The following is a 72,089-nucleotide window of genomic DNA, read 5'->3' as shown; positions in this document are numbered from 1 at the left end:
AGAGATGATGGGACAGAGTGGGTGAGTGGCTTGGACAGGTAATCAACTCACCTGCGCTGCATGGGCTGTTGGCCCCCGCACGCTTGCCACTTCTTGTGTGCGCACTGGGCTGGGGGCACCCGGCCTAACTGATCACCCTGATTCTGTGTTTCCCTGAAAATAGGCCCCAATGCGTCTTTTGGAGCAAACATAAATAAATAAGACTGGGTCGTATTTTCATGGAAACAAGGTAATTTAACCACAGATATTTTCTTGCTCCCGTTTAACATAAATTATGAAGCTATTCTAATGCCAGGATAAACACATTTAATATTGGGGGAGAAAGGCTGTCTATATCTTTTGTCAAATCTTAGTTCTTTCTGAAAGACAGGATATATTTAGCAGAGGTTAAGGTGGCACAGCGGTCAGAATGCAATACTGCAGGGTAATTCTGCTGACTGCTGCTGGCTGCTAGCAGTTCAGCAGTTCGAGTCTTACCGGCTCAAGGTTGACTCAGCCTTCCATCCTTCCAAGGTCGGTAAAATGAGGACCCAGATTGTTGAAGGCAATAGGCTAACTTTTGTAAACTTCTTAGAGAGGACTGTAAAGCACTGTGAAGCGGTCTATAAGTCTAAGTGCTGTTGCTATTCTCCAATTCTTCATTCTTCTCAGTAGCAATGAAAATAGTTCCCTTTCTTTTAAACTGTATGTTTCTACTGCATTGCCCATTCCACCTACCGGTAATCTCAGTGTTTAATTGCAATACTTAAAACGATAATTTATTTATTTATTTATTTATTTGATTTATATACCGCCCTTCTCCCGAAGGACTCAGGGCAGTGTACAGGGCAATAAAAATAAGAATACAGGATACAAGATTTAAAGTTAAATGATTGTGCCCAATGTAGTAAGTTAATAATAAATGATTGTTGTTGTTGCTGCTATTATTTCAAAGAAGATCCTGTATATACTATTGATTGATTGATTATATGATATTAAGAATGCGAATAGTAATAATAATAATAAAAATGCTAAGCTTGTAAGCCGCCCTGAGTCTTGGGAGAAGGGCGGGATATAAATGGAATTAAAATAAATAAAATAAATAAAATAAATACTATTGATAAGAATCCATCAGTTTCCAAAGTGGGCAAGACAGGAAACCCGACAAGCTAGTTAATCTGATTTTATTATAAAGCTACATTAATTTTCTATTACTGGATAGGCATTTCTTGATTGATTGAAAAAAAAACAAGACAGTAAAATTGAACAAATGTATACATTCTTTGCCTAAATAGTGGCTTTGATTATTTAAATGCAAAGGTACTAATTCATTTGAATGTATATACTGTATGGGCTTATAGTTATCAAAGATTGGTTCACTATCAAAGATTGGTGTGCACTATCTTTCTCATAAATCATAATGGTGGGCTACCCTAATTCAGCACAGCCTTCAGTTAGGCTTCAAACTATTACATAGTTTGTCCTTATGTATTTGAAGCTATGCAGATTTTATAGGAAGGGTTCAAATATCGTAAATGACAAAGGGCTACTAAAAAGGGGGAACATGTAATAATAGCATGAATGATTAGCTCCTTGAACTATCTTATGAAAATAGGCAATGTTTGTCTGTATGATGGATTTTGGAGCAACTCTAATGGTTTTGGAATAAATAATTAAAAACAGCTACCGTGGTTAACAATATTGGCTCAAATCCCCCTTCATGATTCCATTTATAAGGACAGGCAAATACTTTAAAACTAGTTGTACATATTATGTGTGCCTGGAAAATGATCTGTTTACAGCACACAATGAAATTTTATGCAGCAGTTATTTCAAATGCAAAATTTGGATCGCAGGATAGTTTGCAAATCAGAAGCAAGTTGATTTGGACCTCTTAGGCCATTTGATAATAGCTAAATTAGTAATTAGGACTAATTTTGCGGAATATAAACTTTATAGTTTTTTATATTAAAATATAAATTATTTTTATATTTTGTATTAAAATATAATTAAATATGTTTTTAAAATCACAAAGATGTATAGCTGTTACTGGTGATTTGGATTGCTTATTAAAAGATAAGTAGTTATTTCTGGATCCATTTTTTTTTATTTCCCCAAATGTCCAAACTCATTTCATTGACAAACTGGCAGTGAAGCATGCTGCTTTTCGAATAGGAGCTGAAATATCCGAAAGAGAAATTGAAGATGGAGTAGAAATTAAAGTTAGAGCTAAGCAATCCAGAAGATGAAGAAGTCAGGTCCTGTCCTGCCCTAAAATAAAAATACTAGCTAGCAAGTTAATGTTTCAAAGGTGTGGGAAAGTAAACCCAAACTCTATAACAGAACATCAACAAAATGTATACAGTGAGGATTTAAATTTGGGCAGAGCTTTTCACACAATGGATTGCAGCTTCCAAGAGAACAATCTGAGCTTTTCCCCAGAAAGTAGAAAGTTCGGCAGACATTGCCAAAAAGTTTGTGCTTGTGTAAGCTAGCCCTCCTCCTTGCTCCATGTATCTAGCGACTGAGGATCTAAACAAATCAAAGCACCTCATGTCCAGATTGAAGCCTCTATCCCAAGGGCAGCATATGACACGCAGTAGTGGGATTCAGCTGATTCGCACCATAGGTAGATAATTTGTTGTTGCCCAGGCCCAGAATGGACTTCTGGAAGTGGCCTCCACATGGAGAACCGGTTGTTCACATATTTGAATCCCACCACTGGCCACAAGTATGATTTTTCCACCCTCATCTTTGAAATCCCTTTCAAAGTCCCAATGGAGATCCAAATGAGGTGCAGTTAACTCTCAATTAGGCCAGTGCATTCTGGTATTTATCTGTGATAACCTGATTAAATCTCTTGGCAAGGACAATATTCCTTTAACTTCAAGTCTTAAGGCAGAGCCTAAGAGCAGGGTGGGGTAGGTTAAAAAAAAACCAACCACCTCTGAACAAGGTTAATCAGCAAGAGGAAGAGAAATGTCTCCAATCTTCAACATGACCAACACATATGTTAAAAGGGTTAGGGAGTGGGTGCTGCATCCTGCTTAGTGAAAAGGAAGGGAAAGGAACATTTGAGGGTTATAAAATCCCTAGGGAAGATCAGTTGTAGGTGCTCCAACTCAGGATCAGCCTCAGTTGTGCAGCACTGCACCAGACGTACAGTAGACTTCCCAAAAGAGCTTTCCCCTTGTTGCCATTTCTGAATGGGATCAGGGCATGAGATATGACTTTACTCATGTTTCAGTAAACTGAAGTGGTAGGTGGACAATCTATACCAGCTGAAGAAGAGGGAATACATTAGTTTCCACCCTACCCTATCAGAGAAACCTAAAGGGAAGGATGAATATAGATATTTATCAGCCTAAAGTGAAGGTGATAAATTGTCCTCAGATAACCACAATCGAGCCCACAATTTCCATTGGTAAGCAAGGCAGGTAAGTGAATTTTGTCCCATTTTATGATCTTTGTTGCCACAGTTGCTAAGTAAATCACAGCAATTGTTAAGTTAGCAACACAGTTTTTAAGTGAATCTGGCTTCCCCATTGGCTTTGCTTGTCAAAAGGTCACAAGAGGTGACCACATGACTCTGGGACAGTGCACCTGTCATAAATATGTTGTAGTTGCCAAGGATCCAAAATTTGATCAATTCACCATGTGGATGCTGCAACAGTTGTAAGTGCAAAATGGTCAGAAGCCACTTTTTGAATGCCTTTGTAACTTTGATCAGTCACTAAATGAATGATTGTAAGTTGAGGACTACCTGTATCTTTTCAGTCTCACCTATTGGAATCCCCACCAAATTTCGTCTGGAGATTTTGAAAACCCCAGTGATAAAACACAACTAAACAAATGCCAATAAAAATGTAGTGAAAAGCCTTCTTCTATTAAGCATGATTTCATCAATATTAAAAGTGTGAGCTTCAGTCTTCAGGATTCACAATTCTGGCTGGTTGGGAGAATTGTAGGAAGCCCTAAACACTGCCCTAAAGGATATGGCGGATACACTTATTCCAGGTACTAACAGTTGATGGAAAAGCAAAATTGAGAGACAGGCCTCTCGTTGAGTGTCAGGGGCTAAACCAGATCCCTCTTCCCAAAATTTAATTCCCTCTATGATAGCCAAAGCTCAAATATATAGAAAAAATCTTCAAAATCTCTGGAAGCAGAGACTTTTTGTCAGCAAAAATAAGTAACTGATGTACAGAAAATTCTTTTTGGTTTCGTTTTTATTTGGTGGAAGGGAGCTTACAGAGGATAGGGTTTGAGGGACCATTTCTGCTGGAATTGATGATATATGAGATTAAATAATGTAGATTATGATACAAAAATAAAATCAGTTGCTGCTGAATTATGTATTACGCATTAGTTTTCATCTACAGCATCTCACTTTCCATCTTTTACATTTGAACTCTATTATTATTATTATTATTATTATTATTATTATTATTATTATTATTATTAAAAAAATGATACAGTATCTTTCCTTTCCATGGATGAAGTGTATATAGAGGAAAGAGAGTAGCTCAGTCCAGAATCTCATATTATTTTAAACAATTAGAAAAACAAAACCATCCTTATCTGAGAACATGCCCAATCAGGACAACAAACTTCTCTCCTTTGTTTATTGGTATTTTGCCTTCTATAGTCTCTGATAAAGAAAGTGCTTTTTTTCATTTCCATTGTTGTCCCTTCTACTCTGTTCTGCAAAAGATCTTCCATTTTGAGTTCAAGATCATTCAAGATAAAACTCATGTGGTGTCTCTCTAAGTTATTTAAAATAACATCCCCTGAAATTCTATAATTTCATATATGAAGATTTAAATATTAATTCTAATTAGGCCTATAATAAGACAAACATCTTTAAAACAATGCCTGTGACTTCTGTCTCATTGGATTCAACACACTGCACAGCTGTTGCTGGAATTTGCTTCCCTCTCTAATATCTTCCATTTTCATCCCAAACTATCCCAGTATATTGCCACTATGACCAAAGTTAATTGAGTCTTCTGGAGTAACAATTAATTTTCCATATGTCCGATAGTATGGAAAATAGCCATTGGAAGAAGAAGGTAATTGATTCTGGCTTAATATTTCTTCCAAGAGAAAGGTCTCAGAATCACCAGAATCTATTGTGGAATTAGTGGATAAAAGGGTTTCAGTGAAATCAAAATTCTCAAGGCACTGGCCAATATCTTCATTTGTTATACTGTTTTCCTGAATGTCCTAAAAACAAAAGATGGACAAATTGTCAAAATGGGTTCTATGTCAAGTGAAAACTAGTTCCTAATATGTGTTTTAAAATTAAAATGGGACAGCCTTTCAAAAATCTATAGAAAGAATTACCAAACTATAGGTATCAAACCCATGTTGGAAGAAGACAGCTTAATATTTAAATGGATTGAAAGAATTTGTGATAGTTATGAAAATTATTAAAATATAATAACTACCAAATTTGAAAATAAAGAATTATCTGTAAAAATAATTAAATGCCTTAATTCCAATTCCCCAAGTGAATTAGAAAGTACATGTTTCATATTGTTAATTTTTACTTTTTCTTTGGGAAAAAAGGAGTTGTAATATGATTTTGCTGGCTGGAAATTCCAGATGTTTTAGTTGCAATTGAAGGTCATCATATTGGGAAAGTTACACCACTGGATCAAATATAAATAGGTTTTGCTATTCTCATGCAACTTACTGTATTAGCATATTCAGTCTCAGCATTAGAGACAGCTTCACTCCTTATTTTTTCATCACTGTTAGTGTCAGCCTCTTCGTTCTCCTCTCTACTTTTAATTTCTTCAGAGGGATTTGAACTGCTCAAATATTCTTCATATGTTCTATAATATGGGAAATATTCAGGGTCAAGTTCTCTTTCATTTGAAGACTCTTCTTTGTATTTTAACTTAAAAACACAGCAATTGCTTTGAACTCTGTTTATTCCCTCTGGGCTCTTCTGGTTTGCTTCTGAATTTATGCAGGGAAGGCTTTCCACAAGATTGGTATCAGTTCTATAATAAGGCATGTATTCAGAACAGGTTATTGAGTTGCACCTGACCACCAGATTATTAAAGTTTGCCAACTCAGTATTGAAATCCTCAGTACCATCTTCAGTTGATAGTGGTAGGGGTTTTGAAGTTTCGGGATGGTTTAATGTTGGGATGCTTTCGTTTCTTTCCTGAAGAATATGGACACCATTCTAGAAGATATTGACAAATGAAGACAGAATTCTGTAATGCATTATTTCAAAGTGTGAAGGAGGTTCAGTGAGATGGAAAATGAGTTTAGGTATCATTTTCCCCTTAAGAAGCCAGAGGAAGATCTAATTTGGTTTAATGGTGAGTGCCTTCTTATAAATGCAGAAACTGACTTGGTTCCATGGCATAGATGAAGGCTCCAAAATTAGTTGATTAAAGAGCCAACTTTCCTTCAGCTTTTATTAGGAATCACAGAATATAGAATACTTTATTTGCAATATACTACTGGTGCAGTTCTTCCTCTTCAGTGGAATCCTAAATATTCTATTGATTGGAAACCGAGCGGTATCAAAATATGATCTGTTTAATTCTAATGGGGGGGAGGTAGGGGGGGGAGGAGGGAGGGGGAAGGGGGGATTTTTAAAGGAAAATTGTACCTTAAAACTTTTCAATAAAAAAAATAAATAAATAAAAATAAAATTCTAATGGAGTTTATAAAAGAAATTGGAATCTTTTTTTTATCTTTCTGCTCAGTCCTTTATTTAGAATATCATCCAAATGTCATCTATGCTCATAATGTTGGAGAAAGGGAGATAGAGAGAAAGAGATTACACTGGAGAAAGTACACTGGAAAATGAACGTAGAAGGACATATAATAATTCCCATCCATTCTGAAAGAGGCTATCATCTTTTGTCTGTTGATAAGTGTCAGTACGATAATTCAATAAATAGGATGCACCAATTTTTGTGTAAGAAAGCAGTAGTCAGAATAGAAATGGGTAAGGTGTTAGATTGGACCCAGAGAGACCCCAGGTTATTCTCAGCCACAGGAGATCAGAAAGTGCCTTTGTACCAGTCACCCTCTTTCAACCCAGCCTAACTCACAGTGTGATTGGTTGTGGGAAAACTTGAGAGAAGGGGATACTAAATATGCTACCTTACACTCGTGAAGGAAAGGTAGGATATAATTCTAACAAACAAATGTTTAAAATGATGGTAGAGAAATTTTTTAAAAATAAAGACCTTCTGCAGAGAACATATCTCATACCTTTTTATTGTCAGTTTTCTGCCATGGTGAAATTCCATTTTTTGTCTGCCTCTTCATTAATTTGTACCTCATTTTTTTGCTATAGGCCTTTTCATGGATCATCACATTCGCCTCTACATTATTCTCCTTTTTCATCCTGACCAGCTTTAAGATGGACAAAAAATATCAAAATAATATGATAATTTATTTAGAAATCACTGCAGCTTTAAAAGCCCAGACACTGTATATAACAATGTGCAGGTAGTCCTCAACTTATGAGCATGATTGAGCCCAAAATTTCTGTTATTAAGTGAGACATTTGTTAAGCGATGTTTGCCCCATTTTACAACTTTTCTTGCCACAGCTATTTAAGTGAATCACCACTGTTGATAAGTTAGTAACAAGGTTGTTAAGTGAATCTGGCTTCCCCCTTGATTTTGCTTCTCAAAAGGCTGCAAAGGTCATAAGTAGGAGTCAGTTGCCAAGTATCTGAATTCTGATCACCTGATCATGGCGATAGTACGAATGTCGTAAATGTGAAAAATGATCATAAGTCACTTTTTTCAGTGCTGTTGTAACTTTGAACAGTTACTAAATGAATTGTTGTAAGTTGAGGACCACTGGTATTGCTGAGCTTCAAAGGACTTCCATATTGGAGCCTTCAGGATATTTAACATCTTTGCATATTCATCCCAACTGAATAGGAGTGTGGAAAGGATTATGTCTGCTATTCTATATGGGTTTGGAAAAGGGATTATCTCACTGTGAATTTATATCAATTGCACAAAATTAACGCTTGTACTGAGTGCTTAGTAGAGATCTGGGAGAAGAGTTGATCCTGTAGCCATAAGTCTTTCTTACAACCAAAACCTGTTTAACAATTATTTTGGAAATTCCAAAAGATTTTCAGAATTTGGAAATCCTTGGTGCTGAATTTATTTATCAAATTTCTAAGCCACCAAACTGCAGAATGATCCTAACTAGCTTCACAACATTAAAAAGCAAGAAGAAAGCAACATTATTTTAGAAAAGAATACAATTGCTCCATGGGAATAGATTTTAAAATGTCACTTTTTAAGCCATCTGGTTGAGCAGGTCATAAGTGACAATATTCTATTGATGGACTCTGCTCCCAGTTAAGTGTGAACCTCACATGAACGAGAGATATTAAGTGAAATAAAGATTCACTAGTAGGACTCCCTCACTTCTCTCCCAATAGAGAAGGAGAACAATATGGTCAAGTCAGAAGGCTTGTTAGTATCTAAAAAGTAAGTGTGTTTCATGAAATTACATCCTGCTACTTCAACCAAGGAATGTTTCTGGATTTAATTCTCAATCATTACTTGCAAAGCAGAAAAATATATAGCTGTTGTTAACTCTAAATTAATTTCATGTTTCCATTTGTTGTTGCTGTTTCCTTCATTGTTCTTAGCTTTCCAGGGTTCAGTTCAATCATCCATGGAAATGGTGGTTACTGAATGCAAAGCAGTCCAAATAGGATATTATAGATTTCCATTTTTCCATCAGGTGTGCATAAATCTATTTATGGTACCATGTTATGGATTGCTCATTTATTTAAAATATTTGTGCCCATGCGCTTAAACATTAATTAATTAATTAATTAATTAATTAATTCCATAACTTTTTCCAGGATACTTCCTTTGTTTAATCCAGTTTATAATTTTTCCCTGCCCTACAAATATTTCAATATTCTGAAGGCATGCAGGGAAATTAGATTCTTTAGTGCCTTCCTATCCATGTCAAAAGGGTATTTGCAATGAAAGCAAGTCACAGTTTACCACCTTTCAAATATTCCCATTGATTTAACCTAGCAGATATTTCAATATCTGTTTAATGGACTCAGTGTTTCTATGGTAGTTATTATGTTTGCATATGAGAGTGCTTAAATAATCTGAGCGCTAAGAAACATGCACAGCCTCAATGCATCTTTAAATCATTTACTAAGTGGTAATGAATCTGATCTTCTTTCAGCTATAACAATAATTGGAATATATCACTGTATTTTAGAGGAACACTGAAAGGACTTTTTTTTCTCAAATAGGATTTGATTTGAAAATTTTTACCTATACCTGTTCCTAAATAACTCTTTATTTTCCTTACCAATTATAATTTTTGGAGCAGTATTTCATTGAAGACTGTTTCGATTAATCCTGTAAAGATTTTAATATGCAGTAATAACACACCTTTTAAAGTTTATCATGAGATGAAGACATTAAAAAAGTATCTCAGCTCAAGGGGTTGGGTGGGGTGGTAAGAATCTAATCACATATCTTCATTTCATTTCTTTAGACAAACCTTAATTATCTGCCTCAAAATTTTGTCCATAAATCATATGCTTGTAAGTAGGTAGTCTCTTTTCATACTTACCTTCTGTTAAACCACAACCTGAGAATAATGGAAAGATACAGCTGTGACATCAAAGAAACAGTTTGTACTCTTGTGTGAGGTCATAAATAAGATTCCAAGAGAGTTCTAAAAGGACTGGTGTCAATAGGTTGAAATAATGTTGATGGAGTTGATTGGTTTTATCTCCTTTTAGCTTTTATGAGCAGGAGCATTTTTATAACAGGAACTTTCCAATGTTATATTTTTCTTCTGGAACCATTATTTCTTAGCCTATTGTTCAAGAGTTGAGATTTTAAATCTCATTCTAGCCTGTATTTCAAATTAAGAGATTAAAAACTTTTAAAACTATTATTTTCTTTCATCTTATGTTCAGATATAGGTGCAGTATTTTTATAAATGTAATGCACAAATATTTATGTATCAAACTTGTATGCTGCCCATCTCGTTGAAGGCAATAAATGTATTTGTCCAAAATATATTTGTCCAATTATTCAGGTTTAGTTGAAAGCTGATTTTTAATGTAGCAAACCCAAATGTTGCTGAACTAGCAAGTTCAAATATGGTTAACATGTTAGAGGAATGCTAATGGAAAGATCATTAGCTTCAGAAGCTTCTGTAGAAAGGTTACAGAAAGTCAAAACAATGGTTTTTAATGCATACTCACAGCCACCATCTTAAACTTTTTAAACTCTCCCCCTAGTCCTTAGATGATCCTAACTGACTCAGTCTTTGATGAACTGGGTTCAAACTTTTATAGACAACTATGGAATAGTAGGCAAGAGATAATATTTTAATTATCTTTAATATTTTACTACCATTTAGTGATTGCCCGATTTGTGCAGCCAAAATCTTAATATTGTTCTAGTAAAATACGCATCCACCCCCCCACACACACATTGCTGTGTGATAACAACTTCCTCCTATTACAACTTTGCCCTGGGATTGTCCTACATGTTTCAAATTTACAGTAGAGAGTCTGCTTCCTATTAATAAATTTGTGTGATAACAAACTTCCCACTCTAATCTCAGTCAGATAATTATTTCCCTCTTTTGTTTTTTCCCCCCTGCAGGAAGAAACCCCATAACATATCCCCAAACCATGCACAAAACAGCTAAGCCTTTATAGATGTTTGAAAGCTCAAGAATGGGAAGGCCGATCTAATCTCTGGGAACCCCAGAGATAGGGGCAGCAATGAAGAAGAATCTTGACTGATTGAGTTTGGATGAAATCAACAGCATTAATGGTAACAATCCTTGTAGTCATTTTTTAAAAAAGAGTGTTGGGCCATCTGTTCTTTTAGACTGTAAGCACGTCTCTTTGGATACCATTGTAGTCTTGCTATATGCTCTGCTACTTTTGGACTCTGGCGTATGAAGTGGAGAATTCTAAGCCAGAGTTCCCCAACCTTTTGGGCATCAGGGACCAGTTCTGTGGAGAAAGGTTTTTCCATGGACTGGAGAGTGCATGGTTTTGTGTGTTGCCTGCATCCCATGGATGGGGCTTTGCTTCTTTGTGCAGACCGGTTGCTGGCATGCCGCAGCCCAGTACTGGTCCACAGACCAGGGGTTGGGGACCCCTGTTCTAAGTGGCTGACCTCTAAATTTTCCTACTCCTGATCTTCCTGGAAGTTGCATTGCTAACAAAGTGTTCTGTGTAATTGAACCAGTTCCATGGCAGGCTGAAGAAACTTTTCTGATGCTATTAGCAGGTTCCATGGAAAGAGTGAAAGAATGTGGGATGGACGAGTAAGGTGTTTGTTTGTTTTTTCATGAAATCCAAATTGGAAAAAGGATTCAGTGATATTAATTCTCAGCCTCATATTTGAAAGAAAATACTATGAGTTGCCATTATCAAGCTGATTTTAGCATAAAGACAGAAAATACATCAATGTCCAATTTTCTTTTCTCCTTCTAAAATCCTCAGTCCATGTGTCTGCATTTATGCAATTGAGAAAGTATGTTCTGGCTTATTTGCAGCAAAGAAATGGCAGTAGGCAAAAGAGAGCAATGCACATTGCACCAGTATTATCTTCTTTGATTCCTAGGATGCCTCCTCACTATACTATTTTATTAGGGCTATTGTATCTGGACTGCACAAATCTGTATGACCACTAGGTAGCAGGAAAGAATTTGAGTTTCTGTAACTCTTTACTGCCATCTGCTGGTTGACAGGATTTTTGAAGTCCAGATATGATAACTCTAAGTATGTCACATGAATACATCATGCCTTCAAGGAGGATACAGTCAGCTTCGTCTCCTGCAGTTTCTTTCTGAATTTTCTCTTTCAAGCAGATGCAGAAAAGTGTCAGAAATCTCTTATGAAAGTCCTGAGCCAATTTTTTTTTTGCACAGCACTTTTGAAATTAGCCCAACAGCTGGATAAAAGCAGCCGAAGATTGCATGTGTTGTAGACAGTAAAATAAAATCAGAAACAACGGATAGGCTTCCTTTGGGGGCAAATACAATTATTGGTTGTTAACTTTTTATAATAAGCATAATATTGTTGTCTGCCTTTAAACAACACATAAAAATACAAGAAACACTGAACAATTGTATTTGTGAATGGAATAAATCAACACCTGCTTTCTCCAAAATTGTAGTTATACAGGCTAATAGAATAATGTTAAATAAAGGTTATTCTGCAAAATTTGTCAAGGAAGCATAAGATACCAATACTGTAGTAGAAGAAGGGAGCACCTTCTGAAATTCTTCATGCACCCTCTTGTTCCTTTCAAAACATGGTTGTCATTAAGTCTCTAAATCCAGGGGTTTTTCTTCAGGATAGAAATATGGGAGTAATCTCTTTCTAGCCAGCTGTGATAGCTTTTCTGGCTTAAACCATTTGTTTTAAATAAATGTTTTCCTTATTATCTTTCTTTAAAATATACATATGTAGGCTTATAATTTTCTATAGAACCCATACCATCTGTTTTGCTTTACGAGTTCTTACATAAATCTTTTTTTTAACAGATAATCAATTTTCTTTTATATGAAGTCCATCATTTAAACCACTCACAACATATAGAAATGTAGGGGAAACTTGTTCTTGTTGGAAAACGTCACAGTGTCTGGCACAAAGTCATTGTAAGTAAGGATACCTGTTATGAATTGTGCTCATTCCAAAAAGTACACATTGTAAATGAAGCATAATTTGAGAAGCAGGTCAGATTCTGCACAAGGAATGACCTGTGGTAACATTCAGATGTACTAGAACAGGGGTGTCAAACTCAATTTCATTGAGGGCCACATCAGCATTGCGGTTGCCCTCGGGGGGCCAGGTGGGTATGGCCAGGGTGGGCGTGGCCTAGTGGGTGGGCGTGGGTGGAGTGCGTATGGCCTACTGGGTGGGCATGGCCAGCTCTACATCATTCGCATCAAGGGTGCCTATGGGGGCCTGGGCAGGAATGGGACAGATCTGAGGGTCTCTGGCAGAAGGAGGGTCTCTGGGCCAGGGCCAAGGCAGTGGGGGCCGTTCCCTCACTGTTTCCAGGATGGCTTCGCGGGCCACATGAAATCACTTCACAGGCCGGATCTGGGCCCCGGGCCTTGTGTTTGACATGTCTGTACTAGAACCTGAGAGAAGGACAATTTATATCTCAATTTCTTCCTCATCATAAGCTTCCTTTCTTGATCATGATAACTATGACACTAGATGCTAACAAGACTGGTGTTGTGAATATCTTTTACCTAACTGGAGTATATATTCTAACAATGAATAGGGATGGAATTCTAACTCTACAAAATGATACGAGCAGTTTGCTTAAAAAACAGATTGAAACAACAATTGCAATTACAATTTACACACATACGCACATCGTTCTATTCCTTTTTAAGGTACGCCATGTTATGCAAACTACAGAACAAAAGTGAGGTATTGCAAACCCTAGAATTAAAGGCATTCAATAGAAAAAGAAAAAGAGACACAGCTATATTTAATTTACTCCCATTCATCTCTGTCTCATTATCCCCATTATCTCTGCTTCCACAGTGTATTGGTGGAACAATTGTCTTTTGTTCTTTAAACTTCTTATCTGTATCTTCTGTAGGGCCTTACCACCTCCACTCCCATCCTCAAAAGATTTTTGTCCTTTTCATTTTCCACATCTATTCATTCTTCAAATATTATGAAGGCCCAGGGTTGCTTTATGGGTGAGATGGATAGCATATACTGTAAATGTAATAAATACATATACTTTGCTTTTCAAACCCTATTCACTCTCTGTGACTGACTACAGTAGTAGCCAAAATTGTGGAAACCTTTTGGGAAAATGTATTTTTGAGGTTTGATGGCTAATAACACCAATTTTTTGGGAGTAGTACCATAAAATTATATATCAATGGAAAGGTAATTTAATCAAGAATGTAATGCAACAAAGTTTGTTCAATTGTCTGTACTGTATTCTATGCAACATTATAGCCAAATAACCAGAAAAAGGAAGCACAACTTGCTTAGGTTGACATCAGGTAGCTTTCCTTCATCTGATTGTAGCCAATGAGCATGATTGTTTAGAGAGCCAATCAGGTGTCATCTTGTTTTGGCAATCAGCCAATCAGATCACAGTAGGATTCGGTTATTGATGTCATGTATTGAAACTGAGAGGACATTTGTCAGTGTGTCATGCGATCGCTATCAATTTAGTTGGTTTTTTGTGTGTGTGTTCTTTCATTTAGTGAGCTTGTAATAAAATTAAAGTAATGGTGCAAAGAGTTGACTGGTCACCCAGAAAGTGATGTAAAATAGTATTATTAAGTGAGCAAGGCTATAGTTATAAAGAAAGTAGAAGAAAAATTGATGGAAACGTAACCAAAGGTGGCATTTCTACTGTACACTTTTTCTAAAAGGTTTCCACAATTTTGGCCACTACTGTACCTCTAGTTTCTGCTTTTGTGTCAATGACAAACTCCATTCAAAAATCTTATCAAGGGATGGTCCGCATTGACCTCAGCTGCTAAAAGTCAATACTGGCTTAAAGGCTGCTTGCACAGACACACACACAACTCCTAGAACTAGAAACAAGGGGTTATCAAACAGAATCCAAAGGAGATGATCAAAATTAGTTGTAGATAAAAGGCCAATGCAAAAAAACTCAACTAAACAAATATATTTGATATATTTTTAGAAAGTTTCTTTGTTAAAGAACTTTTATGATTCTTATAAAAGGTCTGCTTGATTCTCTTTCAGAGATCATTGAGATGCGCCTGCATTTGCACCGTGATTTTAATATTCTAATCTGAATGAATCAAATTAATATATGCCTATACCAGGGGTAGGCAACCTTGGCTCTTTTATGACTCGTGGACTTCAACTTCTGGCTCAGGAATTCTGGGAGTTGAAGTCCACAAGTCATAAAAGAGCCAAGGTTGCCTACCCCTGGCCTATACTAAGAGAAAAATCTTACAAAACAATGTTAACCAGGCTAGTCTACCCTCGACCTCATAAGTCAAGTGGTAGAACAAAACTGTAGAATATCTACTTCTCAAGAAGCATTTTTGTAGTGATGGCCTGCTATACATTCAGTACAGAGTTTGAATTTTTTTAGTGCCACAATTATTTTAAAAAGGAAGATCCTACAATGTTGAGCTCAACTATTAAGAATAGCATCCATGCAGTGCTCTCATCATCATTACAGAAGTGGTTTGCCATTTTATTTTTTATTATGTTTATTTTGTTTATTATGTATGTATGTGTTTATTATTTTATTTTAATTTGAATTCTCAGTCTAGCCAACAACCCTGGTCTCCCATCTAAGTACTAATATTAAGTTGTAGAGTTTGGGGATCATCCAAAGTTGGGAGGGTGCTGTCAACTCTTCAGGCATCAAGAGAATAATTTGCTTCAGACAGAGAGAGTTAAGAAAAGTAACAAGTCAGTACATACTGCCTACTTAAATGTTTTTAAAAAGGCAGGTAAAGGCTGGATTAGAGTTGTGGGTGGAAAAGAACATAATTAGAGGAATTACGGCAGATCTATTTATTTGTCAACACCACTCAGGTATCAAGAATAAGCAGGGCTTTTTTTCTCATAGAACGCTCAGAACGGAGTTCCGGCACCTTTTTTGGATGGAACCTTGTAGGATAGGCAAGGCGGGTTGTATGACATGTCTGAGTTCCGGCACCTTTTTCTTTTACAAAAAAAGTACTGAGAATAAGAATATTGTTTGCACAAAACCAGCAACCAAGTACTCTGAAAAAGTCAGCTGGCTCTACTGAAATCTTTGCCTATTCATCTAATACTATATTCCATGATATCATGCCAGAGCAGAAGAAAAAGTGAGGGACAAATGCTTTTGTATTTTCGAAAGAGAGAGAGGAAAATTTCCCATTATTTTTTTCTTTACTGGTATAACCTGATATCAAAAAACCTACCAATGACTAATCTGTTCAGTCTACAAGCTTTGCACTTATTCATTGGGAGACAAATATGTACCATATTCTGCTAATGATGCTATGAAAAACCTTTAAACAAGGTTCTTTGAAATGTGCAATAAAGCACCTCTTTCTAAATTTTTAAAGTAGCCATGAGGACTACTTCCTAATGAATCATACAGTACGTATTCCTTCATATTTTCAGAATATCTTTGTATAACCTTTTTTCCATTTTTTCTATTTTTTTTCCTTTTTACTGAGAGCAACTTGAATCTCATTTTGCTGTATAGACCTCATAGATGAAAACTTTGGGTATATTTTTGAAATCCTCTGTGCCATTTTGCCACAAAAATATTATCATTTTATAGATATTGGGCAACCCTTTCTTCAGGCTATACATCAAAGTAATTTTATATGCTTTATCCATAACACATTTGAATACTTCCAATTGAATTAGTCTCTAAAATATAATAATCTGCTGCATCTTTAAATATTAAATTTTTAGGAAAATTGTTCCCTGAAATGGTTCCTTAAATCGTACTGTTATAGTTGTCTTTTTCCATGCTGCAATCAATTCCAGTAATGTTTTCCATGTTAAATCATGTTATTTATTTAAATACATGCACTTTAACAAAGAATGCCATTTTTATCTATACAATAGGCCTTTTTTAAAAAAAAGAAACTCAGCTTCGTTTGATTATCATTATGTTTTTATGCATCAAATGTAATTTCCATAAAGAAAGCTGAGACACACAGTTGTTGCCACAACATTTTAGGATTCTCAATGAGAATTAAGGGAGGCATTCTAGACTGTTATGAAAATGGTTTCCCGGAACACCATTTGCTGAATACCAGATGTTTTAAGGGAAAAGCATTTATTGCTTAGATCACATCCACTGTCCATCAGTTGTCTACCTGTTTGCCTTGTGAAACTAAACATTCAAAGCGAAACACTGAATACTTATCCAGGACCTCTGGGATTATCAATGTAGCCACAATACATTTGTTCAGTAACTGCCTACAATATCTGGGTTTTTTTGGGGGGAGCGGTTTGAGGGAGGGGGGACTTTCCAGGATTGAAATGTTGAAAAGAATCTATTTTCAATATAATGTCCAGAAATTTAACATTCACAAAGCAGATAGTTTGCCAAGTTAGTTTTCAAATAGTTCCCTCTTTAATAATATCCATTCATTTCACTTATCTTAAGCAGTGTTATTGGATATATTATGATTCTGCTCCTTAATTTATTTTTACTGGCAAGCACAAGGAGAGATTCTTGTTATGCTTTCAGAAATCAGAATGACTAGTATTACATACCACACATCTTTAGAGGTTGAAGGGACGACAAGGAGACTCATTTGTGCAGAAATACAGCTTGAGACAGTCCCAGCCTATTTTACATCTAATGTAAGGTAGCTGCACAATCCAACCAAATTGCTATTATACGGAAATCAGCAGATTGGCTGATTTGATTGGATTGTGGAACTACTGTACACTAGACAGAAAATAAACTGGGACTGTCTCAAGCTACATTTCTGTCTGAATCTGTTAAGGAAGGATAATACAGAGCAAAAGTAACCTTTCTTTATCTTGCATTCAGTTTGGAGTAAGCAGCAAAAAGTATGCCTTGTTCTGCATGTATATAGTTACTTATGTCTGATTTTAGCACTTTTATAAAAATATGAAAGAGAAGATGACCAGCAGCAAGATGGATGGCAGCTCAGCTCAGCTGAAGAAGCTTCTTGGATGAGAAGCAAAATGTCTTCAAAGAAAAACAAGAAAGTTCAGTTGCCTCGTAAAAAGCATCTGTGGGATATCCATGTGCAAATCAATAACATTTATACAATAATAATATATAGTCATAATGTGAAAACAATATATCAAAGAAATTCCTAGTTAACCTGAATCTTGTTAAATTAACTATGCAGTTAGTGTAGCCAAGTTAACAAATCATATGCTGACCGAAGATGAATATTATCAAATACCTGGGCAGACCACAGATACAGTTCCAAAATGTTATGCTCCTTAAATACATAAAATGATAATTTGACTCAATTTAAGATCAGATTTGGCCAAAGGATTTGAATACTAAACACAGAATTCACAATGCAGACTCTATTTTTTTCTTTATAATCAGGATGTTATTTTAAAATTTGAAAAACGTCCTATGGTTGTAAGAGAAATGATTGAACTTGAATTCAGGTATGAGGCTAGTAGGGGGAACTTTTTTCCCCCATTGTTGTCCACCTAGATGTTGACAAAAATATCAGCCATGATGTATCAAGCCACCACTTCATCTAGTTCAGCATTTTGTGTCATGGTGTTTCCAAACAGATGCTTTTGAGCTTGTGGGAAAGAAATTATAAATTGACAATGTCAACTTCTTATAAAGAAAACCTAAATAAAATGTTTTACAGATGGCACTTGCCACCAGCAACGTTAGCAAAAATGTTTAAAAATATGTCAGATAGATGTTGGAAATGTAAACATAAGTCAGGTACTTATTGTTAGGTATGGTGGACGTGTTAAAGCAAAGCAGTACCGGACAAAAATACATATTTGGCTAGAAAAGATGTTGGGAAAGCATGTAGATTTTAAACCTGAACTTTTTTTACTAGGTATAATGCCAGAAAAGATTGATAAACAAAGTATATACTTGATTTTACATGTGATAACAGTGGCAAGAATCATATTCACACAATATTGGAAAAATGAAGAAATGCCACTAGAGGAAGAAATAAGTTAAAAAAATACTAGAATGTGCGGAAATGGACAGACTTATGATGAGGTTGAAAGAAAAGAAGAAACAGAATACTTTCAAACTTGGGACTTATCAATGGCTGGAGAAAAGAACAAAGGATTAGGAATTAAATTTGTATTAGTGAATGATAAACTCAGACAGCACGTTTGTTGAATAAATATTACTGAATTGTATGAAAAACATTAATAAAAACTTTTTTTAAAAAAACCAAAAAAATCAGCCTTGATGCATCAAGTCACCGCTTCATCTAGTTCAGTATTTTGTGTCATGGTGTTTCCAAACAGATGCTTTTAAGCTGCTAACGAGCATGTTTAGGAGCGGGTTGTTTCCCAGCAGATAGCATTTAAGGTATGTGGCAGAAAAAAATGTGTTAAATTTTCCCTGTATTATTTTATTAGTTAGTTCTGTTTAACCTATTAGGCTGGTATGTTTTCATGATATGTTTGTACACATGATTATTACTGTAAACAATGTAGAAGTATAATATCCAAGGGAATAGCAAACACAGGGCACTTACACAGTGTTACTAATTCTCTTCAGTTTACTATGCTTGAATGGATGCAGAAAATAATCTATGAAAAGAAGCTGCAAATGCATCAAACAATCTTACATCTTGAACATCCACTAGAGCAGTTGCATCCCAGAAGAAGAAACAGTTACGGTTGCCCTGACAGATGACCTCTTGCAGAAAAAGACAAGGAGTATGTTTCTGTTGATCCTGCTTGATTTTATAAATAGCTGTGAATTAAGGAAACAGACGGCTACGAGCTGAGTAACAGATTCACAGCATGGCCAAGGGAATGTCATTTCTGCTCTAGATTTCAATAAACTGCAGGGAGGGAGGGAGGGAGGGAGGGAGGGAGGGAGGAAGGAAGGAAGGAAGGAAGGAAGGAAGGAAGGAAGGAAGGCTGATTCAGGTCTCAAAAACAGCTATAGTATTGCCATATGAGACTGAAAGAAGACTCTGAAATGGCAAAGCCTTTGTGTAAATTGTTCTGTAGCCGGTTCATAGCAGGCAGTAAGCGAGATGGAAAGTTGCAAAAAGGAACATGCTTTATTTAGATAAACAGGAACCGAACTGAAACAGAGGCTGCTGCACAGCTACTTATACGGTTGGCCACTAGGTGGCAGCCAATAGGTTTAAAGGAACCCATTCCCACCCCAAATCATCCAATGATCTTCTTGGAGACAAGAAGTCTGATTTAGTCAGTGACCGTTACACAGACACACCATGGAGCAACCTTAAGCAGCATTTAAACAGACACGTGAATCAGTTCAAGTACAAATCCCAATACATTACACTCCTCTCCACTAGAATGTACACACATTATTTAAGAATATAATATTGTAGATATTGTGGTGGCGACCATTCAGAATGCCTGGGAGATCCAGGCAGCTCCCAGTCTACCAGCTTGCCCGCCAGGCTGGGTAGACTAGGACTCTTGGGTTCATGTGAGCCAGATTGAGTTGGGTTCCTTTGGCTGGCCATTCCTGGTTGGCCCAAACCAAAGTCCAATGAGGTAGCTGTGCCAGTGAAACTGCTGCCTTGTTTGGGTTGACCATCCCCAGCGGGAGACCCATGTTGCACTCCCGTACTGTGTCCCTCTACAACCACCTCCCTGTTGAGTTGACTGAATGAGTCCTCAGTGTGTGAACTGCTCTGTTAAGCTGCTAATTGCCGGCTCTGATTGCGGACCCGCTGTGAGGTCCTCACTTAGTGGCCATTCTGCAAAATGCTTCCACAGCTGATCAATATGTCGGAGAATGACTCGGGCCCCCATCCAAAGCTACCTCATAAGAAAGGGGTCCCAAGATTTAAACAATTTTACCTGGTACCCACAAATTCCCATGCCCATAGTTCCGGACCCACACCCCATCACCCACTTGCAACCCCCGTAGTGCCTTTGGGCATGTGGTGTCTACCCGGTCAGGATGCAACCTGTCCAGTTTCATGATTAATCTTCTTCCCCAGTGAAGTTCTGCTGGGCTTTTGCCCATTGCTGTGCAAGGCGTAGTGTGCTGGCAAAGCAAGAAATCAGCCAGCCTATGGTGCCAATCCCCTGAAACAATGTGCTTGAGTGACTCTTTATCATACGCACCATGCGTTCAGTCTGCCCGTTAGTCAAGGGGTGAAAAGGAGCTGACATTGCATGCCTTATGAGGTTAGCTCTCAAGAAGACCTGAAATTCTGCTGCTGTGAACTGGGCTCCATTGTCCATGTGTGGCAAAAAACTTTCTAAGCACCTGGATGGTCCTAGCAGTAGTCATAGTAGATATAGGAATTACTTCCAACCATTTAGAGTGGCTGTTGACCACTATTAAAACAAATGTCCCTGAAAGAGATCAGCGAAGTCAATGTGAATCCTTGACCATGGTGTATGAGTCTCCTCCCATTGGTGGACAGGGGCCTGCGGCATCTCTGGTCTGGACTGTTGACACATGTAACACCCGTATACTTGGGCCTCAATAGCCTTATCTTACCCTGGCCACCAAAGGTAGCTCTGTGCCAGTGCCTTCATCCGGACTATGCCTGGATGGCCCTCATGAAGAGACTGAAGCACACGGTGCCTTAATGAACTGGGGACAATAACCCTACTATCCCATAAGATGCAGCCTTTGTGAGCTGAAACCTCATGTCTCTGTGTGAAGTAGCTCTGGAACTCTGGTCCTGGGCTATTTTTCAGCCACCTGGTGTGAACCCATGACAATACTCTACTTAGAATTCTGTCTGCGGCAGTTTCCGCAGCAACATCCCTAGCATGGAGGGCAAGGTCAGGCAAATCTTAAATTGACAAGATGTGCGCTGCTGGAGCCGGGTCTGGCTCCACGTCAGGCAATGGCAACCTGCTAAGGCCGTCTGTGTGGTCCATGTCTTTGCCGGGTTTGTGAACCAGCCTGTAGCTGTAGGCTGATGTAAAAATGGACCACCTTAACATTCTAGAGGAAAGTATTTGAGGCATCTGCCTGTCTGTGGTAAATAACCCCAACAATGGCTTGTGGTCAGTGAAAGCCGTGACTTCTTGGCCATACAAATAATCATGGAATTTTTTCACCCCGGCCACGATGGCCAGAGCCTCTTTATCAATCTGAGCATAATTTTGCTCAGCCGCGGACAATGTCCTTGAATAATAGGCAATGGGGAATGAAGTCCCATCATTTGACAAACAGCTTAGTATAGCCTGCACCCCATAAGGGGATGTGTCACACGCAATGCATACAGGCAAGTTTTCATTAAAGTGCGTAAGCACTGAATTGGAGAACAGTAGTGACTTTACTGCCTTAAAGCTATTTTCGTGAACCTTGGTCCACTTCCATGGGGTGTTTTTGTCCAAGACCTGGTGTAATGGCTCTGCCACTGCAGCCTTGTTAGGAAGGAACACATGGTAAAAATTCAGGAGACCCAGGAATGCCTGGAGCTCTCCTTTGGATCTGGGACTAGGTGCCAGCTGAATTGCCTTCAGCTTGGACTCTGCCTTTGGCATCAATATGGAACCCCAGGAATTCAGTGGAAGGGACCCCAATTTTACACTTGTCCTTCTTCAACTTAAGTCTTGCTGTGCAGAACCATTGAAGGACAACTTTGAGCCACCTTGCAAGCACCTCAGTGGACTCACCGACAATGAGCACATCATCAAAATAGGGGCAGACCCCCAGAATACCCTTGAGTGTATGCTCCATAACTCCCTGGAAGATTCCTGGGGCTACACTAACCCCAGATTGGAGGCGTTTGACTCTAAAAGCCCCCTTATGTGTCACAAGTGTTTGTGCAGCCACTGTGGCCTCATCCACTGGTAACTGCTGATAGGCCTGTGCCAAATCTAACTTAGCAAACATGGTACCCCCTTGCAGCGATGCCAAAATGTGGCTCACGACTGGCACCGGGTACACATGCTGCTGCAGTGCCCGGTTAATGGTGCATTTGTAATCAGCACAAATCCTGATTTCCCCATTGGCCTTAAGTGGCGTGACAATGGGAATTTCCCATTCACCCCCATCTACGGGCTGTAGTACTCCCTGACTGACTAGCTTGTCCAGCTCTGCATTGATTTTGTGTTTTAGTGCAAATGGCACCCAACGGGGCTTAATCCTAATAGGCATTACGGAAGGATCAAGCTTAAAGGCTATCAGAGTGCCCTTGTACTCTCCTAAGCCTGTGTCAAAAACAGCGAATTCCTTGCATACTGATGCCAAGTTTGCTGCTTATGTCCGGAGGATCATGGTTACTTGAATGTCCAATGCATCAAACCAATCAAGCCTTATTAAGCTCATTCTCTGGCCCTCCACCACAATTACATCTAGGGGCCCTGAAAACCCCTTGAATTTTACAGCCACAGTGGCCTCGCCCTTGATGGCCACTCGGGAATTCTGGAAGTCAGTTAGAATGATGTCAGATGGCCTAAGTTTGGCCCACCTCTTGCTGCGGTTGCACACAAACCGGAAAGTCTCAAGTGAAATAATGGATACAGCTGAGTCAGTGTCCAGTTCCATCCTGCAAGGAATGCCTTGCAGCTTGACTTGAAGCTGAAGTTTTTGTTTAAGGGGATGTCAAGCTCCTGTGTGGCAGACACTCCTGCAGCTGGAGCAGAACCCTACTCTATGCTGCCCCGTGGCCCCAGTACCTCTCCTGTATGGCTCGTCCATTTGATGGTCCTTCTGGTAACCTCTACAGACGGCTGCCATGTGGCCAGATTTTCCACAAGCCCGACATGTGGCTGACCAGAATCGGCAGTCCGCTCATTGGTGGCGGCCACCACATCCCAAACATCAAAAGAAGGGAACTGCCTTGTAAAGAGGCTTCTGTTCTTTGTCTTTGTGCCGTTAAATCTTGTCGACTTCGTGGTTGGAGTCGACGTCTTCTCATTGCTCGGTGTCCTCGTGGTGTATGGCTTCATGTGGAGTGCTTTTGGTGGGCCACAACGCCTTCACGGCCCTGGCAGCGGCTTCGTCCACCATAACTTCTTTTAATGCTTCTTGGAGCAAGAGAGTCTCCTTCATGAAAAGTTTTTGTTGGAGCTCTCTACTCCTTAGTCCACAAACAAGTCGATCTCAAATCCTTTCTTCCAAATCCGAGAACTGGCACAGGCACAAAGCTTATTTCAATGCCGCGATGAATTCTGTGGCCATCTCGCTGGGTTGTTGTACTCGCTGTTCGAAAGCATGCCTCCATGCTATGACTGACAGCTTTGGTTGGAAATGGTCATTTCTTCAGGTCTGCCTAAGTAACGGACTCCAGCTGTGCCAGTGTGACTAAGTTCTCTGCAATGTCGAACATTGCAGGCCCGCAGACACAAAGAAGTGTTTGGCCTTCAGGCCATTTTCGGTGACTTGGTTTGCTCGGAGGTAGTTCTCCACTCTTAAAATGTAGGACGACCATCTCTCTGGGTGTATGACATCGAATTCTTTGAGCTTTCCGACCTTCAACATAGTGAGAAGTCTTCGCAGCTCATGTCTCGCATTGCCTTATGCTGCTTGCTTCTTCGAAGGCCCTGGGACTGGTCCTCAGGGTGGGTGGTCTCTAGTGTAGGCAGACTGAGGGGGGGGAATATGGTCCCTGCCAGGCACTATGCTGGCCTCACCCCCTAGTGACTTCAGGCAGCATCCCACCCTCATCGCCAGTGTTGTGTAGCCAGTTCGTAGCAGGCAATAAGCGAGACAGAAAGTTGCAAACAGGAACATGCTTTATTTAGATAAACAGGAACAGAACTGAAACAGAGGCTGCTGCGCAGCTACTTATACAGTTGGCCACTAGGCGGTGGCCAATAGGTTTAAAGGAACCCATTCCTGCCCCAAGTCATCCAATGATCTTCTTGGAGACAACAAATCTGGCTTAGTCAGTGACCGTTACACAAACACACCATGGAACAGCCTTAAGCAGCATTTAAACAGACACGTGAATCAGTTCAAGTACAAATCCCAATACATTACATAAATATTCACTGTATATCTCAAAATCAGATGCTACTACTAGGAAAAAACACAAACATGGCAAGACTTAATGGAAGTCAAAAGAAAACTCAACAGAAAGAGCAAAGATTGTTGGACATAGAGGATGAATCCTATTACTCATATGTACAGAGTGATGATGTTTTAAACACTTTAAGCATTTCCCAGGACTTCTTTACTTCCCAGGTCCATCACTCAGCTGAGCCTCTGATTTATGACTGGGATCCTTTTCCATCTGTAAGGTCAGTACAAAGAAAAAGAAGGCTAATGATGGCTGTGCTAACATGATGTCTTCTACTACCCTTTATATCATGTTTCTTGCATGATTATCATCAGTGCTTTTTTTGTATAAGAAAAAGGTGCCGGAACTCACACATGTCATACAACCCGCCTTGCCTGTCCTACAAGGTTCCATCCAAAAAAGGTGCCAGAACTCCGTTCTGAGCGTTCTATGAGAAAAAAAGCCCTGATTATCATTCAGATCCCACTCTCCCCACCCCCATGCCTGATCTGCTGCATCCAAACAAAACTTTATGAAAATAAGCATTCTTTGTAGGTTAGTGATAAAGTCCTGATGACTTGAGGAAAATATATGTCTTATTGCTGTCAAGAAGATGCATTCATACAAGTTGTTTCATGTGTGTTTTTCTGGCCTCACATAGCTGGGGGTAAGGGCCAGGTGATGGTTGAGATAGAAAAAAATGTGCAAAAACATGTTACTTTCCCCCACTTCCCCCCCACTCCCCAAAACACATGAGCAAAATCAGAAGAGATTTATATACTCTTTTAAGATTTAGAAGACATGTTTCCTGTATTATCTGATTATAATGTCTTGCAAACATTCAAATTACACAGAACCCAAGATACATAATATCTTTTTTATTAACTGCATTGGAAATAAAATGGAAGGGAATCATAAAATTCCTTCTACTGGGTCTACCCAATGGGAATTATTTGTTAGTCAGTCAACAGGAGCTGCATTCCTCTCCACAGACTCATCTTTTTCTTATACAGGTAGTAGTCAACTTACAACAGTTTATTTAGTGTCCGTTTGAAGTTACAACAGCACTGAAAAAGTGACTTATGACCGTTTTTCACACTTACGACTATTGCAGCATCCCCATGTTCATGCTTGGCAACTGACTCATATTTATGACGGTTGCAATGTCCCAGGGTCACGTGATCACCTCTTGTAATCTTCCAACAAGCAGTCAATGGGGAAGCCAGATTCACTTAACAAACATGTTACTAACTTAACAACTGCAGTGATTCACTTATCAACTCTGGCAAGAAAGGTCATAACATGGATCAAAACTCACTTAACAAATGTCTCACCTAGCAGCAAAAATTTTGGGCTCAACTGTGGTCATAGATCAAAGACTTGCTGTAATTATATAGATCTCCTGAAATGGGGCAAGGCAGACAAATCTATAGGGTAAAGGTAGAACTCTTGGGCATCCTGATGGCTTCTCCAACATTCACCATTGGCCATTGTCATCTTTGCCCCCAAGCCTCTCAGGCTTTGGTGTAGGTAGGGAATAAACCCCAGGCAACCTTACTTTTGCCTGTCTCTAAATGCTTTCTCATCACTGAGGATCCCATTTTGCCTTAAGATCCAGAGTGATCTGGATGAGAATTTATAATATCCTTTCGAAAATAGTTACGATGTCTTCTGACTTGAAGGGATGTCTCTCTTAAGGGTAAATCTGGACTAGGTTGAAGTTGAGTTGATGATTATATCCTATATTTGGCTTAGTTTTATCCATTTGTTTAGTCTACACTGATGATGTGGTGGCTCTTCCAAACTTTATGCAACACCCATGCTATGAATAGGTTATAGTTCCAGCCTGATAAAGCATGTTGTATCTGTCTGGTAATATTCCACCTTTTTGCTAATAATTACTATGGACACTTACTGACCTAGTCCTTTTGTAGAACCCTTTACTAAAATTGCAACTGTTCTGAATACTATTCTTTGTTGTACTGGTTTCCCTTGTTGAATGGCAATTTTAAAGGACCAATGTACATCAGCAGAGAATGAATAGAAGAAAAGCCAGCCTGGCTTGGCATTCCACACTAAACAACCCTTTTCAGCAAGAACTCTTAGGGTCTCATCTGGTGCAGATGTAAAATGGACAAGTACTCCAAGAAATAGCAATAGCATTTAGACTTATATACTGTACTGCTCCCCTTCATGGATTACTGCCTTGTCGTGGCGAAGGGGCTTGCGTAATTCAATGAAGCTATGAGCTATGCCGTGCAGGGCCACCCAAGACGGAAAGGTCATAGCAGAGAGTTCTGACAAAACGTGATCCACTGGAGAAGGAAATGGCAAACCACTCCAGTATCTTTGCCATGAAAACCCTATGGACAGTACTAAAAGGCAAAACGATATGACGCTGGAAGATGAGCCCCTCAGGTCGGAAGGCGTCCAATATGCTACTGGGGAAGAGCAGAGGACTAGTAATAGTAGCGCCAGAAAGAATGAAGTGACTGGGCCAAAGCCGAAAGGACGCTCAGCTGTGGATATGTCTAGTGGTGAAAGGAAAGTCCGATGCTGTAAAGATTTTTTCTCCATAGGAACCTGGAATGTAAGATCCATGAATCAAGGAAAGCTGGACGTGGTCAAACAAGAGATGACAAGACTAAACATCGACATCTTAGGTATCAGCGAACTAAAATGGACAGGAATGGGTGAATTTAATTCAGATGACCATCAGGTATACTACTGCGGGCAAGAATCCCTCAGAAGAAATGGAGTAGCCTTCATAGTCAATAAAAAAATAGGAAAAGCAGTACTGGGATACAATCCTCAAAATGACAGAATGATCTCAGTTCGAATCCAAGGCAAACCATTCAATATCACAGTAGTCCAAGTCTATGCCCCAACCACCAGTGCTGAAGAGGATGAAATTGACCGATTCTATGAAGCCCTACAGCACCTTATAGAACTAACACCCAAAAATGATGTCCTTATCATCATGGGGGATTGGAATGCTAAAGTAGGAAGCCAAAAGATAACGGGAATAACAGGCAAGTTTGGCCTTGGAGTACAAAATGAAGCAGGGCACAGGCTGATAGAATTTTGTCAAGAGAATACGATGGTCATAGCAAACACTCTTTTCCAACAACCCAAGAGACGGCTTTACACATGGACATCACCAGACGGTCAACACAGAAATCAGATTGACTATATGCTCTGCAGCCAAAGATGGAGAAGCTCTATACAGTCAGTAAAAACAAGACCAGGAGCTGACTGTGGCTCAGACCATGAGCTTCTTGTTGCAAAGTTTAGGCTTAAATTAAAGAAAGTAGGGAAAAGTGCTAGGCCAGTCAGGTATGAATTAAATCATATCCCTGTTGAATATACAGTAGAGGTGACAAATAGATTTAAGGAATTAGATCTGATAGACAGAGTGCCTGAAGAACTATGGACAGAGGTTCGCAACATTGTACAACAGGTAGCAACCAAAACCATCCCAAAGAAAAAGAAATGCAAGAAAGCAAAATGGCTGTCTGAGGAAGCTTTGCAAATAGCTGAGGAAAGGAGGGAAGCGAAAGGCAAGGGAGAAAAAGAAAGATACGCCCAATTAAATGCAGAATTCCAAAGAATAGCTAGAAGAGATAAGAATGCCTTCTTAAATGAACAATGCAAAGAAATAGAAGAAAACAATAGAATAGGGAGGACCAGAGATCTTTTCAAGAAAATTGGAGAGATGAAAGGAACATTTCATGCAAAAATGGGCATGATAAAGGACCAAAATGGCAGGGACCTAACAGAGGCAGAAGAGATTAAGAAGAGGTGGCAAAATTACACAGAAGAACTATACAAGAATGAGCTTAACGTCCCTGATAAGCACAATGAGGTGGTCACTGACCTCGAGCCAGACATCCTAGAATGTGAAGTGAAGTGGGCCTTAGAAAAGCTGAGCAACAACAAAGCTAGTGGAGGTGACAGTATTCCAGCTGAGCTATTCAAAATCTTAAAAGACGATGCAGTAAAAGTGCTACACTCAATTTGCCAGCAAATTTGGAAAACTCAACAGTGGCCACAGGATTGGAAAAGATCAGTTTACATTCCAATTCCAAAGAAAGGCAGTGCCAAAGAATGTTCAAACTATCGCACCATTGCACTCATTTCTCATGCTAGTAAAGTTATGCTTAAAATTCTACAAGCTAGACTCCAGCAGTATGTGGATCGAGAACTACCAGAAGTACAGGCAGGATTTCGAAGAGGCAGAGGAACTAGAGATCAAATTGCTAACATACGCTGGATCATGGAGAAAGCTAGAGAGTTCCAGAAAAACATCTACTTCTGCTTCATTGACTATGCTAAAGCCTTTGATTGTGTGGATCATAACAAACTCTGGCAAGTCCTTAAAGAGATGGGCATACCAGACCATCTTATTTGTCTCTTGAGAAATCTATATGCGGGCCAAGAAGCAACAGTGAGAACTGGACACGGAACCACTGATTGGTTCAAAATTGGGAAAGGAGTCCGGCAAGGCTGTATACTGTCGCCTTGCCTATTTAACTTATATGCAGAGCACATCATGAGAAAGGCAGGGCTAGATGAATCAAATGTTGGAATTAAGATTGCCGGAAGAAACATCAACAACCTAAGATATGCAGATGATACCACTCTAATGGCAGAAAGTGAAGAAGAACTAAAGAGTCTCTTGTTGCAGGTGAAGAAGGAGAGTGCAAAACTTGGGTTGAAACTAAACATTAAGAAAACCAAGATCATGGCATCCGGCCCTCTCAACTCCTGGCAAATAGATGGGGAAGAAATGGAGGTAGTGACAGATTTTATTTTCCTGGGCTCCAAGATCACTGCAGATGGGGACTGTAGCCAAGAAATTAAAAGACGCTTGCTCCTCGGGAGGAAAGCCATGGCAAATCTAGACAGCACACTAAAAAGCAGAGACATCACCCTGCCAACAAAAGTGCGTATAGTCAAGGCTATGGTCTTCCCAGTTGCAATGTATGGCAGTGAAAGTTGGACCATCAGAAAGGCTGAGCGCCAAAGAATTGAGGCCTTTGAACTATGGTGCTGGAGAAGACTCCTGCGAGTCCCTTGGACTGCAAGGCGATCAAACCAGTCAGTCCTAGAGGAGATCAACCCTGACTGCTCTTTAGAAGGCCAGATCCTGAAGCTAAAACTCAAATACTTTGGCCACCTAATGAGAAGGAAGGACTCACTGGAGAAGAGCCTAATGCTGGGAAAGATTGAGGGCAATAGAAGAAGGGGACGACAGAGAATGAGGTGGCTGGATGGAGTCACTGAAGCAGTAGGTGTGAGCCTAGATGGACTCCAGAAGATGGTAGAGGACAGGAAGGCCTGGAGGAACATTGTCCATAGGGTCGCGATGGGTCGGACACGACTTCGCAACTAACAACAACAACAACAACTGTACTGCTTTACAGTATATAAGTTTACAGAGTCAACATATTTCCCCAATCTGGGACCTCTTTTTACCGACCTCAAAGGATGGAAAGCCGAGTCAATCTTGAGCCAGTCAGGATCGAACTCCTGGTAGGCAGCAGAATTACCCTGCAATATTGCATTCTAACCACTGCATCATCATAGCTCAAATGGCCAAGCCAACATGAGAATGTTTCACTTTCAAGAACCTGAGTAAACAAAGATGCACTGGACTATGTGGTTTGGCAGTAACTTCTTTCCACATAGGAGGGACTAGATCATGTACAAAATCTGAGAACTGGATCTGTCATCCAGAAGGCGATGAAAGGCTGATCATTTACTTGATACACATTGGGGGAGTGTTAAATTATGGAAGACTACTGTTTTCCTTCCCGAACCTGTCTCTAGAGTCAGCTGAACTACAACCTGGGTTATCATGATCTGGAGTTTCAGATAGGAGGCCGAAATAAGGCTGGGGGTCACTTTCTGTCTTAACTTTTGCTGTACCCAGAGGACGTTCAACTTACTGGTCGAAGAACAAGATGCTGTGGAAGAGGAGGAGGGGACAAAAAACCTAATTAAATTCAAAAATAGTATGCAGGGGTTTTTTTTGTCCCAAAATAACAAGACTGATCCACCAAAATCATTTTGTTTTGTTATACTATGGAAATGAATGTTTCTACAGCATAATCCCAAATAGTAAAATGTTTAATTATATTTACACAGCTGTTCATTATAGGTACACTGTAATCAATGAATAATAAAATGTAAAGAAAATGGCATTCTTCCAAAAACCAAATTCAAAGAAAATACACGAGAGAGAGAGAGAAAGTGAGTGTGTGTGTGACTGAGTGGTAGAGTGTAGGGTTAGGGTTAACATCACAGAAGTAATTACTCATCTGATGTCAATTAAAGTGGGGGTAGATGGGTAGAGAATAGGAGGAAGGATTCCTTTTTTAAAACTTACCAGTAGATCTGTATTTATGGCCGTCAATTCCATTAACGAAAATATTATTCTTAGGAAACCACATATGGACCTGGCAATTAAGACATTACCACAATAATTGCCATTTAAAATAGGTGTTCTTCTGTGGGACAACCAAATAAATGTGGTCATGTTTATCTGAACTCCATTGGGACCTTAAACTATCATTTTCCTTAAACTTGTTTTCATTAGTATCCACTAAACTTAATTTATGCTTTACACATTAGTTGCCTTGCCCTTAGGGTCCATGACAGGGAAAATGCAAGTATTATAAAACATACCAGAACAAGATGGAGGAGAAAGATGTCACCTTCACTATTTCATTACATCCAAATATCATGGATTTGGAGAGGAAAAGGAGCGGGGGATATTTACTTTTTAAAGCAACTACTGATTTGATATACAATTTAGAGTATAGTATTATGGACCTAAGGGACATGGTAGCTCAGTGGGTTAGGACACTGAGCTTCTCGATCAGAAGGTCGGCAGTTTGGCGGGTCGAATCCCGAGTGCCACGTAACAGAGTGAGCTCCTGTTACTCGTCCCAGCTTCTGCCAACCTAGCAGTTCGAAAGCACATAAAAATGCAAGTAAAAAAATAGGGACCACTATGGTGGGAAGGTAACAGCGTTCTGTGCGCCTCTGGCATCTAGTCACACCGGCCACATGACCATGGAGACGTCCTCGGACAAGCACTGGCTCTTCGGCTTTGAAACGGAGATGAGCACCGGCCCCTAGAGTTGAAAACGACTAGCACGCATGTACTTATTATAGACCTAGATCCATGTTTCCCATTCAAGTCCCAAAGGTGCTTTTTCAAAAGGGAACTGGACTTTGTTTTTCCTTGAAGATGTTTTCCTTCTCATCCAAGCAGTGCTTTTTTTGTAAAAGAAAAAGGTGCCAGAACTCACACATGTCATACATCCTGCCTTGCCTTCTCTACAAGGTTCCATCCAAAAAAGGTGCCGGAACTCCGTTCTGAGCATTCTATGAGAAAAAAAGCCCTGCATCCAAGAAACTTTTTTCAGTTCTGACTGAACAAAAATCCAGTTACCTTTTGAAAAAGCACGTTTGGAACAACCCTGACTCGGATGACTGAGCATCTCCATAGAATCTTCCCACCCAAGGTTGATTATGTATATATCTGTTTCTGTCATTTAGCTTCTTTAATTGATACTGTTTTGGGTGTACTATTCCATTTTTCCAGATTATAGCCTACATTTTTAATTCCCACAGTATGAAACCATACACAGGTGTAAGCAGTTGGGGCCCCTCCTTTTCCAAAGCCATTGAAAGCTTTGTAGCCCACCCATCTCAGATACATGTGGAGCCATAAAGGCATCAAAGAGACATGGCATGTTTTCAGGAAAAGCATCTTCATGGGTCCAAATCTCAGCATTCTTGACATTCCTTCTTCTTTTGCTATTAGTAGGAAATAACACCTGTGAATGGAAAAGCCATCTGTGCCATTTGGCTTGTGATCTGCTCATGTCAATCTATTCACTGACAGGAAATACAACTTAATTTGTTTCATGCATTACAGAAATAGTTCTAATCCAGCCTCAGGCAGAAAGCCAGCTGGGTGACCTTGGGCCACTCACGTTCTCTCAGCCCTAGGAAGCAGGCAATGGCAAACCACTTCCAAAATCTTGCCAAGAAAACTGTAGGGACTTGTCTGGTACTCGACGGGAATCAACACTGACTGACTCAAAGGCATCAAAACAAAACAGCTCTCAACTATTAACTCAATGCCTAAAGCCCATCTTCTGCTAAGAGAGGAAAGAAAGAAGCCTTTAAATATTAGATCTCTGACTGAAGCCTTATGCTACAGCATCTACTTTCCATCCATTTAATTCTTAAATTTAAAGGAGAAGCAACTGCTTTGGCTGACTGGTGAAATTCCAGAAGTTGTCCTTGGCCTGAATGATATGCTACATCATCACCCTGAGAGAAGAAGGGGCAGAATCCTGCTTTTATGTAGGTTCCCTTTGCTTGGTTATTGTCTACTGTACTCAAGTCCTGGGTAACAACAGTTTCAATCCATACCATTACAGGTAGTCCTTGACTTACAATCATTTGTTCAGTGACCATTTGAAGTTACAACGGTAGTGAAAACAAGTAACGTATAACCATTTTTCACACTTATGACAGTGATCAAAATTCAGATGCCTTACAAGTGCCATGTCCCAGGGTCACGTAATCATCCTTTTGTGACCTTCTGACAAGCAAAGTCAGTGGGGAAGCCACGTTCACTTAACAATTGTGTGACTAACTTAACAACTGCAATGATTCATGGAATAACTGTGACAGGAAAGGTTGTAAAATGGGGCAAAATTCATTTATCCACTGTTTTGCTTAGCAACAGAAATTTTGGGCTCAATTGTTGTCATACGTTTAGACCTGTTTAGAAAACTTGTTCTCCAATTTTGCAAGAAAAACTATGACTGTAGAAGACCTGAAGAACCAGGTTAGGCATACATTATTGTGGAGAAAACCTATGTGTGTGCACTGATGTAATAGCACATAAAAAATCAAAAGATCACTATAGGGAAAAAATCAGTGCAGTACACTTTCAGCCACTTTTTTTTTAACAGCAACCACTGTTTTTCAAACCTGGGACCAGTGCACCCTAGAAATTTGCTTTCTTTAGGGAAAAATGTTTTATTTTGTATACAAATCATAACTGTGTGCTTGCACACAAATTTAATTCCATTGTTAAGATGTATCAGCCTGTGATTTGGCCTTGTATTAAATTGTCACAAGGCCACTTCCATGAACAGCCACAGCATATGAACATGTGGGATATTTTCAACATAATGATCAAAAGAGCTCCAGCTTTATTTGGGAGCTTCAGCAAGAAAAGGTGGCTTCTCCTTGTTAGCTTGTCAGCATTATATCACTTCTCAACTTACCAGCATAATTTATTGACGGTTTTGAACAAGAGCTAAAGCTGGACACAACCAAACCCCTGTTGTGCTGGATTTTGAATGCCCAAGAGACTTTTTCATCAGTCAAGTTTTCCTGTCACCTAAAAACAACCTGTCCTCAAATAGCATAACATTTGTTTTTCCAAAATAAACCATTTTCAGACATCACCAGTCTTAATTATCTTGGAGATGTTCACAGACTTATTTTTGGTTAATGTTTATTTATCTGGCACAAATTACAATCTATAACACAGTCTTCAGAATAGGAATGAAGACATACAGTATTTACATTTTTCCTACTTTCCTGAGATCTTTAAAAAACATGTTTGAAGTAGCCCTTTTTGGATCTCTAAGTAACCGCTAATGTTTCTAGATGTCTGTATTTCTATTGAGCAATAACTTTCACTTAGATGGTTTTCTTATCAGGACTGCTATGTTATTGGAAAAGTATCACATCCATTTTCAATTTTCAAAATTCTGTTTGTGTCTTTCTCACACACCTGAATTCATTATCCTTCTAAAGGTAAAACATACCGGTATATTAAGTATTCCTGGATGAATAGAATTATAAACACCTACAAGGTGTTTACTAGATGACTAGATTTTGTTGTTAAACAGTCTATGCATCTTAACACAACAGTAACTCAGGATACATACATATTATTAACATGTCAGCTTACATCATAAATCATAATTTATAAATCTTTATAAATATGTAAATCTTTAAGAAATCATGACAGCTGCTCTTCTCATAATCAATGTATTAACCATTAGATCAGGGGTGTCAAACTGCCAGCCTGCGGACCGGATGTGTCATGGCAAAACTGCACCCACCCCATTGCCGGCAATGGAAAAAAAGTTGCAATATGTCACAACACGTCACGTGATGTTGCGAGTTTGACACCCCTGTATTATATTATCTAGTGGTATTTTTGAGCCCTTAAGTGGGTTCATGCATCTCAAAGTGTATTGAAAAGACTAAAGATATTGGTATTAGAACCAGTATTATAAAGATAATTGTAGTTCTAAGTTCTACAGTACTTAGAAGTTATGTTATATTGAGAGGGGGAGGGATGTAATTCTTCACAACATATTTTGAAGTGTTAATTTATTTGTGTCATACAATAAATAAGCATTCCACTCACTGATTTTTATATCAAGGACAAGCTGACCTAATGCTATTATTTTGAATTTCATCATGTGCTATCAGTCAATTACTTGAATTATCCATAATTTTAAAGTGGATAAACCTGAACATTTAAAAATTAACTTGGCCAAGCCTACTGTTAATCCCTGGATATTTCTTTTATAATTCCAAATCTAGCCTAAAGCTCTCAGCATTTGGGTCTTTGCTCCACTAAATCTCCAGAAGTCACCCATTTCGGCAATGTAATATTAATATTCACCTCCTTTTTTCATTCAACTTTAAGAATGTTGTGCTTAATAAAAGAAGTCTTAAATACCCAAAGACTTAAATAGTTATAAATGACCACCCAAATGCTAAAAGTCCTAGGCTTTGATCTCCCAATCTACGCTTTGCTTCTTAGCAAACGTTATTCAATATCAAGAATGTAAAACCTGGCTGAAGAACACAGAATCTATGAGTAATCGCCCAAGAGAGAGATAGAAGATGGAGATTTGTAGCAAACAAAAGTCTATTGTTGGTAAATGCCTTGTGGGACAGCACTTGTGTTTCTATTATGTGTTATTCTTTTTTTAAATTATATACTAAAACATCGAGGATATAAACACACAAAACCAAGTTCTCTTCCCTTTCCTTTTCTCTGATATTAACTCACAAAGGAGGTCTAAACATTTCTATTTATGGATATTTGAAACAGAGGAGAAAATCATCAAAATAATTCCTTTATTCTCCTACTTTGTCTCATTATAGCTATCTAGTGTCAGAACACCTGGCCTCAGCTGTTTTTGGTAAGCTCCACATCAGCCTTCAATATGACCGCGTCCATAATAGTACGATATCAAGGGTGGGCCAGTGGGGGTGGTCAACTTGAGTGTAGGCATTAAGAGGTATATTGTCTAATGAGTTGGGTATAACAAGGGAGCAACTATCTGGAGAATTGGTAACAGGTGTGAAGTCTCTGCTTCTGGCTTGTTGATCAGCTGTTTGTTCTGCTTTTTCCTTAGAGCAGGGATGTCCAACCTTAGCAATTTTAAGACTTGTGGACTTCAACTCCCAGAATTCCCTAGCCACTCATGGCTGGCTGGGGAATTCTGGGAATTGAAGTCCCCAGGCCTTAAATTTGCCAAGGTTGGACACCACACCCCTCCTTAGAGGATGGTAATGGTTAGTTGCTCCCTTTTAAGTATAGAAGAAGTCTGTTCAATTCCCCTCCTCCTCACTGGAATATTTATATGGAACTATTGGGAGAAGCCATCCAGTTATTTGGGATCTAGTGCAATCAGTAGAGGCAGTTTGGCATAGTGGTTAATGGCCGCTTATAAGCATCCAAGACTTACATTCTGTTAAGAAGAAATTAGTCTAAAACTGCAACTCTAGATTTACTTAACCTAGAAAGAAGCTTCATCTGACTTTGTTTACTTGCAGAAAGCAGTTACTGGATAGCAGGAAAAAGCATATCAGCCCCAGACACTAATCTTACAGCAATGTGATAGAAGCATTTTAAGAACTTGTAGTTCAATTCCACCTCCCACCCTCAGGAGCTTTCCTTTTCATAGCTGCTGTACTAGCCGTCATTGTCTCCTCCTCCTCCTCCTCCTCCTCCTCCTCCTCCTCCTCCTCCTCCTCCTTTTTTTGGGGGGGGCATAAATCTCACTTATCAAATTGTCAGAAGATATATCTCATATGCTCACATCCTTCAAGCAGCAATTGTCCTTTCTACAGGGTCAGTAAACAAACTCTTAACCACAGCCAACAATTGTGTTGTCATAATTATTAACAATTATATAACAATGATTGTGTTCCTTTGTCATTGCCTATTTTATTGTTCTATTATCTTACTTCTGGTTACACTCCTTTCATTTTTCTTCCTTTTTATTATCGTAAGCTGCCTAAGAGTAGTCCCATGGTGAGATAGGCAGCAAATAAATTTAACAAATAAATATAAGTATGGCAATTATGTTCTGTGCAATCCATATTAATTCCACATAGCAATAGCAACAGCACTTAGACTTATATACCTCTTCATAGTGCTTTACAGCCTTCCCTTAGTGATTTACAGAGTCAGCATATTGCCCCCAACAACCTGGGTCCTCATTTTACCAACCTCGGAAGGATAGAAGACTGAATCAACCTTGAGCCGGTGAGAATCAAACTGCCGGAGTGAGTAGTGAATTAGCCTGCAGTACTCCATTCTAACCACTGCACCACCATGGCTCTTCCAGTTTATTGATAGTTCATTGATCCAGCCCAAGTGGCTGTCAAAAAATAAAATGGAAGATTGAATGAAAGTGGTTACCTTTGCTCCAGATGAGCTGATCTTTCCTGGATCTATCATATGATGAATTCAACCATGAACCTCACGCAAGCGTTAAGAAAGGTCTTTGGGGAGTTGCATTTTTTTTTTGTTTGTGTATTCAAGTAGTAACAGATGCAGGAAAAACAAATAGTGACATTTAGGACCAGTAGCAAAGTTCAGAAAATGCAACCAATAGAAGGCTTCCACACTCCTACTAAATTAGAAACAGCCTGGTTTTCAGGAAGGAGAGTCAAAATTCCGAGATACCCTATTTTAAAGAAAACGAAAACCAGAAGAGCTGTCCTGTTTACTTCTTTTCTGAGCATGCTGTGCTCTGTCCTTCTGTCTCAGATGTAGCAGTAAGAGATTCCAGATTGTTAGAATATTCAGCTAACAGAGGAGAAAAAGCAGATGGTATGAACATGTAGTTCTTTACTGTTGTTCTCTGATTAAGTTTTCAGAGAATTAAAGGCCAAGCTACATGGTCATTGGTCAAGATGACACTTTCATTTCCATTATTGCCCTTCATCTTAGTCACAGATATATACCTAAATGTTAATTTGCAACCTGTAGGTTACATGTGTGGGCCATGAGTCATTGGTGGTGTTCTGCATGCCATACCTTCTCTACTATAATGTGGCACCATATAATGTACCAATAGCTACCACAGCTTTTCTCTAATCATCTGTTACTTTCCTTAGCACCTCCTTCACCACCGTCTGAAACCCCCATAGGATCTTTCCTTTGACCACAAAGAATTTGACCCCACAGTTCAAGCATGTTAATTTAGTAGCAAATCACATCGTATTCAGTAGGAGAATTATTCTCATGTAAATTTGTATAGGATTGCAGCGGGGGGGGGGGGTAGCAGAAAGATCTCTTATTGAAAAAGGAGTCTGGTACATACTAATCAGTTACAACAAGGAATAGTTTGAGACAAGATTTCTGGTTCAGACAAGCTACATGTAGATTTGCCCTGAGGTTTGCTTTGCTTTAAACTGTTTGGTTCCAACCTGCTTTTTTCGTTTTGTTTTGCTTGTTTGGAACATTGTAGAAAGGGACTCTATTTCAGTTACAAATTCTATTCTATATTTATGTTTTTCTTATAATGGGAAAAACTGTATACAGAGGACAAAAAAAGCAGTATGAGCCAGCAGACTATATCTATATCCTTTACAATAAGCTTTTCTTTGATTAATGAAGCACAAAGGGCAAAATATGAAGAATACAGGGCGTGCTTTGCTTGAAGTTAGACTAGAAACAAGTAATTTTCTTGAACATATGCTAAAATGAACAATTCCTACAGTTTAAAATAGAAAGCTGAATATTATGTAATTGGATACGAACATTTACAAGTATATTCATTACACTTCCATACAGCCACTACATTCACTTTAGTAATTTACATGATATGGGCAGCAGGTAAAGGTAAAGGTAAAGGTTCCCCCGCACATGTGTGCTAGTCATTTCCGACTCTAGGGGCCGGTGCTCATCTCCGTTTCAAAGCCGAAGAGCCAGCGCTTGTCCGAGGACGTCTCTGTGGTCATGTGGCCAGCATGACTAAAGCACGGAACACTGTTACCTTCCCACCGTAGTGGTCCCTATTTTTCTACTTGCATTTTTACGTGCTTTAGAACTGCTAGGTTGGCAGAAGCTGGGACGAGTAACAGGCGCTCACTCTGCTACACGGCACTTGGGATTCGACCCGCCAAACTGCCGACCATCTGGTCGACAAGCTCAGCGTCCTAACCCACTGAGCCACCGCGTCCCTTGATATGGGCAGCAGGAGGCCCTTAAAAGTGAAAGCAATGACAGTGAGGATGCAGATGTTAAAACATATACCCAATTTCTGAGAATAAAAGAGAAACCAGGATCAGCTATTTACCAGGAATCAGTGAAATTCCTCAACCAAACTGGAAGCCATTCTGTTAGCAGAAAATGGCTGGTTATAATTATTTACTTGCAGAATGTGTTACGGCACTACAGTTTGTGGGGAACTCTAGCAGTTTGTTGCTTACCAATCATGAGAAGTATTTGAAGAAATGTGTCTGTTCAGAAAGCTGATATTGTTTTGGGCTTCCTCTGCAAAGTATTTTAAAAGAATATTTTATGAAAAAGAAAATCAATAGTTTCCACAGTTTGGCATTATTAACTTGAAGTACAACGTTAAGAAATGTACGAGCCTGGCCTGGGCATCCTTCTGCTATAATGTAACTTCAAAGGAAAAGGAAATGGAAAGCCCATGGAGCAAGGGCCTCTTTTCCTACTTCTCACACCTTGAATATGTTTTATAAAACAAATTAAACATATAAACATTTAATAGGTATTAAGAAACTTGTTGAGAACCATACGTAGGGTGCAGAATTTGGTAACCTTCTACAAGTCAGCTAATTGTAAAATTACTAACCAGATCTTTGCTGAAATGACAGGTCCATTGAAAATTATCCTGCAAGTGATACCCAAATTTCATTTGCACGCTGTTACTCAAATCTCTGCATGAGTTGTATATCTTCCTTTTCTTTCTTTTACAACAACAAACAATATAATAATAATAATAATAAATACCATGAAAGCGAAGAACAAGCACTACAAACTAATGCCATGAAAGCGTAGATACAAAAATCTACTGACAATCCAAATTGCCGACTTTGCAATAACAAAATTGAAACTATTTCACATTTAATATGTGAGTGCAGCAAAATCGCGCAAACTGATTACAAAGCTAAACATGACTGAGTTGCTAAACTAATCCACTGGGCATTGTGTAAAAATATGACCTGCCTGTGTCCGAAAAGTCGTGGGAACATAGGGTGGAAAAAGTTGTCGAGAATGAGAGGGTGAGGATCTTGTGGGACTTCTGAATACAGACAGATCACCATTTGGAACACAACACGCCAGATATCGCAGTCATAGAGAACCAAACCATACAGTTGATTGATATCACTGTACCAGGAGATGCCATAGTCGAAGAAAAAGAACTGGAAAAAATTATGAAATACCACGACCTGGCCATCGAAACTGCACGATTATGGAGGAAACGTGTAACAGTAATACCCATTGTCATCAGGACACAGGGAACTATGTCCAAAAGCTTTGCAAAATACATCAAGAAATTACAGCTTCCTGCAATAACTCCAGCAAAGCTACAAAAAACTGCGCTACTATGAACATCTTATATTTTAAGGAGATACCTCGTTGATACTGCCTGGCAGCAACCCGTGTCAACCATTAGAGCCAGTCAATTTGAGTGTTCAGTTGACTGAGTTCCATGTTTTATGAATAAAAGTTTAATAATAATAATAATCAGGACTTTTTTTCTCATAGAACGCTCACAACGGAGTTCTGGCACCTTTTTTGGATGGAACCTTGTAGGGTAGGCAAGGCGGGTTGTATGACATGTGTGAGTTCCGGCACCTTTTTCTTTTACAAAAAAAGCACTAATAATAATAATAATAATAATAATAATAATAATAATAATAATAATAATAATAATAATAATAATAATAATAATAATAATAATAATAATAATAATAATAATAATAATAATAATAATAATAATAATAATAATAATAGAGTTGGAAGGGACCTTGAAGGTCTTCTAGTCCAAACCCCTGCTCAGGCAGGAAACCCTATACCATTTCAGACAAATATTTTTAGTGTTGTTTTTAGTTTTGACTAAATCTGTTCAAAGTAACATTAGGAAAAGATCTCTCATACTATCAAAATGACAAAACTTTTAGATTAAAACTGTTTTACATTGAGGCAGCTGTGGAGCAGCCATTTTCCTGTGATCTATTCCCAGGCTGTAGAATTGTTTCAAATAATATAGAGAAGACATGAATATTTCCCTCTTGATTGTCTCAAGCAAAGTGGCTCTTCTTCTGTTGTACTGGCAAACCTATGTAAATTAAACAACAGGCTGGAGGGATCACAATGTCTTTCTAAGGGTGAGAGGACACTCACATATCATATGCCAGGGCACCACATGAGGTGCCCCTCTATGATAGTAACAAGAACTTTTAAGCTGCTATCCCAAATCAGGAAGTGGAACCAAGGCAGGAAGATGCATGATTCTTTTGGTGGATGAGGCCTGAGCCCCTTAGCCTCTCCGCTTACTGGCTTAGCCATTTTTCACTGTCTGGATAGGGTCATCAAATATTCCTTTTCCTTCAGCTGCTGTTTTCTTAAGCCATCTCTTCATTTAATGCCTTTTGTTTTTTGACCTTCCCTTTCTCTTTGTACCACTCAGCCAGCTTGGTTACATCAGCAAACTTACAATTCAGAGTGAAGATGTTTGATTTCTTTTCCTTCTTTTCTTTTATGTTTAAATCAGACCAAGTCAGAGCTATCCAGATACGGAACTAAAACCCCTTCAAAGCAGTGGGCTTCCTTTCAAACAGGAAAGCATTGACTATTAAAGCACCACACCTGTGCTACAAGTATCACTCTAACACCTGGAAAGAGTCCTCCAGTGTTTACATTACTCTAAACTTCTTTCATTGAGATGATATCCTCTTTGAGAGCTATTCTGACTCACCCATGAGTTCTGGTCTTTCAGATTGGATTGGTAATGGAAACAAACACATTAATATGCAGAGGATATTACTGCCTAGGCAATGTCTACTTGATTGGGCCACTGACATTTTTTTGGTCTGCATATCCCATCATTTTCACACTGTTTCAGATGCGGAGATATGTTCAGAAACTTACAGGGGGAAAATGGTGGAAACCATCTTTTTCTTCTTCGGTTAATTCTCCTTTTATGTAATAGGAGAGATTATATAGTAGTTGTCAAACTCTCGTCTCCGCCGGGGATAACAAACACTCAGGAAAATCACGACGAAGTACGGATGACTTGCAGAGAGCACCTTTAATGTCAGGATCTCCAAGCATTAAAAAAGTCAGCGTTGGGAGTTACTCACCCCCAACGCGCCTTTTATACTCTGCTGATAATTAGGCAACAGCTCCACCCATTAACCCCACCCTCTCCCCGCGCAGGCCAGCACCCGCCTGAGCTGCGTAAATACCCCGCCCCAATCCCGTCACCCCACACCCTACCTCTTCCCCTGCTACTGTGGACCACATAACCTGAAGAAAGGTACAATCCCAGCACCCCCCTCCCCCATTACCGAAAGCCCTCGCTGTGCTCCCCTCCACCATCCCAGCGCCCCGTATTGTTCCCACAGCCGCGCCGTGTGAGCGTAATTGTAGAGCCCCCTGGGCTACCGCCGGTGGAGGCGGCCAAGGCTTTGAAAGCCCCGCGTGGTCACCGACGCTCGAACTCAGCCGCCGCACAGCTGACCGCCGTGAGGACCTGTAGCTGTTTCCAGCCGCAGGTGTCCCTGGCCGTCCCGCAGCCGATGGAGCCGCGCGACCGTCAACAACCATGTCCAACCGCCTCCCGGCTCTCCGTGCCGGCACGAGCTCCCCGCGGCTGCGCGTAGTTATTCCCGGCCGCCTCTCAGCTGTTCGTGCAGTAGCGGGCTCCTTTCGGTCGTTTTCAGTGCTCTCCAGCTGCCTCGAAGCCGTTCCTGCCGGCGCGGGCTCCTTTCGGCCGTTTTCAGTGCTCTCCAGCTGCCTCGAAGCCGTTCCTGCCGGCGCGGCCCCGTCTCGGCCGTTCGTAATGCCCTCCGGCCGCCTCTCAGCTGCTGACGCGGCTGCGGGCTCGGCGTTCGCCCGCCGGTCAGCTGGTGAGTTCGGGCGCGGCTGGACAGGGCAGGTAATTCCGTTTGTGCTCCCCCGGTCCCTTCTGTAATGTCGAGCCCAAAGGGCTTGACAGTCGGCCCCTCCTACCAAGGCTCTTCCTGGAAAGCAAGACACAGGAGTTAGGCATGCACTAACGAGAGCAGTAGTTTCCCTTCGTCTCCCCCCCGAGGGCCTGCCAGGATGCCTTCGATGAAATGCTTTAACTAACCTAGGGGCCTGGACATTCGGTTCCGCCACCCAGGATGCCTCAGTAACCGGGTATCCCTTCCACAGCACCAAGTATTGCAGTCGCCCTCTCCGTATTCTAGAATCTAGAATCTCCTGTATCTCGTATTGATTATCGCCCACGGGCCCCGGGGCCACTGACTCCCCCCGGACAGGAACGGGAGCTGGTTTTAACAAGCTGCCGTGGAACACGGGATGCACCTTGCCCAGGAACTTAGGCAACCGGAGGCGCACCGTGACTGGATTGATGACGTGGGTGACCTGGAAAGGGCCTATGTACTTAGGGCCCAGCTTCTTGCTAGGTACTTGCAACCTCAAGTATTTTGTAGACAAGTACACCCAATCCCCAACCCCCGGGGTGTAGAACGGTTGGCGCTTCTTGTCTGCTTGGGCCTTTACGATACCGGCTTGTTTGGTCAAGGCCTCCTTGGTTGCTGCCCAGGCTTTTCTGATTTGCAGCATCCACTCCTGGGGTTGACAGGGGGAGGTCGAACCTTGGTCGCACTCGGGTACGGGAGGGAAATCGTAGCCAGACACCACCGTGTATGGTGGGAGACCAGTGCTACTGTGCACAGCGTTGTTGTGGGCGATTTCTGCAAACGCCAGTAGATCAGCCCAATCTGCCTGTTGGTACGAGACATAGCTGCGCAGGTATTGCTCCACCGCTGCGTTGGCCCGTTCAGCAGCACCATTCGTGCAGGGATGGTACCCCGAGCTTAATCCCTGAGATGACCCGATGAACTGGAGGAATTCACGCCAAAACCTGGTGGTAAACTGCACTCCCCGGTCCGATATAATGCGTCTAGGCGCCCCGTGTAAGCGGTACACATGGGTTATGAATAGCCAGGCCAGACGCCGGGCCGAGGGTAAACCCCTCAACGGGACAAAATGGGCCTGTTTAGAAAACAGGTCAACCACGGTCCAGATAACAGTGTATCCCCGGCTCTCTGGTAGGTCCACGATGAAATCCATCCCGATGTCCTGCCATGGCCGGTTAGGGTCTGCCACCGTCTGTAAAAACCCCGCTGGCTTCCCGGGCTGGGGTTTGGCCATAGCACACGTGCGGCAACGCTGGACATAATCTTTGACCTGCCGCCTCATTCCTGGCCACCAGAACTGACGTCTAGCAAGGTGCAGGGTTTTCAGGAATCCAAGGTGTCCGGCCTGTTTGGCGTCATGGCACCTATAAAGCACAGTCTCTCGCAAGGTTTGCGGTACATACACCTTACTCCCATACCAGGCCAGGTCATCCCGTCGGGTTAGGAGTCGCGGGTGTTGCTGTACCCAGTCATCTCCCACCAGAGCTTTTTTCAGCTGCTGTACAAGGTCCTCCACACCCTTGTTCTGAACAACCTGTACCATCTCTGGGACGAGAGGAGGGATAAGAGCCTGCACCACCTCCTCCCGCTGGTTGTCATACTGTGGAAGCCGCGAGAGGGCATCCGCCAGGAAATTCTTCCCCCCCGGAACATATTTCAGGGTAAACCTGAACCGCCTGAAATACAGGGCCCACCGTACATGCTTAGGGGCCAACTTACGTGGGGACTGTAGGGCTTCTAAGTTCCTGTGGTCTGTCCACACTTCGAAAGGCTTCTCTGCCCCCTCTAGGAGATGCCGCCATGTCTCCAATGCCCACCGAACGGCGTAGGCCTCCTTTTCCCAGATAGCCCAGGCGCGTTCGGTGGTCGACAGTTTTTTGGACGCATAAGCACAAGGTTGCAATGCGCCTTTACTGTTGTGTTGTAATAGAACAGCTCCGACTGCCACGTCACTAGCATCTGCTTGCACAACGTATGGTGCTGCTGGGTCGGGATGCAACAGTATGGGCTCTCGGGTGAACAAAGCTTTCAAGGTCTCGAAGGCCCGTTGACACTCTATGGTCCACGTTACACGCAACCCTGGCCGTGGTTTCACCGCTAACTTCTTAGTTTTGAGCAAGTCTGTTAATGGAAGAGCTACTGCAGCAAAAGATGGTATGAATTGGCGGTAAAAATTGGCAAACCCCAGGAAGCTCTGTAGCTGTCGTCTGGTCCCCGGGGCTTGCCACTGCAATATAGCCTCCACTTTCTTGGGATCCATGGCAATCCCGGCCGCTGAGACCCGATAGCCCAAGTAGTCCAGTCGAGACGCGTGGAATTCACATTTTGATAGTTTCACGTACAACCGTGCGTCTAGGAGTTTTCGCAAAACCTGGCGTACAAGGGCAACGTGCTGGTCCATTGTCTCCGTATATATAAGGATGTCGTCAAGATACACAAGCACCCCCCAATATAAATGTTCATGCAAAACCTGATTTATTAGTTGCATGAACACGGCGGGGGCCCCCTGGAGTCCGAATGGCATTACGCGAAATTGATAGCTGCCCAATGGGCAGTTAAACGCTGTTTTCCACTCATCTCCTTTCTTGATGCGCACCCGGTAATAGGCCTCGCGTAAGTCCAAGCGGGTAAACACCCTCCCCTTAGCCAGGTGGGACAACATGTCTTTCATTAAAGGCAGTGGATACAAATGTTCAATACACACTGCATTGACCCCCCGGTAGTCCACACAAAGACGCAGGCCCCCATCTTTCTTCTCCCTAAAAAGAACTGGTGCTGCCATCCGCGAGCGAGCTGGTTGTATGAACCCCCGTGCAAGATTCTTATCGATATAATTTCGGAGTTCTGTCATCTCCCGCGGGGTCATGGCATACATCCGGGGCTTAGGAAGCTTGACCCCCGGCTCTAGCTCAATCGCGCAGTCCGTCGGTCGATGGGGTGGCAGGAGATCGCATTCCTGCTCACTGAACACCTCAAGGAATTCGGTATACTCTGGTGGCACGTGTACCTCTGCCCCAGCCCTGCAACTCTCCTCTGGTTTCCCTGGTGGGCCAGATGTGCTTGGCCGCTCATGATCAGGGGGCTATGGCCCAATCCCTAAGCGCAGGTGACGACAACCCCCCTCCCACCAAATGGTCGGCCCCCACCTGTCCAGCCATGTTAACCCCAAAATCACCTCCTCCGTCATGGAGGGCACCACGATGAACCGCAACCGCTCCCAGTGCTCCCCCATATCCAGCCGCACAAGTTCTGTGACATGGGTGATAGGCGCCCCCCTCAAAAGAGACCCATCCACCTGCTGGAAACGTATTGGACTCCTCAACCGAACCACCCCAACACCCAGTGTGGCCACCACCTTTCGGCTAATAAGACACCTCGTGCTACCCGAATCAATTAAAGCCCTAAACCCCATCACCTCCCCCGTGGCAGGGTTGGTTAACGTAACCGGAACTGAAAATGGGCTAACCGGAGCACTTACCATGGGGTCCTCCTCTGGCCTATCACCATGCTCGTAATACTCCACGTTCACATCAATGGCACCGTCCCCCTCCGTCTGGCCGCTTCCCCCTGTTGTTGACTCCACAGCTTGCCGAGAAGCCCGGGAACGCTCTGCAAAGCGCCCGGGGGTTGTGCTCCTTGCTGGAGTTGCTGCTGCAACCACCCGAGATGCAGGTATAGGGCAGGCGGCCACGCGATGCCCTGGCTGATCGCACCTGAAGCATCGCAGAACGGACCGTGGTGGCTGGATGGCAGGACCCAGCGACGATGGCGGCGGCTTCTGCACTTGGCCCTGCGATCTCGGCGGGACCTGACGGGAATCTCCTACGGGCCGTACACGCCGTTGACAAACCCGTAAGGCCACATCCAGCTCGACCGCGACCCGCAGCCACTCTTGGAGCCTAGGACGGATCCCCCGGACGATACAAGCTCGTAGGAGAGAATCGTCCAGTCCGGCCCGGAAATGGTGAACCAACATTCTCTCTGGCCAGGAACTGAGCCTGCCAGCCACTTCACGAAAGTCCTGCACATAGGCTGTAGCTGGACGCCCGTTCTGCCGCAAGCCAACAATCTCAGCTTCCGCTCGATGCGTGCGCGTCACATCCTCGAATCGTGTACGCAGCGCTTCAAGGAGAAGGCCCACATCCCCCAGTTCACGGGCACGATCACCGTAAAGGTTCGCCACCCAGGCCGCTGCCTCCCCTTGTAAAGCCGTTGTAACAGCCATCACCATTCCCCACTGGGAAGTATACAAAGGACCGTACTGGTCCAGATGGTGGATGGCTTGTCCGAGGAACAGGGCCAAACGATCGGGGTTGCCGTCAAAGGTCACAGGCAGCGGTGGTGGGCCCCAAACCGCAGGCCCTCCCCAAGGACCCGCCGGGCCTCCTGGCCTCTGTGCAACCCCTGGTTGTTGCCACCCCAGCCCCCCGGCTGGCACAGCACCCCCCGGCCTTGTTCCACCAGGCCCTGCGAGGCCCAAGTCGGGAGCAGCCGCCGGTCCCGGCGATGGAAGGCCTGGGACCTGTGGGGTACCAGGGGCCTGCGGAGCCCGAAAACGGGGACTTGCCAAATGGAACCGGGTTTGACCCCTACGCTCCGGGTCGGTCCGGGGTCGTGCCCATCCACCAGTCTCCAGGTCGGCATCAGCAGGGGTCCATGGCCGGGGTTCTCCAAAATGGTCCCTCAGGACGTCCATAGTATAACTGCCAGGAGCCGTGGTGTAGCTCCACTCCTCTCCGCCCTCATCGGTGGCACGACGCTCTCTCCACTCCCAGAGGGACCCCTTCCCTCTAGATGGTTGGGTTTGTCCAGCCACTGGCTGGCTCAAGACAGGACTGAGCCACCATTCTCCAGGCTTCTCCTGGGCAGCCGGTTCTGGAGCCTCAGCTCCCTTTGGTGATGGTCCAAGGTCCCAGACCTTAGGCCGAACCACTGGTGGGGCCTCTGCCAATTCCCCCACCTCAAGAGGCACAGCAGCCCCAGCTGGTTCCTCCCCTCCTGCCACGGGCACACTGCCCTGGGTCCCCTCAGCCATGGTGGCAGGCAAAAACCAGAGCCCAGCAAGAAGAGCGCTGTGCTGTTTGAACGCTGACTTACTGTCAAACTCTCGTCTCCGCCGGGGATAACAAACACTCAGGAAAATCACGACGAAGTACGGATGACTTGCAGAGAGCACCTTTAATGTCAGGATCTCCAAGCATTAAAAAAGTCAGCGTTGGGAGTTACTCACCCCCAACGCGCCTTTTATACTCTGCTGATAATTAGGCAACAGCTCCACCCATTAACCCCACCCTCTCCCCGCGCAGGCCAGCACCCGCCTGAGCTGCGTAAATACCCCGCCCCAATCCCGTCACCCCACACCCTACCTCTTCCCCTGCTACTGTGGACCACATAACCCGAAGAAAGGTACAATCCCAGCACCCCCCTCCCCCATTACCGAAAGCCCTCGCTGTGCTCCCCTCCACCATCCCAGCGCCCCGTATTGTTCCTGCAGCCGCGCCGTGTGAGCGTAATTGTAGAGCCCCCTGGGCTACCGCCGGTGGAGGCGGCCAAGGCTTTGAAAGCCCCGCGTGGTCACCGACGCTCGAACTCAGCCGCCGCACAGCTGACCGCCGTGAGGACCTGTAGCTGTTTCCAGCCGCAGGTGTCCCTGGCCGTCCCGCAGCCGATGGAGCCGCGCGACCGTCAACAACCATGTCCAACCGCCTCCCGGCTCTCCGTGCCGGCACGAGCTCCCCGCGGCTGCGCGTAGTTATTCCCGGCCGCCTCTCAGCTGTTCGTGCAGTAGCGGGCTCCTTTCGGTCGTTTTCAGTGCTCTCCAGCTGCCTCGAAGCCGTTCCTGCCGGCGCGGGCTCCTTTCGGCCGTTTTCAGTGCTCTCCAGCTGCCTCGAAGCCGTTCCTGCCGGCGCGGCCCCGTCTCGGCCGTTCGTAATGCCCTCCGGCCGCCTCTCAGCTGCTGACGCGGCTGCGGGCTCGGCGTTCGCCCGCCGGTCAGCTGGTGAGTTCGGGCGCGGCTGGACAGGGCGGGTAATTCCGTTTGTGCTCCCCCGGTCCCTTCTGTAATGTCGAGCCCAAAGGGCTTGACAGTAGTTTAATTGAGGTTAAATAGGATCATCACATTTTGTGGGAGATTTAATCCTTCTTCTATCACCCTCAATCTTTCCCAGCATTAGGCTCTTCTCCAGTGAGTCCTTCCTTCTCATTAGGTGGCCAAACTATTTGAGTTTCAACTTCAGGATCTGGCCTTCTAAAGGGCAGTCAGGGTTGATTTCCTCTAGGACTGACCGGTTTGATCGCCTTTCAGTCAAGGGACTCGCAGGAGTCTTCTGCAGCACCATAGTTCAAAGGCTTCAAGTCTTTGGTGCTCAGCCTTTCTTATGGTGAAACTTTCACAGCCATACATTGCAACTGGGAAGACCATAGTCTTGACTATATGCACTTTTGTTGGCAGAGTGATGTCTCTGCTTTTTAGTGTGCTGTATAGATTTGCCATGGCTTTCCTCCCCAGGAGCAAGCGTCTTTCAATTTCTTGGCTACAGTCCCCATCTGCAGTGATTTTGCAGGCCAGGAAAATAAAATCTGCCACTACCTCCATTTCTTCTCCATCTATTTGCCAGGAATTGAGAGGGCCAGATGCCATGATCTTGGTTTTCTTAATGTTAAGTTTCAACCCAACTTTTGCACTCTCCTTCTTCACCCGCAATCTTAATTCCAACTTTTGATTCATCTAGCCCTGCCTTTCTCAAGATGTGCTCTGTATATAAGTTAAATAGGCAGGGCGACAGTATACAGCCTTGCCGGACTCCTTTCCCAATTTTGAACCAATCAGTGTTTCTGTGTCCAGTTCTCACTGTTGCTTCTTGACCCACATATAGGTTTCTCAAGAGACAAATAAGATGGTCTGGTACGCCCATCTCTTTAAGAACTTGCCACAGTTTGTTGTGATCCACACAATCAAAGGCTTTAGCATAATCAATGAAGCAGAAGTAGATGTTTTTCTGGAACACCCTAGCTTTCTCCATGATCCAGCATATGTTGGCAATTTGATCTCTAGTTTCTCTGCCTCTTCGAAATCCTGCCTGTACTTCTGGTAGTTCTCGATCCACATACTGCTGGATTCTAGCTTGTAGGATTTTAAGCATGACTTTACTAGCATGTGAAATGAGTGCAAGGTGTGATAGTTTGAACATTCTTTGGCACTGCCTTTCTTTGGAACTGGAATGTAAACTGATCTTTTCCAATCCTGTAGCCACTGTTGAGTTTTCCAAATTTGCTGGAAAATTGAGTGTAGCACTTTTATTGCATCATCTTTTAAGATTTTGAATAGCTCAGCTGGAATACTGTCACCTCCACTAGCTTTGTTGTTGCTCAGCTTTTCTAAGGCCCACTTCACTTCACATTTTAGGATGTCTGGCTTGAGGTCAGTGATCACCTCATCGTGGTTATCAGGGACGTTAAGCTCGTTCTTGTATAGTTCTGTGTAATTTTGCCACCTCTTCTTAATCTCTTCAGCCTCTGTTAGGTCCCTGCCATTTTGGTCCTTTATCATGTCCATTTTTGCATTAAACGTTCTCTTCATCTCTCCAATTTTCTTGAAAAGATCTCTGGTCCTCCCTATTCTATTGTTTTCTACTATTTCTTTGCACTGTTCATTTAAGAAGGCATTCTTATCTCTTCTAGCTATTCTCTGGAATTCTGCATTCAATTGGGCATATCTTTCTTTTTCTCCCTTGCCTTTCGCTTCCCTCCTTTCCTCAGCTATTTGCAAAGCTTCCTCAGACAGCCATTTTGCTTTCTTGCATTTCTTTTTCTTTGGGTTGGTTTTGGTTGCTACCTCTTGTACAATGTTGCAAACCTCCGTCCACAGTTCTTCAGGCACTCTGTCTATCAGATCTAATTCCTTAAATCTATTTGTCACCTCTATTGTATATTCATCAGGGATATGATTTAACTCATACCTGAGTGGCCTAGTGCTTTTCCCTACTTTCTTCAGTTTAAGCCTAAACTTTGTAACGAGAAGCTCATGGTCTGAGCCACAGTCAGTTCCTGGTCTTGTTTTTACTGACTGTATACAGCTTCTCCATCTTTGGCTGCAGAGCACATAGTCAATGTGATTTCTGTGTTGACCGTCTGGTGATGTCCATGTGTAGAGCCGTTTCTTGGGTTGTTGGAAAAGTGTGTTTGCTATGACCATCGTATTCTCTTGACAAAATTCTATCAGCCTGTGCCCTGCTTCATTTTGTACTCCAAGGCCAAACTTGCCTGTTATTCCGGTTATCTTTTGGCTTCCTACTTTAGCATTCCGATCCCCCATGATGATAAGGACATCATTTTTGGGTGTTAGTTCTATAAGGTGCTGTAGGGCTTCATAGAACTGGTCAATTTCATCCTCTTCAGCACTGGTGGGTGGGGCATAGACTTGGACTACTGTGATATTGAATGGTTTGCCTTGGATTCGAACTGAGATCATTCTGTCATTTTGAGGATTGTATCCCAGTATTGCTTTTCCTACTCTATTATTGACTATGAAGGCTACTCCATTTCTTCTGAGGGATTCTTGCCCGCAGTAGTATACCTGATGGTCATCTGAATTAAATTCACCCATTCCTGTCCATTTTAGTTCGCTGATAGCTAAAATGTTGATGTTCAGTCTTGTCATCTCTTGTTTGACCACGTCCAGCTTGCTTGATTCATGGATCTTACATTCCAGAAAAAATCGTTACAGCATCAGACTTTCCTTTCACCACCAGACACCTCCACAGCTGAGCGTCCTTTCGTCTTTGGCCCAGTCACTTCATTCTTTCTGGCACTACTAGTACTAGCCCTCTGCTCTTCCCCAGTAGCATATTGGACGCCTTCCGACCTGAGGAGCTCATCTTCCAACGTCATATCGTTTTGCCTTTTGGTACTGTCGATAGGGTTTTCATGGCAAAGATACTGGAGTGGTTTGCCATTTCCTTCTACAGTGAATCACATTTTGTCAGAACTCTCTGCTATGACCTGTCCATCTTGGGTGGCCCTGCACGGCATAGCTCATAGCTTCATTGAATTACGCAAGCCCTTTCACCATGACAAGACAGTAATCCATGAAGGGGAAGGAAGCTATAGCTATAGTTTATTTATTCAAGATCAATTTCTGAGATATGTTCTAAGCATGTGGAATCAGGTTAACCTGTAATTTCCTAAGTTTCCATATTTTATAGACAAACAGTATTAGTATCTTTCTCCTTCTGTCCTGGCCACTTTTTAACAGAGGCACAACTGAGAGCTTTTTTAACAAACTGCCTCACTGTTTGGTTTGGTGGTAGCAGTGCCTCAGATAGAAGGTCCATACAGAGAGTGGTAAGGACAGCTGAGAATATAGGAAGCTCGATTCCCTTCATTCAGGACACTGCTTATAAGCGCTATGTGCTTAGAGCTCAAAGCATTGTTAGAGACCCCATACACTACTTTACGGTCTGTTTCTGTTGCTCCTCTTTTGCCAGCAGGACTACCAAATTCTGTAACAGCTTTGTTCCCTATGCTATCCATCTGGTAAACTTGCAAGATTCGTTTTTCTCACCATGTTCATGTATAAATCTGAACTAGACTGTGTTTTTGCTTTGTGTCATAGAATATATGTGAATATATACAAATTTTTTGTCCTATTTATATAGTGTATATTGGAGGTGGTGACTCTTTGAGAGCTGTATGCAACAGAATTTCATTTTAATGTATGTGGATTAGTGTACATTTAGAATGACAATAAAGATATTCTATGTCTATGTCTAGTACTGCTTTAAAAAAATGGAAACTGTTACCAACATATATAATCCACAAACTTTGGAAATACATGCACCTCCAAACATTTGTTATCTGCTTCAAATAACATGTTGTGACAGTATAAGCAAATTCTATTTAAACACATATGTAATGGTGGCTTCTCCAAGATGTTTTATGAAACTTTTCTTGCACATGAGGAACCTCTCCACTGGGTTATCTTGTCCTCCAAAAGGTGAATGTTTTGTGCATATCCTTACCTATATTGCCAAAACATCTAAAATGTCTTCCTCCTGAATATGCTTGAATGTGTTGAAACAGATGGTGCTTTTAGCCATTTTTATAGTCCAAACAACTATCCAGTCACAACTACCATTAAACATTCTGGTGGCATAATTAATGAAGAACTGGAGGTCACCATTTTAGCATATTTGTGGTGAACCCATTGTGAAATTTTGCACTGCCCCACAGAGTGGGAAGCATATTTTATCAATTTGAAGAACTTGGTAAATAATTGTTGACCTTTCTTTCATGACGTACTGTTTTGAAATAGAATTATGGTAACATTTGGAACATTGCATGCATATTCAGGCCCAGGCCCTGGTCCACTAATCTTTGGAAAAAAATTATGTGCAGCAAGAAGAGCCCTCAAGAGAAGTGGACGTTTCTCTCATGTATTACTCCACATAAATAACTATGAGTGTCCACAAAGAGCCTATTATGTATAACCTATGCAACAAATGGGAACAATAGTGTATAAACAGAGGAAATTGTTGTTCTGGTGTAAGGAAAGCCATTTAGTTAGATATTATTAAATGTACTGAATCAAAGAGCCATGGTCAATTTGTAATAGATAATATGGCCATGTTCATAAAGCAGAGGGAATTTATTCTAAATGATAGTTGATCAATGTTACTTGAAAAATTAGTATAGTTGATCATGGAATTCAACTCCTAAAATCTAAGTATTTGTTTGAAATTATTACTTGCAAATCTCTGAAGTTATAGATAAGGCTTGTTTAACTCCTGGCAAATCCAATGCCCATTTTGTTTTCTTGGCAACACTGCTTTCTTCTAGAATATTTTTTTTACAAAACTTCTCAATTTAGTCTGCTCTCTTGTGGTTTCCAGGTGATCTCCTTAGATAGTTTCACTAATCTTTCTTGTTTTTTTCAAGATCAGTCAAAGTTATCTGGGTATTGCTACTTAGTCAATAGGGGATTAAGGCCTATGTCATTATGCACAAGCATCTGTTTGGAATGCTACAAAGCAGCCACATGTTTTCCTGGGCTCCCCTCTGCTACTGTTATATATTCCTGGGAAAAGATGTTTTTGGTTTAAAACAGGGGTCTTCAAACTTGGCCCTTTTATGACTTGTGGACTTCAACTCCCAGAATTCCTCAGCCAGCATGTCTGGCTGAGGAATTCTGGGAATTGAAGTCCACAAGTCATAAAAGGGCTACGTTTGAAGACCCCTGGTTTAAAATGTTCCAGATAGGTGCTACATATGTGTCTTCCAAATTACATCACAAGTGCTGACTCCACAGAATTCGTGCTCCTGGGCTGAAATTCCTATAGGTAGCTTCATTTGAACATATAGACAGATATAATGAGATGCCTTGTCTTGTGAGTGGATTCCTTCTTCCTCTATTTCTAAGCCAAACACATATGGCTTTGCTAAGCAAAAGTCAATACCTTATCCTCCCTTTTTCATATCCTCTGGATTGCATGGACTGATTTATATAAATTCCTGATCAAAGGAGTTCCCATTTAGCTGCAGATCTTTTTATAATAACTTGCAATTTGTTATACAGTAATTATCTCTTTTGTTCAAATTATTACATCAGTTACATCTAGTTAGTTGTGAAGTCGTGTCCGACCCATCGTGACCCCATGGACAATGTTCCTCCAGGCCTTCCTGTCCTCTACCATCTTCTGGAGTCCACTTAGGCTCACGCCTACTGCTTCATTGACTCCATCCAGCCACCTTATTCTCTGTCGGCCCTTTCTTCTCTTGCCCTCAATCTTTCCCAGCATTAGGCTCTTCTCCAGTGAGTCCTTCCTTCTCATTAGGTGACCAAAGTATTTGAGTTTCAACTTCAGGATCTGGCCTTCTAAAAGGCAGTCAGATTGATCTCCTCCAGGACTGACTGGTTTGATCACCATGCAGTCCAAGGGACTCACAGAAGTCTTCTCCAGCACCATAGTTCAAAAGCCTTAATTCTTTGGTGCTCAGCCTTTTTTATGGTCCAACTTTCACTGCCATGCATTGCAACTGGGAAGACCATAGCCTTGACTATACGCACTTTTGCTGGCAGGGAGATGTCTCTGCTTTTTAGTGTGCTGCCTAGATTTCCATGGCTTTCCTTCCCAGGAGCAAGCGTCTTTTAATTTCCTGGCTGCAGTCCCCATCTGTTGTGATCTTTGAGCCCAGGAAAATAAAATCTGTCACTACCTCCATTTCTTCCCCATCTATTTGCCAGGAATTGAGAGGGCCAGATGCCATGATCTTGGTTTTCTTAATGTTAAGTTTCAAGTCAACTTTTGCACTCTCCTTCTTCACTGCAACAAGAGGCTCTTTAGTTCCTCTTCACTTTCTGCCGTTAGAGTGGTATCATCTGCATATCTTAGGTTGTTGATATTTCTCCCGGCAATTTTAATTACAACTTTTGATTCATCTAGCCCTGCCTTTCTCATGATGTGCTCTTCATATAAGTTAAACAGGCAGGGCGAAAGTATACAGCCTTGCCGGATTCCTTTCCCAATTTTGAACCAATCAGTGGTTCCGTATCCAGTTCTCTCTGCTATGACCTGCATGGCATAGCTCATAGCTTCATTGAATTATGCAAGCCCCTTCGCCATGACAAGGCAGTAATCCATGAAGGGGATTACATCGATAAGAAGTGATTTTACCATCTAGGAAAAATTGCTAGATCAGACTTACTCCCCTTTATGTTTTTAAATTAAATTTCCTGTCCGATGTAATTTTCTGCCACTTTTTTCTTGATTATGTATTAATTTATTAGTCAACTTAATCAGGCTCACTGATTAGGTCAGTATAATCAATGACACTCCTACTTCCTTTGCTGTAAATACACACACAGACACACACACACACACACATGCACAGAGAGAGAGAGAGAGAGAGAGAGAGAGAGAGAGAGAGACAGACAGACAGACAGACAGACAGACAGACAGACAGACAGACAGACGCAGTGTGTATCAAACCTTAAACCCCATGATAAGCCAATGACAATGTGTTTTATTTTTATTGATTTATTTAGAGGCACTGTTACTGTGCTTAGGAATATTCAAAAGTCTTTTGTTGATTAAGGAAATGTTTAGAACAGGCGTGTCAACCTGCTGGCCTGTGGGCTGGATGCATCATGCTGAAACTGCACCCACCCCATTGCCGGCAATAGAAAAAAAGTCATGATACGTTGAGACACGTCACGTGACATTGTGAGTTGACACCCCTGGTGTAGAAGAAAATGGCAATGAATTTGAACATTTAACATAAATTATATTAAAAATTGTCTATGGGGCCTACTTTTGATGACTGTTTGTATCTGATTGTGGTTTGGAAAACAGTCCATAGCCTAATGAAATGTGCAACCTCAAAATTGCTAATCATTCCAAAACAGAACTTGCCTTTAATTGCTGTGATGGGAGGTAGTTTAATTAGGACCATGAGGAGGGATACCGGACATGCTATTGCCTCAGTCCTCATATTCTCCACCCTTAATTTCGAGAGTTTCTTGATTCTTCTTATTCAATCATGGTAGCAGAGAAACTCCAGAAAGCAATGGGATATCACAAGATTAGAAGAACAATCCAACTATGACTATGGACACATCCTATTTGATATCAAAAACCTCAGGAAAGTTTTTGGCCTATGTTTAATTGGCTGGTGTATTTCTTATTTGCATTTAAATAATCAATTGCTGCAATGTCTGCTCAAAGTAAAGATCTGTCTTCCTACCCTATTCCTCTTGAACTGATAATCTTTTGATTTGTTCCCTTCACATAAGACAAAGGGAAAAATTACAATGTTAATAACTTCCATAACTTTATTAGTTAACTTAATCAGGCTCACTGATTAAGTCAGTATAACTAATAACACTCCTAGACATAAAAACATATAATTGCTTGCTCTGCTGTGCCTAGATTGGGACTCACTGGTCTGTCAATTTGTGTAAGGATATAACAAGTCTGAAAATACAATAGTGAGGTTTATGAAGCATCAATAATCTATGAATGTATACTAGACAGATTGAAATGTAAACAGCTGGGTAATAGAGAAGTCCACCATATTCTCAATTATTTAACGAAGACATACTAAACTGTTGTTTTCTCAAATTCATCAATGTCACAGCAACAATTTGGGGAAAGAAGGAAGGAGAATTGATCTCCTCATTAGTGAGAGACAGGCATTGTTTCTTTTTTGAACTTGATATGTCTGCACAGCTGAAGAGCATCTGCTTTTAAATTATTTCTTCCACCCAATTACTTGCTGGAGTGCATCACATTACCAGGCAGGAACTTGCAGAATTAAAAGCAAGCATAATCAGAAAATTCCAAAGTTCTTTTTAAAAAATATTTTAAAATGTACTATATGTTTGTAAATGTACTATATGTTTTAAACTATTTAGGTCTTTATTTATTTAGAGCTAGGGAAAAGAATTTGGGGGAAAATTATGTCATATGAATGCAAGCAAAACCCTTCTCTACAATTCTTTAGAATGTCCCCCCCTTTTTTTACTTTCAGTACAAATATGGAAGAGATGGAACCACTTCCTTAGGAATCCCATTGAGTTTGATGAATGGATTTGTTAAAGCAGAGCATTTTGTGGGAGAAATGTGGCTGCTTTAATGAGTAGCTGAGAGGTGTTGTGTTGGGTGCAAGGTCTAAATAAAATTTTCTCATTCATTTTCAAAACATGTCCATACATCATGTTTTGTTTCTCAAAACAGATCCTTAAAGTAGCTAATATGAAAATACAATGATGTTTTTTACAGGGTTGTTTTTCTGTGTAGTGGTGGGATAGATAGGCATGTCTGAGACAAAGCTGGAGCAAAGCAGGTTCAGTACCATGGACAGTACTGGAAATATTGGCCATAAGGAATTGAAAGCAACCTGTGCACATCAAATGTACATGACTGGTGGCAAGTGTCCATTGGAGTTGTCATTCGACATATTGGAGGACCCTAAAGTACTTGACTTTGGACTAGAATAGTGGCTAACCATCTTGGATTTAAGATAGGAATGTGCATGTATAAAGTTCTAAAAGAAACTAAACTCTAATTTTTATTAACTGTTGCAAGCAAGATCAAAATGAAGATAGTCCACTTAAAGCAAATCACATCAATCATGGTAGATTTGTGATTTCCACCTTTCCAAATTTTTCACCTGGCCATTTCACTAATTAGTTTTACTAATAAGAAAAGTTACTGTCTTCCTCCAGGTTTGGAGGAGTTTGGATCTAATAAACTCCTAAATATCTTACTTCTTGCAGGATTCAACCATGCTAGTATGAAGCAACAATGCTATGTTTCTGGAATTAGTTGTTGGGTGTAGAATCCAAGATATACTTGGAGGAAAAAGGAAATGAAAAAGGAATGCACATGAATCAAAGATGAATAAATTTCTAACAGTTTTAATTTTAGGGCAATAAAGAGAAACTTCCATCAATTAGCCCCATGGTCTTCTCAAGGTCTTTCAGAACAAATTTGGAAAGCTGTAAGGTCCTGCAGCAAAAAGATGGATTGCTGAAAATCACTTTCCTCGCCATTCTACAAGAAAAAGACCCTACCAGCAGAGAGAGATGACAAAATAAAAATATATGGAAAATGTAACAATACAAATAGCTAACAAAAAATATTTGAAGTCTCAAACAAGCTTCCTCAACTTTGATACCATTCTGAAAAGTATTTTCTTAGTGGCAAAAAAGATGTAATTTTTACAGTATCTAAATAAACTTTGATATTGTACTTACTTCAGATTGACAGTAGATATTGATGCTGGCAGGCAATAATGTTACCTAGTTGGCTAATAAAACAACTGCAAGCAAACAATCAAGTTCAGAGAGCACTAGGGTCTCCAGAACTCAACAATGAGCTACATATATTCTCTTCTATTGACAGATCTTTTCTCACTTTTCTTCCCTCACGTAGCCTTGGACTAGAAAGAAATAATTCTCTCTTCTAAAGTACTAAAGAACAGATGTTGCTTCATATTCACTCTGTGTACTCTTCCCAATGTTTTGCTCTGTCAGATCTTTCAGTCTCACTCAGAATTGGCTCATAAAAATTATGAAATTCCTCAGCACCCAAAGGAACATGAATGAAGTATCTCTTTGCTTTGAATGCTGTTCCCAGGCATTCCCATATGGCCAATGCATATACAGAAAGTTCATTTTGGTATTTTAAAAAAGGTTACTGCCTTAATTTTATGCTGGCATACTGCATCCTCTATAAATCTTTTGTTTTTCAAAATTGAAATATAATCCCAATAAAACAGATCTCTTGGGGGGGGGGTCTATTAGTTTGCTTGGCACCACCAAACTCCCTCCTTGCCTGGAAATATTTTTTTATTTCTCTCCTTGATTTATATATAAGGGGTAATGTGACTAAATAGAAGTGGGGATACAGAACGGTACAGTCATTTTGTAACATTTAAACAAAGAGTGTCTATGGAGAGTCTCAGTCATCCAGGTCATGGTTGAACCAACAGTGATTTTTCAAGAGGCAACTGTATTTTCTTGTTTTTCTTTGAAGATGTTTCACTTCTCATCTAAGACATTTCTTCAGCTTCAGACCTTGAGAACACAGATAAACCTCCAAGTGGCCTCAACAACTCTCTAAAAGAATGCAAAGAATGACCAGCTGTGTGCAAGGAATATAAATCCTTTCATTCCCCATCATCCAGTCAGAGCTGAAGAAGCTTCTTGGATGAGAAGTAAAACGTCTTCAAAGAAAAAAAAAGTCCAGTTTCCACTTGAAAAAGCACCTTTGGGATTTAAACAAAGAATTTAATTAATGTTTATTAAATAAACAGTTCCCTTAATATTACAATGCCTTAATAGATGACAAATTCTTGAGTTATCTGGCACAATATTATTATATGTTCATATGAAGCTTTCCTAGGACTAGGATTCAGAACTTCTCTCACAATCCATCCATTCATCCACTCCACTTAAACTCCCATTTTCTCACTCCCCCACTCCAATCACCTCCAATAACATGCTTTGAGTGAGTGAACAGTCTAATACCCTGTCCTCATATATTCTTGTGCAAGTGAAAGAGTTCAGGTGTAATTCTCACAAATAACCTAATCGAAAGAAGGAAACATTTAAGGTATTTTCACTTCAGATTTAACTTTTGTATATAACTATAATCTCACCACAGAATTTGCAAACAGTATTGGATCTTGAAGGTCACCAGACCACTATTCTTTTGCAGGAAAATTATTTCTGTCCTGCCATTTAAATTCCAATTTTAGTAATATTCAGTATACAAACCAACAAGCAATATATTACAATATATTCATCCTTCCGAAAGCCATCTTTAACTATTAACAGTTGCCAAAATGCTTTCAACAAGCAGAAAAATGTTCCCTTACTTTAAGCAAATCCATGGACAGTTTAACTACAGGAATGTTAAATTCTTAATTGCAAACATGCTTTGAGCTGTACTGTTTCTGCAATAAATTTTTCATCCATTCTTTCTATACACACTGCATAAATCAAGTTTGTTTATTATATTTGTATTGTACCATAATCTACAAAAACTTCTGACAATTGACAATAATTATAACACAATCATACATTAATACATTCAAGCATCCCCAGTAGAGATCAATGTCAATTATAAAATGGTGTTAAAGAGAGCTGCTTTCAAATTGTGGTGCTGGAGAAGACTCTTGAGAATCCCTTGGACTGCAAGGAAATCAGATCAGTCAATCCTAAAAGAAGACAACCCTGACAGTTCTTTGGAAGGACAGTTACTAAAGCTGAAGCTCAAATATCTTGGCCACTTTGTTGAAAAGACCCTGATATTGGGGAAGATTAAAGACAAAAGGAGAAGGAGATGGCAGAGGATGAGGTGATTAGATGATGTCACCAACACAATGAACATGAATTTGGGCAAACTCCAGGAGACTGTTGAGGACAGGGGAGCCTGGTGTACTATGGTCCATGGGGTCGCAAAGAGTCAGACATGACTTGTTGACTGGATAACAGCAACAATTAAAAAGAGCCAAAATTCACTTAACAGTGAGGGAACCTTATAGTGCCTCAGATATAACAGGGATTCTTCAATCAATACTGACTTAGCCAATCACCACTGCATCCATTAATTGTTTACATTCCTTACTTGCATTAATCGCTACCAAAGATTTGCTTAAGGCTTAACTTATTAGTCAGTCACATTTATTGAACATCATATTTTTCCAAAGATACAGATTCTTTACATACATACTTGGCAGGCACCTGTTTCTCCAGAGTGTACATTTTCTTGAAATTACGGGGTGCAGGTCAACAAAACAAGAGAAGAACGCAAAAGACAAGCCTGATCCACATAAAGTTCTTATTATTATTATTATTGCTGTATTTTTTCTCAGAGTGAGGCCCAGTAGGAAAAATTGGACATCATATTTTTATCTAGATACTTATACATATGTTCCCCAAGTACAAAATAGCAACAGCTTTTGTCTACTGAGGGTATCACATATCTATTTATAGGACTTGCCTTTACTGGGAAAGCATGAGTACCTAATTATTTTATGTGAAAAAGAAAATATCCTTAGTTCATAATGTGATTAGTCCAAAGTAGAAATCTTTCCTCTCTTTTTCCGAGTTTGCAAAACAAAACCAGGCAAGTTTTGAAATTCACACCCGGAGCTAGGACAGCATGACAACATATATTTATTCCAAGAAAGAAAAGGACACCATTTCTTAAGAGAGGTCAAAGAAAAGATCTTGCATACTATTTTGCTGGCTTATCCTGGGGATCCTTTGCTGAATATCTCTTCCTCCACTATTTAGTCATCAGGCAATAGCAGGATAGGTTCAGGGGTAGGCTGGCTCAAGAATTCTGGGAGTTGAAGTCCATGAGTCATAAAAGAGCCAAGGTTGCCTACCCCTGGTCTAGTTAAACAAGATCCAAAATATAGATAGCCAAAACTGTCTTTCATGAGATTTGTTGTCTTAGCAAACTTCCATTCCTTACTTTCATACCTAATTTTTTTTACTGCATGTTGGAAGGTTAATGATACCATTTAGATTTATCTGGGAACTAAAAATTAACTGGTTTAGAAATAAAATTGATCTTTGATCCATCAAGATCACTTTCATCACAAAGGAAAATATCCTTAATCAACTTACAGAGAAAAAAGTTTGCTAAACATTTTTAGTTGTTTATAAGGAAGACTTCAGAATTTCCTCAAGCACTTAGAAACCATTGACTCAATAAAGTCATCAGTCAGTTTACATGAAATTAATTACAAAAAACAATACCTGATACCAGCTCATTGACAAACACTATAAAATAACATTGAAAATTCATAGCAATTGTATCAACTCTGCAACAAACCTGCTGAAGCCATCTTGCTAGTTTTTGGTTGCCACAAGATTGGGGGGAGGAATGGGGAGTTTTATGCTAGTTTAAACAATACCCTGTCCTGTGGGAACCAAGGTCATTTCTGATTGTTAGACTGGGGGTCGATCCAAATGTTAGAAAGCCCACCAAACTATTCTATTGGGAGACGTAATTGATTGCATAGTTTCTGGGGTGAGAAGTTTAATTTATAATACTGTTACTTTTAGTCTTGGTTTCACTTTTGACCATGTTGACAACTTTGTAGCCAATAAACATGTTCTTAGAGGAAAACTCAAGCCTCGGAGTTCTGCTTTAATTGGTCTCATTTATTGGAACCATGACAAATTGCTTGTAAATTGGTCTGGTTATATTTGCAACTACAGGTCAGCCTGTTGATTTTTTTTCTTCCTTAGAATCACAGATGATTTTTTTGGTAATCATCTTTGCTACATCAACATGTTAAGGATGGAAGAGAAACTCATTTATTATGAATGTGAAGCTACTGAATTTCACTTTTTCAATTGAAAATTGGCTGTGAAGAGGCTACAGTGGACTGCAAGGAGATCAAATAGTCAATTCTAAGGATGCACTGTGAAGAAGCTATTCACCTATTTGTGCTATTGCACATCAATTTAGTATATTATAACTTATTTAATATACAATATTGCTCAATAGTAACAACTGCAAAAGGGATCTCAGAGTCCTAGTGGACAACCGCTTAGATATGAGCCAGCAGTGTGCTACAGCTGCCAAAAAAGCCAACACAGTGCTAGGCTGCATTAACAGAGGGATAGAATCAAAATCACTTGAAGTATTAATACCACTATACAATGCCTTGGTGAGGCCACACTTGGAATACTGCATCCAGTTTTGGTCACCACAATGTAAACAAGATGTTGAGACTCTGGAAAGAGTACAAAGAAGAGCAACAAAGATGATTAGAGGTTTGGAGGCCAAAACATATGAGAAACAATTGCTGGAATTAGGTATGTCTAGTTTAACGAAGAGAAGGACGAGGGGGGACATGATAGCAGTGTTTCAATATCTCAGGGGCTGCCACAAAGAAGAGGGAGGCAAGCTATTCTCCAGAGTGACTGAAGGCAGGACAAGAAGCAATGGATGGAAACTAATCAAGGAGAAAAGCAACCTAGAACTAAGGAGAAACTTCCTGACAGTCAGAACAATTAACCAGTGAAACAACCTACCAGAAGCGGTGAATGCTCCAACACTGGAAGTTTTTGAGAAGAGACTGGACAGCCATTTCCTGCCTGAGCAGGGGGTTGGATTAGATGACCTCCAAGGTCCCTTCCAACTTTATTATTATTATTATTATTATTATTATTATTATTATTATTATTATTATTATTATTATTATTATTATTATTATTATTATTATTATTATTATTATTATTATGTGATTTAATATATAATGATAAACTTGTAAATTATTATAATGATAACATCTATAAATATTTTGTCTACTTTCTTTCAGTTAAAAACTAAGAATGAAGGGAGGTCTTAACTTTTAAATGAAGTGGCAAAAACAACATACAACCTATGGAGATTAGGTTATTTTCCATCTATCTGTACATCTAGCAGTTTACTGTAGCACTCATCAGAAAAGTCATCGATCACTGAAAAATGCCAGAGATTGAACCTGGAACAATAATTGTGTTCTCTTATGAAAGGTTTCTTAAATTGCTTCAAATCTTTCCTTCAGGTGTAATTGAGATGATAAAATATAGTATTTTATCTACTCAGTAATATCTTACACCTCTTCATGGATTACTGCCTTGTCGTGGCTTACGTAATTCAATGAAGCTATGAGCTATGCCGTGCAGGGCCACCCAAGACGGACAGGTCATAGCAGAGAGTTCTGACAAAACGTGATCCACTGGAGAAGGAAATGGCAACCCATTCCAGTATCTTTGCCATGAAAACCCTATCGACAGTACCAAAAGGCAAAACGATATGATGCTGGAAGATGAGCCCCCTCAGGTCGGAAGGCGTCCAATATGCTACTGGGGAAGAGCAGAGGGCTAGTACTAGTAGTGCCAGAAAGAATGAAGCGACTGGGCCAAAGCCGAAAGGACGTTCAGCTGTGGATGTATCTGGTGGTGAAAGGAAAGTCCGATGCTGTAAAGATTTCTCCATAGGAACCTGGAATGTTTGGCCTTGGAGTACAAAATGAAGCAGGGCACAGGCTGATAGAATTTTGTCAAGAGAATACGATGGTCATAGCAAACACTCTTTTCCAACAACCCAAGAGACAGCTCTACACATGGACATCACCAGACGGTCAACACAGAAATCAGATTGACTATATGCTCTGCAGCCAAAGATGGAGAAGCTCTATACAGTCAGTAAAAACAAGACCAGGAGCTGACTGTGGCTCAGACCATGAGCTTCTCATTGCAAAGTTTAGGCTTAAACTGAAGAAAGTAGGGAAAAGCACTAGGCCACTCAGGTATGGGTTAAATCATATCCCTGATGAATATACAGTAGAGGTGACAAATAGATTTCAGGAATTAGATTTGATAGACAGAGTGCCTGAAGAACTATGGACGGAGGTTTGCAACATTGTACAAGAGGTAGCAACCAAAACCATCCCAAAGAAAAAGAAATGCAAGAAAGCAAAATGGCTGTCTGAGGAAGCTTTACAAATAGCTGAGGAAAGGAGGAAAGCTAAAGGCAAGGGAGAAAAAGAAAGATACGCCCAATTGAATGCAGAATTCCAGAGAATAGCTAGAAGAGATAAGAATGCCTTCTTAAATGAACAATGCATAGAAATAGAAGAAAACAATAGAATAGGGAGGACCAGGGATCTTTTCAAGAAAATTGGAGATATGAAGGGAACGTTTAATGCAAAAGTGGGCATGATAAAGGACCAAAACGGCAGGGACCTAACAGAGGCAGAAGAGATTAAGAAGAGGTGGCAAAATTACACAGAAGACCTATACAAGAATGAGCTTAACATCCCTGATAATCACAATGAGGTGGTCACTGACCTCGAGCCAGACATCCTAGTATGTGAAGTGAAGTGGGCCTTAGAAAAGCTGAGCAACAACAAAGCTAGTGGAGGTGACAGTATTCCAGCTGAGCTATTCAAAATATTAAAAGACGATGCAGTAAAAGTGCTACACTCAATTTGCCAGCAAATTTGGAAACCTCAACAGTGGCCACAGGATTGGAAAAGATCAGTTTACATTCCAATTCCAAAGAAAGGCAGTGCCAAAGAATGTTCAAACTATCGCACCATTGCACTCATTTCTCATGCTAGTAAAGTTATGCTTAAAACCCTACAAGGTAGACTTCAGCAGTATGTGGATCGAGAACTACCAGAAGTACAGGCAGGATTTCAAAGAGGCAGAGGAACTAGAGATCAAATTGCCAACATACGCTGGATCATGGAGAAAGCTGGAGAGTTCAGAAAAACATCTACTTCTGCTTCATTGACTATGCTAAAGCCTTTGATTGTGTGGATCATAACAAACTGTGGCAAATTCTTAAAGAGATGGGCATACCAGACCATCTTATTTGTCTCTTGAGACAAATATTTTATATTTTTCAAATATATGTGGGCCAAGAAGCAACAGTGAGAACTGGACACGGAACCACTGATTGGTTCAAAATTGGGAAAGGTGTCCGGCAAGGCTGTATACTGTCGCCCTGCCTACTTAACTTATATGCAGAGCACATCATGAGAAAGGCAGGGCTAGATGAATCAAAAGTTGGAATTAAGATTGCCAGAAGAAATATCAACAACCTAAGATATGCAGATGATACCAGTCTAATGGCAGAAAGTGAAGAAGAACTAAAGAGCCTCTTGTTGCGGGTGAAGAAGGAGAGTGCAAAAGTTGGGTTGAAACTAAACATTAAGAAAACGAAGATCATGGCATCCGGCCCTCTCAATTCCTGGCAAATAGATGGGCAAAAAATGGAGCTAGTGACAGATTTTATTTTCCTGGGCTCCAAGATCACTGCAGATGGGGACTGTAGCCAAGAAATTAAAAGACGCTTGCTCCTGGGGAGGAAAGCCATGACAAATCTAGACAGCACACTAAAAAGCAGAGACATCACCCTGTCAACAAGAGTGTGTATAGGCAAGGCTATGGTCTTCCCATTTGCAATGTATGGCAGTGAAAGTTGGACCATAAGAAAAGCCGAGCGCCAAAGAATTGAGGCCTTTGAGCTATGGTGCTGGAGAAGACTCCTGTGAGTCCCTTGGACTGCAAGGCGATCAAACCAGTCAGTCCTAGAGGAGATCAACCCTGACTGCTCTTTAGAAGGCCAGATCCTGAAGCTAAAACTCAAATACTTTGGCCACCTAATGAGAAGGAAGGACTCACTGGAGAAGAGCCTAATGCTGGGAAAGATTGAGGGCAAGAGAAGAAGGGGATGACAGAGAATGAGGTGGCTGGATGGAGTCACTGAAGCAGTAGGTGTGAGCTTAAATGGACTCCAGAAGATGGTAGAGGACAGGAAGGCCTGGAGGAACATTGTCCATAGGGTCGCGATGGGTCGGACACGACTTCGCAGCTAACAACAACAACAATACCTTACAGATCATTTTCAGATGCTCCTTTGATAATATGAAGGCCTACTTTTTTCAGTATTTGTTTCCTTTGATGGTTGTCAGGATAACATAATAATGTCAACAGCATGAATAAGGTTGTGAATTTCTTTACCCTCGCAAAAATCGTTAAGAAAATATTAAGCCAAATTCTTTAATATTTAAATTATGAATGAGACTAAGAAACATGTTGCAAACTATATTCTGATATCATAAATACACATCTAATCTCAACATAAACTTAATGGACAATGGACATGGTTGCCAATGGAGCAGGGGAGGGTTAAACATGGGGCTGGGAGAGAGACAATTATGGCCCCTTTATAGTTTCTTTTAATACATAGATGTCAAATGAACTTTCAACGAGTAGTTAAATCTATGCTCCTAGCAATAATAACTAATTTCTCATTTTTTAAAAAAATGTGGAGTTAAAAACAGTAGCTTTTTTAATATTCATGGAAATGTTCTTTTGTTACTCCCCAGGAGGAAGGGGGAGGAAGGAAAACCAAGTAGCATGCAGCATTTCCCAGTCGTGCTGCTTAACTAACAGCTTTTAATGCAGAAAAAAAATCCCAAATAAAATATGTCACCACAAAGATCGGATAAGAAAAGAATCACCAAATACAGTTCATAAATTATGTGAATGTCTAGCACAAGACCATTTTGATGTATTATTTTCAAAGCAAACCATAATCCTTTTCTTTTTAACATGGCTGTTATCTTAGAATTTCCAGGACAAAAGAAAGGAGTTCACTAAGGCTTTGTGTACATATCACTTTTTTGCTTCTAACGAGGGATGTCAGAAGAAGACAGACATTTGAAGCTTTATTTTCCCAGAATAGTGATGTCCCGGGGCATGGAGTCTGACTGATTTGGGACATTAAAGAACACGGAAGTAGCAAATCACAATTTCCAGTTAGTTAATTATAAAGACCTTTCATGACCGAATCATTTTAAAGCAATCCTATTCATTTTTCATGTGATACATTTGCTTCTAACCATATCTGTTGCAATAACTAAACATCAAGGTTAGTAGGAATCCATTTTTGTAATTGGGATATAAGTTTTCCAAATGATTGAAGCATTTGATTAAAAAGAACATATTTAGGGCACCTAAAAAAATTATGAATTATATTTGGATTAAATGACTGCAGACAGAATGTAAATATTAATGTTTCTTGGATACATCTATGAGAATTGTATTTAATGTTTATTTTTAAAAAAATCTTTTGACTAATTGGCTTTGGGTTATTTCTATATCTAGTAATAAACCTGGTTAATATGGTTGCTGCTAAACTATTCATGGAAGGATTTAGAAAAGGTCCATTGTTTAAAAATGACTCTTTGATAATTAAGTCAAAGGAATATAAATAATATGGTTTTTGGACTTAAAACAAAAATCTACTTCTTAGCTTTAGTGTATACTGCTTACTTTAGATAATGTGGTTCCTTTACTGCCTGTCCATTCATATTTTGGAATACGAAGCTATTATTACTAGAATATCCTGCAGACAATAAAATGATATCCTCTCAACTATAAAGCATGCATACAATTTTAGATGACTTCATTACAAAGAGCAAAAAAATGTGATTTTTTGCAAATCGTCTCTACTAGCTTTTTGATTAATCTCCAGCTAGATATATTATATCTTTGGGGAAAGAATGAGGAGGTAGCCTGGAAAAGAGCTCGTGAAGAACAACCCACAAACTTCACTGTGATCCAGCATCTCCTATAACCATTTGTGTTCTGAAGTCATGCTATATTTTCTTAGTATTCCTTACATACTTTTATCCCTTTCTTTAAGACTTCTTTTCAACTGAAGCACCTATGCCAGGAACATATAGCCTTTGATCCCAAATATAGAGCCAACACTAGATCTCACTTGATAGATGCAGCTATAGCATTTTTGTTTTCAAAGTGGCATCCTCAACAAAGGAACTTAGAATACATCTTTCGCCTGAAAAACGTATTCCATAGAGTATCCTTATTTGCATCTCAAGAAAAATAAAATTTCTTCCTACAAAAATCAGACTTTAGAGATGACCTGCTCAGATAAGTCACTGCAACTCAAACATGTATCCTATAAAATTTCATGTGATGATTAAACATACTGGTCAAAGGAGTAGTTCCATGAATAAATAATAAAGTTTCTTTATCTGTCTAAAAACTGATATCCTAAACAAAGTTTCAATGCAATATTTTTTTAAAAATAAACTAACCTACATTCATTCCAAAGTAATACTTCATAGAAATAAAAAGAATCTTAGTTCAAAAACTCTTGGTTCTGATTTACAGTAATGGCCAAAATTGTGGAAACCTTTTGGGAAAAAGTGTATTTTTGAGTTTTGATGGCTAATAACACCACTTTTTTGTTGTAGTAGTACCATAAAATTATATATCAATGGAAAGATAATTTAATCAAGAATGTAATGCTTTATATTTTTCAAATATAAAGCGAGTCATACAATTGAAATATATAATGCATTAAGCTGCTTTAACTTTTTCAGGTTTATCACATCATAACTGATAGTTAGCTGCCACCAATGAAGAGGATAGGATAGGATAGGATAGGATAGGATAGGATAGGATAGGATAGGATAGGATAGGATAGGATAGGATAGGATAGGATAGGATAGGATAGGATAGGATAGCACATCTTTTCTGTGTACACAATGGCACACAGTAAAATAAAATTCTGACGCCCTCTCTCAAAACAAGACACTGTGTGTGTTTGTATGTATACATACACACACATACACCTACATACACACATACCCATATTCATATTATATATATATACATAAATACATGCACACACACACAAACACACACACAAACACATATATATATCTTTGGTCATTTGGGGTTTTTCCCACGTAGAATTGGAGGTATCAGGGCAACGTTTACATGGGAAAAAACCCGAATGACCAAAGATCTACATACAAACACCCGCGAAAACCTCAGAAAACAAATTTTTATATATATATATATATATATATATATATATATATATATATATATATATATATATATATATATATATTGTACATACATATGAACACATTGCATTGAATTAAACTCAACATTATTTGCAAATAATCAGCATTTAGTATTTGTTTAAATAAACCTTTACATCTCATTAGCTTTATTAATATCATAATGTCTTTAGTTTTCATGAAAATAATCTCTGCTCAGAGAATAATCCATATCAAAATCTTTTTCTTTTTTCTGAAAGCTCCTGAGGCATTTATATGAATAGACAATACGAACCAGAACTGGATAATATAAGCAGCTTTGGATAAAACCGCTTTCCAGTGTTGATTAGCTTTTTAGTATGATCAAAACACGGCTGGGGCTTCATTCCGTATATTGGTCTTTCACATCTGTTTTGCCTACTAGCATCTGTGAGCCAGATTAGAACAAGGGAGGCTTCCCCCTCCCCCCAGGGTTTCCTATTGTTCAAACATAAACATTTCCTAAAAATAACTGAAGAAATGTTTTTGACAGGGTTGCTGTTGTTTTTTAAATTTTAGAAGATTTGTTTAAGACATTTTAAGTCTTGTTTGGTTTATAGAAGAATCCAAGAGAAAGACTTTCTTTTGGAAGGGGTGTTGTGTGTCTGCATGAGTGTGTGTATGGGATTAATTTTACAAACATTTTCTTTCCACTATAGCTCCTAGCACCATCTCTTGTTCCTCTGAAGTCCCCTCAAGTTGCTTATTTTCCCTTTCCTAATGTGATTGGAACCAAAACAATGATTAAACAATTGACTCATTAGCACTGTTAAGGATTTTTTCACAACCTCCCAACCATCCAACATGCCTACAATTTACTAGGAAATATAAGATACCAGCTGAGTGTGCCAAGCAAATGCCTTCAGTTCTTGAGCAATTAATGGTGTCTGATTAGTGTTCCTTTCATATATACTTGATACAGGAAAAATCTACCTGTTTCACACATGTGTATTCCACACATTTTGGTATGGAAATTACAACCACGTATGGAATTTTTCAAGTGTAACAGGCATGATACTGCCATTAAACAATAGCAGAATTCAGTATTCTTACTTTTGAAGACTGGGAAAACCACACATCTGTAGTTAATTCATTGCTACTAAAGAACAAGGAAGATATTAAAACTGTTTATGGTTTCCCATCTTAAATACCCCACACCATTCCTTGCCTGCAATGAATCAGCCTTCCTGTTTTCAGAGGCTGGTTCATATTATACTAACTCCAATTGCACTATACCTAGAAAATGAAAGGGCAACTGCCCAGTATGTCTGTTTAATTCATTCATTTCAAAGTCAACGAATGTGGAGACAGATTGTTTTACATTAGGATTATCTGGCTTTTCAAAGAAACATGGATTTTCTAATTATATTGGGGAGAGTGAAGAATTTTTTTTCCTGAATTAACGTTCTACAAAAGGGATGAATTTGCTCAAATTTCAAGACTTGTAAATATTTATTCCATTTTCCAAATGACTTTATCTTCATATTTAACATGCATTATAGAAACACTAGGATTATAGTAAAAGAAGAATGAAACATGCAAAGAGTTTCCTCTATTCATCTGTTCCATTTATAATTTTAAAGCTAAATATAAAAAAAACTTATGGATCTTCACAAAGTTCTATAACTGCTCCTTAGTTCTTTAGGGAGAAAACTGCTGGTTAGGAAGTGTGCAGGAGGAACAGAGCAGATCAGGGCAGTGCCGGCAGTGCTTGTCACCTGCTGCTTTTCAGACATTTTATGCAGCATTGACTTACCTTATGCTGCTTATCTCACATGCTAAAAGTGGCTGAAGATGAAGCAGTTTAAGACATTGCTATCCAGATTTTTATCTGTTTTCTAGCTTGATAATAACGTGGCCAGGCTTTGTGTCCAGAAAGTGATTGTCACATTTTTCGATTGGTGGATTCTTTGCTTTTCCCACCTGCATCAGTAAAACAATGGCCCTCTCTTTCCTTTCCATGGATGGATATTTGAAGA

Source organism: Vipera berus, assembly GCF_964194415.1.
Source record: "Vipera berus genome assembly, chromosome: 2".
In the NCBI taxonomy this organism is placed as follows: Eukaryota; Metazoa; Chordata; class Lepidosauria; order Squamata; family Viperidae; genus Vipera; species Vipera berus.
The sequence above is the reverse complement of the archived record's forward strand: the minus strand, read 5'-3'. Positions refer to the sequence as shown.